Below are 72,089 nucleotides of genomic sequence, written 5' to 3'. Positions count from 1 at the left end.
GTTAAAACCATGACTATTTCCAGGAGTGGCGCTTTAAACATCACTGACTACCTTGCCCCCCAACTCCTCCCCCATCATGTGCTAGCAGTTGCAGAGATTGTAAGGAAAGAGGCACTCATTGTCTGAATTATCAAATTTGGAATCAAAATTCTCCTGCAGGAAATTTGTTACCTGTCTTGTGGATGACTGGGTGCACCTGCCATCCCCTTTTGTAAAATTTAATAGCTTGTTCCTACTCTCTGCTTTCCACCATTTGCTATGTTTGTTACTTGGGGCCGGTGTTGCTAAGCAATGGATGATTTGGCCGTAGGGCAGTGGGCTAGTTTGATTATCTTCTAACCTGCTCTAATCCTAGAAATCTATAAAATGAATAGTGAGAGTCCATAGTCAAGTGAATGGAAACATCCTGGAAAAGGGGTGTCCACCTTTTGCCTGGAATCCTGCTAGAAACTGAAAATATCTCGGAGGAAATCCCAGTTTACTACAAGGTAAAGATATTTAGATATTAAGATTTGATCGGAATCTTTGCTTTACTAAAGTTAGGAGCATCCACAGTTGTGATGAGAAGTGCTGTAACAACTTTACATCAATCTTCCCCCCCCTTTCCCCCATAGTGGGGCAGAAGTAGAGGAAAGGGTTGAATCTGCCCCGTCTCCCCACCCCCTCTTACAACCTCCCTAGACTACTTTTGCTTAAGTAAATAAAGTCACAGGGAAAGACTGCAACTCACATCTAGTTAGGCCTTCATTTCATTTTAGAACTTCGTCCTGCAAAACTATAAAGAGAACCTGTAAAATGTTAAAATCATCCTGTTTGAACAGCAGTTTTGCTGCCCCACTGTCTCCATAGCCAATGCTATGCTTCTCGTAAATATCCATGCCGCCAAATAATTAACAAACCTGAATTGCCTGTTCACTGGCATGGGGATCGTATTTGCATGAAACTCTCCTCCACTCACAGGTTGATAGCTTTAGACACAAGGCACAGAGACAAGTGTACCTACTGCAACCCTGAACCCATCTCTTTGGCATGCACATAAAAAAGCCCGATCAGCTTTGCTGGAAAGGATGGGAAGAGTTTGGCAAGGCGCCAAGTTGCTTGTTGCAGAAGCAGCCATCATTATGTGAGATGCAGCCCCACTCGTCAACTGAAAAGGCACAGCTCTGTTCAGCTGCAAATAAATCAAAAGCCTACCCTTTTGTATGCATGCATTTCCTCTACACCAGTTTCTGTGTATGCTCCAGAAAAATCAAATCATACCATGCCACAGCCCAGAAGAATTGGACTGGTAAACTATGATTAGCAGCCATTATCCTGCCATAAAGATTATCTAAATTTCACAAATGCATTTTGACAGCTGAGGTTGGCAAAAGACATTCCATATCCCTCCACTCCGGTTAAAGTCAATCATTGTATCAAAAATTCACAAGGCCTAAACTTCACCAGGAGCAAAAACTGGCACAGCACTCTCCCGCCTCTGGATAAAACGTTTCCGCTACCATTGACCTCGGTGGTACAAGAGGATCTCAAGAGCAGATATAAGTCAAATTAGAGCAGTTCCAGAGGGCCTTGATTTTTGGAAATGAGAGCATTCAGATTTACTTATTTATTCCACTCTTCTTAACAAGGTATTTATTTATTAATTAGAAATATACATATATATACTGTTTTCCATTTATTATGCATGCATCTCAAAGCGCTTCATAAAATGCATAAAAGCATGAAATTGGCAGCTGTTAAAAATGTCCAGAGAGATCCCCTCCAGATGTCCTTTAAATTGGGCAGCCATGATATTTGTGCTTCCAATACTGTTTGCACCTGCAAAAGGTTTTATTTTGGGGGGCGGGGGGAGAGATAGGGTTGTATCCAATGCCAGTACAACTCAGAGTAGACCCTTTGAAGTAATTAGACATGATTAACTTAGGCTTATTAATGGGCCTACTGGTCAGTAATCACACAGTTCAAAGATGGAGTTAACTCTTCATTAGCAAGAAGACAATTTCCACAGGCCTAATCAGCAGAGCAGATCATTCCCAGTGTTCTTCCTCCATGAAAATCCCACTCTCCTGCTTCAGCTTCTGCCTCTGATTCTGGACTTCTCTCTGCCACAGACTCTCCCAACTCACTAAGCCCTGTTGCCTCTTCAGCTTCCAACGCCACCTCTTCCCAGTCTTCTCCCTGACCACTCAATTGTGGTCCCACCACCAGTCCATAGCTGTCAACCCTCCCTGCTGTTTCCCAATGCTATAATAAGGGAATTTCCTGCAAAAAAAGAAAAAGGTTGACAGCTATGACACTGATACCAATAATAAACTGACATTGCTGACTTTTGGGGTGAATGGTGGGCACAAATGGAATACGACGCTTCTTTCTGAATGCTTTTAACCTACGATTTTTGAACTCAAATCAAGATAACTTAACAGTAATTCACAGAAACACAACACAGCTTTCAGCACAGAAGCAAGTCACAGGGGTGAGCAACCTGAGGCCCTCAGTGTAATTTAGGACTCAAATTTCCATCAGTTATAGGCCAGCAACCTATGTCGAAATCTAGGTTCAGATTTCTACTCAGCTATGAAGCTCAATGAGCATCATCATCTCTCAGCCTGATACACACCACAAGGTTATTTTGAAACCAAAATGGTGCTTCAATTTCTTTGGGGAAAGCGTAGGTTCAAAGCGTAGGAAATCTGGTAATTATCATTCAGCGACCTGTAATCTCATGGAATGCAAATGCTTCCAATCGCAGGGAGAAGTCTAGCACAGTTGCCTGAGTGGCCTCAGAACTCCCCTCCAGATCTTTGTGCTGAATGTAGGCAGGTTTGAAGCGGAACTGGCCTTAACAGAAACTTAAAAACAAACAAACAAACACCTAGTTATTTGTCATTTGCAGATACCGGTATTATACAGAACAGGAACAAATTAACTCCCCTCCCACCCACCCCTAGACGAACATATTAATACATGAGATGTAACACAATTGTAGCCATAATCACCCTAAAAAAAGAAACAAATGTTTGTCCACAGCCTGCAATGTGTTGCTGGTGGCAGATAGCAATGTTCCTTTGTGTACGAATATACAATAAAGTCAAACAATTATTTTTAGAAATTGTCTCTTGTTAACAGGAACTCTTGAGGGCCCAGCTTACCTGCACACCCCTTCTCCACTCTCAGCCCTCAAGTGTTCACCCTGAACAGGCATAAAGACTTGGATGAAAATGCTTCTACCCTTGACCTCAAGGCAACAGTGCGCAAGTCAGGGATGAACTTACTGGCAACTGTGCTCACTACAGCACAGATCTATCTACTCCCTGGCCAGATCTCTGTACTTTGGCCATTTCCTGCAATTTATATCCCACCTTTCCTCCAAGGAGTTTAAAATGGTATGCATGGTTCCTCCCCCACCCCCCTTTTATCCTCAAAACAACCCTGGGAAATAGGTTAGGCAATGCCTGGCCCCAGCAGGTCACCCAATGAGCTTCATGGCTGCCCAGGTCCCTACTATAACTGCCACACCACACAGACTAGAGCAAGCATAGGCAAACTCGCCCCCCCAGGTGTTTTGGGACTACAAATCCCATCATCCCTAGCTAACAAGACCAGTGGTCAGGGATGATGGGAGTTGTAGTCCCAAAACATCTGGAGAGGGCCGAGTTTGCCTATGCCTGGACTAGAAGGCTATTAAATTTAAACTACAGCACGGAGGGGGGGGGGGGTACCATTCCAATGCACTATTCTATCCTGACGCCTCCCTTTCAAAGCCACGCTGCTTTTTAAAAAATAAGTGTTATCGGAAGATTTAACTCTTCCCCCTTTGCCCTTTCCTGCCCCATATGCTTCGAAGTGCCCGCGAGAAAACCTAATACCAAAACACAGGAAGACGAGGACACGCATTCATGGAACGAAGCAAACGGTGCTTGAGGCTTTCCCCTTCTTTGTGGGGGAGGGAAACCAAGACTCACAGCGCAATCCTATGCACGTTTACTCAGAAGCAAGCTTCCCGCCCGCCAAGTTCAGTGCACGATCCCATGCAAGTTTACTCACAAACAAGCCCCACTGATTTCCATGGGCCTTTAACTCCTGGGTAAGTAAAAGGGGTGTTTAAGGACCCTGGTGAGAGCTTTGTTTTGTTTCCAGCCGCTTCCTACCTTCCCAGTCTTTTCTTGGCCTCCGATCTGATTCTGTCGGACGAAGACGACCGGCGCCGACGGCTCCATGGCGAGTTCCAGGACCGCGACTCTCAGCAGCGGCGCATCCTCTGCAAAGGGGAAGAAAGGAGAAGCACGCCGCGTGCGCGAGGAACGCCTTTTATGACGCTTCGAGCCCGGGGATTGGGGGGGCGTGGCCTCCCGCCTCCCCTGCGCCGCGACTTGCCAAGTTCCTTGAAGCTCTGCGCTGAGTCAAAGGCGAAGTAAGCATGACTTGCTGTTTCTGTGACTCTCCCCACCCCCCACCCCGCGCTTCTTCCTCCTTCCTGCTCATTACGTGCCACGAATCGAACTGGGCCGAATTCGCAACGTTTCTTTTTTGGGGGGGGGGGGTTGTTAGTAGTAACACGTGGCTCCTCGGCAGCAAGACCCAATGGCTTCAAGTTGCAAGAAAAGAGATTCCGACCGACTAAACTTTCAGGGAGGGGGAACTTTCTGACAGCTGTTCCGCAGTGGAACAAACTTCCGAGAGGTGGTGGATTCTCCTTCCTTGGAGGTTTTTAAACAGAAGTTGGGTGGCCATCTGTCATGGATGCTTTAGCTGAGATTCGTGCGTTGCAGGGGGGGTTGGACTAGATGACCCTAGGGTCCCAACTCTTTAAGATTCTATGATTCTACTGTATTGCGTTGAGCGAGACTGCTTGCTCTTCCTGCTCAGTTCCTGCTCAGTTCCCTGGCTCAAACTCTCCTACACTGCAGACACTTAAAGATGCTCACATTTCATTGAATGCACGGATCGGACATCCACTTTCCCTTCCATTCTGAGCAAGGGGCAGATGCAAAGGACTTGTCTCTGTCAGCAAATAAAGCAGTGCCTGATATAGGTGCCCTTCCCTCCATTGATGGGAGAGGGTGCCTGTAGTATGTTGCGGTCCTATCTCTTTTTCTGCCTTTAGATGTGTGGTATTCATTTTGTGACTGGTGCCCATGTTATCCTGCCTGGATAGCTCAATTGATTACAGCGTGGTGCTGATAACACCAAAATTGCATGTTCGATCCTGGTATGGGACAGCTGCATATTCCTGCATTTCAGGGGGTTGGACTAGATGATTCTCAAGATCCCTTCCAACTCTACCATTATATGGTTTTCAAAATTCCGTATGTGCCCACTGGCCCCAAAAGGGTGGCATCTGCTGATTTAAGTGCTTCAGCAGGCATTAGCATTGGGGATGGTGTTTAAAAAGGCTAAAAGTTACCGAACAGTTTACATAAAAAGAGTCTGCTGGATGGAACCTTGAACAGATTTATTGCAGTATGCATTTTCATTGACTAAAAGCCCACTTCATCAAATATTTGAGCTTCAGCTGGCAATCAGACAGAATGACATTATCATATGCATGCCTGCGTTTAGAGGGAAAGATCGAACCTGAAATGTGCAGTCTGTGACATTGTGTGTGCAAAGCTCAAATATACACAAGATAAGAACAGCGGCTAATCACAGCAGGAGTAATTAGCAATAATTACTAATTTAGCACCTTTAGTGGACCTTGGTCTGGATTGCATCTTAAGCAAATAGAATAAAACAATTTGATAAAATGTACAGTAGTTCCGCAATTTCACACTGGAGCCTCTCTGAAAGTATTTTGTTGAAGACCCCCTTGGGTCAGGAGACCAGTGTTCTGGGAAACTGAAATATTATCCCACTGGTTCCTGAATGCTGCCATTTTTCGAAACAGATTTGTGCTCATTTACATCTCAGGACACAAACTGATATACAAGCCAAAGCAAATGTGTATTCTTTATTTCTCCATAGTCTCTTCTGTCTTTAAAGTACAAGTATGAAAGCTGTACTTGGGATATTTCGGAATACTAGCTAGGTTTGTGGAATGGATCCATCATGAACGCCACATACCAGCACCTTTTTGATTAGTACTTGTGCTAGAATTTAGATACTATTGTATGTATCTCCTCTGGTCCCTGGTGAATAATTCCCATAAAGAACAAGGGGTAAGGTAACACTGCTGTTTTCCCCTTCCCACACTTACTATTGGATCACTTATATGAGGCCTCAGGCATCATATAAATCCAAGTTACGTATACTTTGGATCACATTTCACAGAGATAAAAGGGACTTGTTTTCAAGTAACTGTGATCAGAACAAGGGTGCCACACTTCAGGCAGATCAACCAGTTGAGGCTTTATATAAACAAGTTAATGCCTTCAATAACATTGTCTTAAAGCAGCTTTTAAAGGAACACTTCATTTTCTGCCACCTCCCAGAAATCATAGGACACGCATAGACACAGGCAAGACCAAATACACTGTGTGGAGATTTTTAACGGGCCACTCCCTTTTCGTTCTGGGCTAGCAGCCAGTGGCAGCATGACAAAGCAAAAACACACTTGTTCAATATCATGGCAGAGATCAAAAGTTGGGATGGAGAAACTTTTTCATCTCGAAGGCCACATTTCACTTCTGGGAAGCTCTATGAAAAGCAAAATGAACGCCACACCCCACAGCTGCCTTTGACTGGACTTAACCACCCAGGGGTCCTTTACCTTACCTTTTACCTGAAACTGAAACACAGTATGAGGACTCTGAATGAGGTGTATGGGGTGTGAGGGGGTGGGTCATACCTTTGGTGTGCTCCTTCTGGGGTAGTTTGTCCACCTTTGGTGTGTCCCCCCCCCCCCTGTACTCAGCTCTCACCTGTGACTCTGAAGTTGTCAGCATGTAACAGCAGCCACACCCCAGGAACAGCTTTTACTGGCTGTCTAAGCCAAGTAAGAGTAGTCAATGGGTCCCAAACCCTTGGTGAGTTAGGGGCTTCCTCTGCATGTGAAGACAGGCTCTGGCAGATTGAGTGGAGACAAGACCAATAGCGGGTCCAACGGTCAAGCCGGTTTCTGCACGTGCTGTATAGAGAAGTGAGGGGCAGGTGGGGTTTGCCAACCTCGAATAGGGAGTCCATCAGGGAGAAGGAAAACTCTAATCCTAAACCTCCACTGCCTTCTCTGGGAGAAGAAAAGGCTACAGTGTAAACCCTACACAAATCTGGAATGGGGTCCCTAAGACCATTGGATAGCGCCTTGTACGCCTCCTGGCAACTCATGCAGCCAAGATGCCAAATGTATTGCTCTGCTTTCCTTTGTACCACAGCAGTGAGGCCAAGGGGAGGGTCTTGTTGTCTGGGCAGCCCAGGATCTCCACACACACTGCCCGGGCTTGCACCCCTGGATGGCCACTCAAACTGCTAACATAGCGGTTTGCCTTCGCCCCTAGAGGCCCACTCCATTGTCTCTCAAGACAGGCAGATGCCAACAATGACTCTGAATGTGCACAGAGAGTGGGGCTGAATTGTGCCCACTTGCACTTGCCAACCCTGTCATTGTCCGTTCTGCCCGCCTCACCACTCACTGCATCCCCAGGTGCATTCAGCATGTCTGAAAGAGGCAAAGAGCCATCCTGTCTACAACTGAAGCTAGCAGCAACCCTTGAATGAACATAGCAGTTTGTATGTGCCTTCAGGTGGTATCCCAAATCAGGACAGGGGCAATGTCGGTGGGTAAATTGCAGTGCTCAGGGTTACTTGAGGGAAAGTGTGTGCTTTGAATGATGCTTTAAAGGTACAGTGCATACACAGCCTAAAAGTCACTGTGGGAATTACTTCTTGTAGACATGACTAGGAATGAGCAGTTAGGCTCCTGGCTGATTGGCATAAGACAGGAGGAAAAGACAGACAAAGAGGGAGGGAAACAAGCACCGGTATCTTGTGAGCTTCGGACGACTGGTTGTGTAACCTATTAAAATGCCGTGAGAGAAAAGCAGCTACTACTTAAGTATGAAAATGCAGTCTTTCATAATCTACCCTGCACCCCTAAATATGCTGACATAAGATGAAGATCTGCATTCTTTGGATATCGTAAAGAAATAAACAAAGAAAATTAAGGTATCAGGTGAATGTTGGGGGAGGCATAACTTGGCTGACAATTAGCAAAATTGCTCCGTAGGGGGTTAGCTTAGAAAATAATTATGGTTTGGTGTTTTAAACTGATCTATTGGTGTGATTGTTCTACAAACTGATTTTTTTTTTTTGCAATAGTTGTACATTCAAGTCTCTTGTCAAGATACATTCACTGTTGATGGAGACAGGGCAAGCTTCCATTTTGTGGGGGCTTCATTAGGTGCTTGGCAGTGAGTGCACGGGGCAAACACATTGGAACTGTGCCAATTCCCCTGCTAATCCCTGCAAGGCAGACTTTTCATCTCCGATTTTCCCTGTGAATCTTTGCAGTGGGTTTTACCAGAGCTTTGGGCTGTTTCCCAGAACATCACAGTTGTTGTGATTAATCCACTAGGGCAGTTAAAGTTGATTAACCTTAAATTGATTAGTCCCATGAGTTTTAATTGATGAACTGGTTAGCTGCAGATTGCACATGACTACTACAACAGCCTTGAAGGAAAAGCACACTTTGTCCTTAGGTGTATTGATACACCAGCAGGCACTATCTTAGAAAGGGCATTCTGTCTTGCACTTCTGCAATGTGCCTGCCAACTGCAGTTTTTATATACACATATTGAAAATAATGTAACATTTAAAAGAACCATACAACACAACAGCCACCCTGTTGCCAGATTAATCTGGGGTGTCTGTTCAGTGGACTGATGAATCAAATGATTAAACTTTGCAGTCCTACAAATTATTCCTTGCCTTATTCTTGCCAACAGCTGAAAAAATAAGCCTATGCTGCCAATACTACTGGTAAATCAGTATACAATCAGCAGCACAGAAACGGCGCACACAAATCTACTAAACCATTCCACGTATAGAATTCTATATTGGTATTCCAATCAACAAGAAAGCAATGCAAAAAGTCAAACAAAGAAGCCACAAACAGAAAACTCATTCAAGTTGGTACAACAGGACAATTTCAGTCTTTAAATGTCTTTAGCCAGGCTCCTGTAGATATTGACGAAAATAGATCCAGTCAGATGATATGTACAGATGTTAATAGATGAAAGTAAGTCCAATCAGACGGAATATTGACGATGTGACGCACAATAATTAGACAGGGTGCCGGCGTTTGTCCCAAAATTGCATCTGGGCAAGGACAGGATGCTGTACTAAATAATGCAGTAATACTACAAATCACCCAGTAATTGTCTAGGTGTTTCATTCATGTTTATGTTCCCACCCTTATCCTGGAACTCTGGAGATTAAGATTTGAGAACAGGCTGTCTGCCTTAGCCCTGAGAAACTCCAGATCTTCTTTGCATGAGAAAACTTGTACACTTCCTCACCTGCTTCTCTCCTGAGAGAGTGGGTGGGCTAGAGAGAAGCTTCTGCCCTGTCTCCCTGGATAGCATTGAGCCTAGGGCTCAGAATCCAGGACAATAATTATTGCAACATTGGTGTGACTATTATTTCCCGAACAGGCAAAGCCCTAAACCAGGGGTGGGTGAACCTGCGGTCCTCCAGACTCCCATCAGCCCCAGCCAGCATGGCCAACAGTCAAGGATGCTGGGAGTGGTTGTCTAGCAACGTCCGGAGGGTCACAGATTCCCCAGCCTTGCTCTGCCCTGAGATGCCTCCTTGGTTGCTCATTCCATCAATGGAGAAACTGCTGCCCGTCTGGCTCCTAGCTAAAGTGGAGGGTATATTAAGCCAAATGGTGCTTGTTTTCAGCAGTACCAATGTGTGCATTAGATAAACCAGGAAATGCAAAAATAAAGTTGCATTTATCCATTTTGAAATATTAAATTAATTATCAGGGTTTTTTGGGGGGGTGAAATTAAAACACACAGGAGCCAGGAAGTACTAGACAAGGAGGAAAGACAACAAAATGTGCAGGTTGCAATTCAATCGCATTTTCACCCCTACACAATATAGCAAGCTGAGGAAGGAAAATCTGATTCTCATCAGTTTCTAACATGGGAGCATATTCAGATATTTTACAGTGGAAGGGGCGCTTTAAGAAAAGTGATTTTAGAACCGCCCTAAAGGGCTGTGTTTTCCTATGCCTCTTTAATATTTTACTATTAAATACTTTCCTATTTGATTTTACATTAATAGTAAAATAATTTTAAAAGTTCCATGTCTGCCCTGAACCTAGAACCCGATGTAGATAGGAGAATACAAGAGTTTTGCATGGAGCTTTTAAGCTGCCACACCTTTTGCACTGTACAAAGTCTCAGCTACAGCATGACAAAGCAAAAAGAAAGTGCCCTATCATTATCATTGCTAGTCTCTAATAATGTTATAAGCAGGCATCTACATTCATTCCCTCTGCAGTGCATGACCAAACCTTCCTGTTTTCACTGTTTCATTATGCTGATAAATTCCTGTTCTTGCTGTCTTTTTGTGGAATCTACCTCCCTTTTGTGCTCGTGTGTGGTGTAGTGGTTAAGAGCGGTAGACTTGTAATCTGGGGAACCAGATTCGCGTCTCTGCTCCTCCACACGCAGCTGCTGGGTGACCTTGGGCTAGTCACACTTCTTTGAAGTCTCTCAGCCCCACAGAGTGTTTGTTGTGGGGAAGGAAGGGAAAGGAGAATGTTAGCCGCTTTGAGACTCCTTTGGGTAGTGATAAAGCGGGATATCTAACTTAAAGAATCGTTAGAAGTTAGGAAAGTGAAAAGAGCTTGACTCAATTCAGCTATTTGACCTAGGCATTCAGGACAGGCATAGAATGGTTAGTATTTGAAGATAGTGAGATGCAGAAGAGGTGCATAAATAGGTTCAGTTCATAATAATTGGGAAATTATACTTTCCCACTTTGAGAAAGTTGCCACAAAAAGCCTCAACTTCCTGCCTTGCACACTCCTCATATCTTGTACTCATGGGAAGATCAAATGCATCTGTTTTCAGTTTTCATCTAAACACAGTTCCCCATTGACAACAGAACTCAGGGAACTGTGGTTTGCATACACCATGGTTAATGGTCACAAAATTATAATCAAACCATGGTTTGAGATCCTGGCTTGTTCTCAGACAATTTAAACAATCACAGTTCCCCAAGTTTGGCCATCACATGGCACTCTAGTTAGATTAAAAGTGAAAGCTCTTCCTCCTCACAGGAGAGAGAGAGACACAGAGCGAGAGAGAGAGAGAGAGAGAGAGAGAACAAACATATGGTGCTGTCAGTGACAATACCAATAGCAGCTATAATGAAGAGCAGAGGTAGTGTGCTTGAGTGTGCCTTCAGGAGAAGACACACATCATTATTTCTAGAGCAGAAAGACCAGCCTGGAAGTGCCCTCATTATATTCAGTCCAAAATTACCTTTCCTCTCCATGGTCAGTTCTCTTCATATAAAGCGGAAGCTGACTATGCACAGCTCTTGTGGAGCTGTTTATGGTAATCTTGGGCATGCACACGCCCGTTTCCTGAATTACAGTTTGCAGTCAAGTGCAAACCATAGTTTGGCCACTTAGACAAAATAGGAAACCAAGGTTTGCAGTTAAATGAACACTGGGAGTTCCAAAGGAAGGAGAGAGTATATGAGCTTGAGGTGCTCTTGCAACCTTGATTGTTCTCCAGTCCTATGTTTTGTCTTGCTGCTTGCTCCTCATCTGTCCTGAGGCCCTAACTTTTATTTTCTCCTTGTTTCTGTCTTCAAATTCGTCCTTTAGCCCTGACTTTCCCGGCTTTGTTCCTTTACTCTGGTCCCCTAGCGCAACTCCTGGCTCCTGATTTCCTGGCTTATCACAGACCGCTTCCCTGAACAATGTTATTGTTAATTATGTGCTAATTATATGTTGATTAATTGACAAACAGCACAATTTAGACATAATACATTTGTGATTAGCCTAATTTCCCCTTGATTTAAAAATAATAGGTGCATATGATGAGAACTGGAAAACTATGTAAGATAAATGAGATACAGATTTTGTATCTTCAGTTTTGTGCTAATGAATAAAATAGCCAGTAGCATCAGCTTCTGTAATTCTTCAGTAACTTTAATTTAGCATCCATACTCTTCACCTACCAAATTCTTCCTTACTTTGCATGAAAGCAAACACATTGCCTTCTTACAGAAGCTGCAAGTTTTACTGCTGAAGATCATAACACCGTTTTCATCTCTGAGTGTGTGGATGATTAACTTCCAGTCTTCATATAGAAATATTACAGTAAGATTAGATAAGGGCGAGCATGAACATTATTTATGCTCAAACTGGATGGATAAAAACCAGTTACTTAAAAAATGAAATAAAATGGAGTTGCAATTGTTTCAAAATAGTAACTATTTCAATAATATGGATATAAGCATATTCTCAGGATAGAAAAACATAGTTACACTATGGAACTCCCTGCCACAAATCACCAGAGGCAGATTTAGGGCAGTGCGACTAGTTCTGCCACACTGGGTGCCAAGCCTAGTTTTGTGGACCCCATTTTATACAAAGCCCTTCCAGTAGAGGCCAGACAGGCCCCCTCCATATGGAAACATCCAGCATCTGCAGAAGACTTTTTCTTACACCAGCAGGCGTTTTAAATGAATTCTGTTTTTATCGTTTTAACTCACTTTCGGTTTCATTGCGTTCAGTTCCTCCTGTACGCTACTCAGAGGGTATTATAATTAAACGGCATATAAACGGTTGAAAATAAATAAATAACAATAAAGCCTGTAGCTTCCTGACCTAAAATGGGACACTGCCCATTTGCCTTGCCTGGACTGGCTCTCCTCTGTTGCTGAGCCCTGGACGCTTTTTGGACCTAGAATGATTATTTGTGCCTAATCCTGGTTTGTATGACTTGACTTCTCCTGCCATTGTTTTGTGTGAGAGACTTTACGCCGCCTTGCATGCCATAGGCATGGGGGTTTCCTCACAGACTATGCCTGCCAGAGAAGGACAAGAACGGACATTGTGTAGTGTGTGTTGGTGACAAAATGATGGCAGGTTTAAGAAGGCGTCATGTTTCCCTTAGGGTGACCACAAACACCACCATATGACTTGCATGTCCGAAAGCGCCATTAATCATAGTCAGGTGAGCTCTTTTCTACAGCCTCACTAATCTCTGCTTCTTTTGCCTTGTACATGATTACAGTCTAGTTTCCATCATGTGTCCAGGGATGCAGTTGCTCAGCTTCAATTAAAATTAATAGAGATGTTTTTGTCCAACTAAATAAATTAGGTTTTAACCGCAAGACACTTGCAAATTACCCAAGCCTAGCAGCAGAACAGCTGCCTCCTAGCAGGCCAGGCTATTTGGGGAAGGGCCACAGCTCAGTGGTAGAGCTTCTACTCTGTATGCAAAATGCCCCAGGTTCAATCCCTGGTATTTCCAAGTAAGGCTGGGAATGTCCCCTGCCTGAAACCCTAAAGAACTGCTGGCAGTCAGTGTAGACAGTACTGAGCTGGATAGACCAATGTTTTGGTTCTGTATAAGGCAGCTTCCTGTGTCCCTGTGTCCATCTAGCACAGTATTATCTACCCCAGTCTTCGCCAAGCTGGTGCCCTCTAGATGTTTTGGACTACAACTCCCATCACCCCCAGCCAGCACGGTTGATAGGAGTTGCAGTCTGAAACATCAGGAGGGAGGATCCTTTCCTACTATCTGCTGCCTTTTGCTCTCTCTCTCTTTTTACAATTTTATTTTGCTGCTCCAGAGAAGCGGACATGGGGCAATGGATTCAAACTACAAGAAAGAAGATTCCACCTAAACATTAGGAAGAACTTCCTGACAGTGAGAGCTGTTCGGCAGTGGGATTTGCTGCCAAGGAGTGTGGTGGAGTCTCCTTCTTTGGAGGTCTTTAAGCAGAGGCTTGACAGCCATCTGTCAGGAATGCTTTGATGGTGTTTCCTGCTTGGCAGGGGATTGGACTGGATGGCCCTTGTGGTCTCTTCCAACTCTATGATTCTATGATTCTATTCTATGATTCTATTTTGATGTTCAAATGTTAATTACATATTTGGTTTCCCCCAATATTTTTAAGAAATGTAAACTTCCTCTCCACCCCTCTGCAGGCCCCAAACATATGGGCCACTTGGCCCGAGCCTCCGATTCCAAAGGGGGTCTCGGTCAGCATATTCACAATCGCTCACCATTATTTAAATGTAAATGCTTATAATAATCATTTCCCCTATGTATTTTTAAAAAGCACTATTGTATATCTATATTTTCCATGTCTTTATATGCAGATACGGTTCAAGCCTTGAAATAAAATTATTTGTCAGCATAACTTTTGTGGAAATTATTTATATACTTACTTATTTATAAGACCTCGGAGATCCCCAGGGTAAAAAAAAGGGGGGGCACATTATCTACCTGGCCCAGGCCTCTGCCTGGCTCTGCAAGGGCCTGCCCCTCTGTGGTTTCCTTGTTTCCCCTTATCCTGCTGCATATTATACCTAACTTCCCTCTTCATCCTAACTGAATATCTAAGTTGTTTTACTGCTGGTTGCAGTTCAAATCCTACCTGCGCATTAACTGGATTATTGTTACGTTTCTTCAAATACTCCACTGCTTATTGGAATTTATTTCACAGAATTTTGAACTCAATGGACTTAAATCTGTTCTGTTCTTTAAAAAGGCATCATTTTTGTGCCATGTGAACAGAACAAAAGTCAAAGCTTGTAAGCTCCACTCTTATTCATTAGCTGAGAACAGAATCAAAGCATTGGCAGGGACCTCAAAAGCCATTTGGTCCAACACCCCGCTGATGCAGAAAATCCACTACAGAGAACCACTACTTTCTGGAATACTAGAATTGTTGAATTGCATTTGAACCTGTCCCTACAACCAGTTCCTGTCACTCAGGCTATGTACACATTAGTGCCTTAAAACACAGCAAAGTGGTTTCCCCTGCTATCCTTAAAAGTCACATTTGCATGCCGCTTTACACTCTGGAGAGGGTGCAGGGATGTCTTCGCCCGATGTATTACCAGATTCACTTCCCCATGTTAGTAACTCTCCCCCTGCTTCCCGAAACTCCAAGTCACTGTGCAGCCATCTTCCACACATGCGCTGTCTTCTGCGCATGCGCAATAGATGTCTCAAATGCACACGCACCACAACTCAACCACAGCTTACAAACTGGACGGAAGCTGGGTTTGAGGAAATGGCAATGCTTCTCAAGAAACTACAGGCTATATGTGGGTTGTGGCTAACGTCATGTGTACTTGGCTTCGGGCACCAGCATATGCTAGAGCCAGAGGAAGTGGGCAATGTGTACACAGCCCAAAGTGACATTCCAAGATATGGTCAATGGCAGTTGGGGCCACAGTCGGACAATCAGAGGGCTGTTTCACCACGTGCAATGAGTATCGGATCAATGCATGTATCAGTTTTATCATGAGAATCTGTCTAGAATTTCAACACCTTCTGAAGTTTATGCCAACACTTGTTTAAGATGACCTCTACAGATGCATTCCACCCCCTTCTTTTCAATATTCTCATTCCCTTGTCTTTTGTCATCATAAGAGAGCATCTATATACCAATGCACATTTGACCCTCTTCCCCAACACCTAGTGGATGCGGCATCGGGACAAGTCATGCTGGGTCAGTCATCACTTCCATTTCCTTCATAGTTGTACACATTTTTTATGCCATTAAGTGTCAGCAGTCCAAATTTGTCATGTTGCTGTCACCATTAAAATAATGACCCAAAAGTTATTTTCAAGTGCAACCAGCTGCTTAGCAGACATTTTCCATTCCTGCCCTTTAGGTGTACACAGCAATAAGCCACGAGCCTTCAAAAGCGTTTGGCTGCCCTGTGCTATATAAAAGGAGGTCAGAATTTAAGAGTTACTTTGCCATCAAACAGGGCTGCACCATTAAAAATAATAAAATTAAAGTAGGTTTTTGAACGCGCGCAGCACATGTTTTTCATAGGAGGTATGTTGGTCTAAGCACTCAGTAACATAAAGGAGACCTCTTCTTCCTCACTGTCAGCGCTGACAAATTACAACTAGATTTTGTTCAGTAAAAGTAACTGTCCATAGTGAATATACCACATTTATTTACTTAATGGATTTTAAAACTGCCTTTCAGGATAAATTAAGTTCCAAAGGTGGTTTGCAAATTATAGAGCATGGCAGTGTAGAAGAAAAAGAAGAAGAAGAGTTTGGACTTGATATCCCACCTTTCACTCCCTTTAAGGAGTCTTGAAGCAGCTAACATTCTCCTTTCCCTTCCTCCCCCACAACAAACACTCTGTGAGGTGAGTGAGGCTGAGAGACTTCAGAGAAGTGTGACTAGCCCAAGGTCACCCAGCAGCTGCATGTGGAGGAGCAGAGATGCGAACCCGGTTCACCAGATTACGAGTCCACTTTTCTTAACCATTACACCACGCTGGCTCACACATATTGCCACTTTTTGTTGTTGTTACTAAGAATTGTAGTTCAGCCGGCATTCTGCACATGCCCCAGAACTACTTGACTCTTTCAGCTTCACTCTGTGCAATGAGTGCAAGATATAACATAACGGAAGAACCAAGCATTGCTTCTGAAGCAGGCAATTTTCACATCATCTGTTTTGCTGCCTGTGGCCAGGAGCAGTTAAAAAAAGAGTAACTGCCCAACAGTTGCATGGATGAGATCCAGTTTAATTCTCTTTCGCACATTAACCTTACCTTGTAGCTTACAGAACTGGGCTACTCACATGGGCAGCTCAAGCTGGGGAAAGGGGCCATCTCTTAATGGCGGAGCATCTGCTTTGCATCTAGAAGGTTCCAGATTCAATCCTCAGTCTCTCCAGGTAGGGGAAGGAGAAAACCCTGCCTGAATCCTGAAGAGTCAGCGAATTATAACAAAAGAATATTTAATGCAACCTTTCCAGCTGCCTTCGCTTAATACATCAGCTATTATTTATCACTTATAAAGAGCAGCTTCTGGCTAATATGAGCGGAAACTGGGAATCAGGTGGAAAGGACCAGTGGCAAAGTTCTAGGGCAGGGACTGGGGAATCTGCAGCCCTCCAGATGTTACTGGATGTTGCTCACCCCCTGACCACGGTCACTGCCAATATGGTGCAATGGTGAGAAGCCAGGGTTCAAATCCCTGCCCAGCCAATAAGCTCACCTTGGGCCATATACTGTCTCTTAGACTAGCCTACCTCACAGGGTTGCTGTGAGGATGAAATGGGGTGAAGGAGGGCCATGCATGCCATCTTCAACTTTTTGGAGGAAAAGAGGGATAGTTATGTACAGTAAATAAACTGGCCATGCTTGCCGGGAGCTGGAATCCAGCACCTTCTGGAAGGCTGGAGGGAATCCCTCTTCTAAGGCACAGAACAACCTATTTGACTGACGGGTCTTCCATGCCACAACCACATGCCTATTATCCTCCAGGCCAGATCTGTGGCCAGATTTTTCCACCTGCTCCACATCTGTATGTGAACAGCATAGTAGCCTGTCTGTTTTGAGTCAGCTCTGTTGTTTTCCTATAGGCAGCTTTGGTGGGGTGCCCCCTGGCCTTTCCTGCTTTCTGCTTGCCATACCCTGTAATCTAGATGAGCATCACAGGTCGCACTCCTCCCTTAGGGAGGCTAAGATGTTAGGAATGTGTGGGTAGATAGCCTCTTGCACATCTATGCCAGATCTAGGTGGACTTCAGTACTAAAGCTACAGTCCTGCTTTAGTACTAAAAGGGAAATTCAGGGGCTGACTGTTGCTGTTTAGCATCTCCACCTTTCAGGGCAACTTCCCCCAAAGAATCTGGGAACTGTAGTTTCCCCCTTAAAGAGCTACAATTCCCAGCACTCTTTTCGGGCAGGTGGTCATGTGCTTTAAATGTGTGCTGGAGGTTCTTGTGCATTGTGTGGATCTGTCCTCATAGCTGGACAAAACTTGGGTCTTCTATCAAGTGCAGATTTCCTGCAATAAATGTACGTAGCTATACTCAAAGAAGTCTCAGTGTGATTATATTCAGGGTAAAATGTGCTCCCCCAGCAGGGATTGAGCATTCAGTTCAGTTTCTGTCAGTGTTTTAACAACAACAGATTCTCTAGGAGCAAAAGAAGCCCACACCAACTTTCCTATTGTGACCAAACGGATAGGTATTTACCCAGTTATTGTCCCACACGCCCACTAGGTAGGTGGAAGAGAGGTGAAGTCCGCTCAGAGAGTGAGATCCTATGTACAACAGATGCCTCTGTATAGCCCCACGAAAACAGCTGATCTTCTTAGACCATCCCCAGTATTTTATATACTATTTATCCTTTCCCCATCTGCAGTGTTATGGGTTTTCTGGACAATTTTCCAGGGGGAGGGGGAATCCTATGCAGATTATCTGCATAGCATTTTTTCAACTTACATTAGAAAATTGACTGATGCATTGGAGAGTGATCTAATTCCGCATGTCTTGTTTTACTCATATTTAGTAAACAAAGCTAAGCGCTTTGAAACTGTAAAGCTTGCCTAATCCTCTGTTTGCAGTTGGCACCCGCTCATTGTTACTAATGAATTTATGAAACAGATTCACACACACACCAAAAATTAACAACCTGGGAAATTTTCTGCCCCACATCCCTGCCCATTTGTTCATTGAACTGTCATGTCATGTCTCTTGAGGCCCCACAGCCCACAATCCACAATTGCAGGGCTGGTGAACCTGCAGCTGCCCAGGTACAGGTAGTTTTGGACTAGAACTCCCATCATGCTTGACCATTGGCTATGCTGGCTGGGGATCATAGGAATTGTAGTCCAATAGTATCCACAGGGTCAGAGGTTCTCAGTTCCTGCTCTGTTGTAATGTTATGTGGCAATCCTGTTGTTTTATGGTAAATTTTCCTGATGCAAATCAATCTACTGGTAAAGCTCTTATAGATATATTGACAGATGCACTTCCCCCCATAGGCTTTTAACCCCAAAACAGAAGATTGGGTTTGTGACAACACAGCGTAATGCTTTAAGCAGTTTCCACCACCATGGTGTTATCCAGGTGTGTTGAACTACAATTCCCATCAGCCCCAGCCAACATGGCCTTCTTGGTTGTGGCACCGACATCTGGAACTGCTTCCCATGTGCTGCTTGTGAGGCGGAAGCAGTGGCAAATTGTAAAAGCCTCCTGAAGATCCATCTATTTGGCCAGTCTTCCAGTGGTTTGTAACCTTCATCTCATCTCAGTATTTTGTTCTTTCGTTGAGTTTTTACTGAATGTTTTATTGACAGATTTCCTGTTTTTAATTGATGGATTTCTTCATATTCTTGTTTGTAATGTGATATAGGTTTTTCTTTTTCTCCTGTTAATGATCTTAACTATGTTTTGTGTAACCCGCCTAGGGAATTTGCATACTAAACCGAGTATATAAATATTATGCACGGATAAATAATATATATCCCGGTCCCAAAAAAGCTTACAATGGAAAGCACGAGAGAGGGAGAGAGAGAGAAAATAAAGTCAAAAGATAGTGAAGAGGTCATTTTGATGTACATTGCTGCTCTTAATATTTCCACATTTACTTTCGCAGACTTCTGGATTCTTGTGCTACCCCCATCAAAGCATTTCCTACCTATTTATAGAATTGGGGGGGGGGGGTGTTAATTAGCACTTGCAAGGCACTTTGAAGTCTATAGCTGCAATCCTGAAGCCACTCTGCTTTGGTCTGTGAACTGTTCTTGCTTTGCAGAATTTAATTCTCCATAAAGAACAGGACTCAAAAGACCCATAGCACCTATTTCCTTGAGTTCCATGGCACTGCAGACTTTGCAAATGGAGCAAACCTAAGAACCTTGGATTGCAGAGTGGTGAATGTTTTCATAGTTGCAGTCGACAGCTGGCATATACTGTACCAACTAAGTCAGGGATGGGGAAGCTTCCCCCTTCCCAGATGTTGTTGGACTCCAAATTCCCCCTGCATGGCCAGTGGTGAGAGGTGGGGGAACTGTTGTCCAACAACACCTGGAAGGCCACAGGTCCCCCACTCCTGAACTTCAGTTCTACTAACCCTAGTACAGGCCTATAAACTTAGCATTACATGTAAATGCAGCCATATCATAAGATTTCAGGTTTGGATGGAAGAGGGGAATGGAATCTAGCCCAACATTGTCTAATCTGACTGGCAATAGATGTCCAGCATCTCAGGCCAAGCTCCCCACCCCCCGCCCATCTCCTTTTAACCGGAGATGGCAGCAACTGAACCTGGGTCCTTCTACATGCTAGCATGTGCTCTACCACTGAGCAATGGTCCATCTCCACGCCTCTTCCACCCTGAAGCTCACTTGGTGAGACTGAGACAGTCACTGCCTCTCAACCAGCCCCACACTATAAAACCATGTATTTCACCTACATGTAATACAGTGTTACTCCGGGTTACATACGCGATCCGTTCCGGGTCGCGGTACGTAACGTGGGCGTGCATATCACGAGCGCACAAAAAAACCGGAAAAACCCCGGAAGAGGCGCAATTTGAGTGCTTCTGCACATGCGTGAAGTGCGCAGAATGCTTCTGCAGATCCGGGGGTCGTGCACGGGTTGTGCGCGCTCTGGAAACACTTCCGGGTTGCGGGCGTTCGCAACTCAAACGTCCGCAACACGGGGTGTGCGTAACCCGGGGCACCACTGTAAATGCAAATAAATACACATTTTTTGTTTTTTGTTTTCACTACTAAGTCCCCTGTGTTGCATGCTACAGGAAGTTTTCAAGTAAAGCTTTTTGTGCTATGATGATTGAATGCTCAAGAACTGCACCTCTTGATTTCCAGCCTATCATGCCACAGAGAAATCTTAATGGGGTTCAGAGGCTGAGGTCAACAATTATCTCTGCCTTTAGTTCACAAATCCCTGGTGGAATCTAGACACATATAAAAAAAAGTTGTGAAAATGCTTTTTAAAAAAACGTTTTGAAAAATATATTGAATTTGCCATAGCTCACCATCGCCATCTAGTGTCACATTTGTATAATACACTTTACAACACACTTAAAACGTTTTATTTGCAGCTGTATAGCTGAGTCCCCTCTCTTCCCTCAGCTGTCTATCTGCATTATGAAGCTAATAAAGCTGGCCTACCTCATAGGGTGGTTGTAAGGATTAGGAAGTGATAACAACACAATTATGATTATGATATTTATTTATATCCTGCCTTTTCTCCCAGACTGAAACTCAAGGCAGCTTACGCAAATTAAAACAACACAGATAAAATACAAAAAGCTTGGGCATCTATCACAAAACAAATACCACATGTAAAGGCAGAAAAAGAGACAGGACCGCAACATGATCGAACCTGCAACGTTAGACCTAGCAGCACCCTGCTTTAACCAACTGAACTATCCAGGCTCACAACACCCCCTCAGCCCCAGCCACCACATGCTTACGGGGGCTGATGGGATTTGTCCCCCAAAACATGTGGAAGGCACCGGTTTGGCAAATGCCTGTGGTCTTCAAAACAAGCCACAAACCTACATCTGAAGAATCTGAAGAAGTGTGCATGCACACGAAAGCTCATACCAAGAACAAACTTAGTTGGTCTCTAAGGTGCTACTAGAAGTTTTGTTTGTTTGTTTGTTTGTTTTGTTTTGACAAACCTACATTGTAAGTGAAGCACTGCTTTGATTTATCAGCCCCAAGACTTTCAATGGGCGACTTCTTTGGGCTCACTCTTTCTCTTCCTAACTTTGCCTCATGGGGTTGTTGCAGAAGGTAAAAGGGGGGCGGGGAAGGAGGAAAAGAACCTTTTATGTTGCACCCAGTCCTTTAGGACAATATTTTTTTAAAAAAAAAAATTAATTAATTAATAAGCTGGCAGGTTTTTTTTTAAAAAAAATAATCTTAAGTGGTGGAAGATGTACAAAAAATAAACAATATTACTGAATCAGAAATAAAGAGGTCAAGTTAAAAAAAACCAAATGAAGTTGAATGCCAACAAAACACACCCACACTAACCAGTAAAATATTAGTAAAATAATAATAAATCTAAATGGAAAAGGATGCTAAGTGAACCCAGAATATCCCTTCTGTCACTCCGAACTAAGAGCAAGAAGACGTCTAGGCTTTACCCACCTGGGGCGGGCGGGGCTTTTGCCCTGGGGTCGCGGCTGGCGGTGCCCGCGGGCGCCTGGCGAACCACTTTGCCCTTCCTCACTGAGCTGCCCATGGCGATGCTCTGACCGCCCCAGCACTCGCAGCGCCCCCTGCTGGCCGCTTGGCACAAACGCCGCCGGGAGCCCAGCGGGCGCAGCTGGCGGGGCGGGTATTGAGGTCTCTCTCTCTCTTCGCGCGAGCAGCAGGGACAGAGCCTCCGAGGGAAGCGAGGCAGGCCGCTGCAGCCTTGCAGCCTTGCGGGAGTTTCGCGCTGCCAAGAAGGAGCTACCTCACCTTCTCTGCCATCGTGCCGCCGGTTGCGATGGCAATCGGATGTCAAACAAATGAATGAAATCCCGGACTAGGGAAGGGAAGGAGCGACCCCTGCTGGCCTAAGCGGCTCGTGATACTATTTTATCATGGGGAATTTACAGCAAAGGAAAAGAGGGTGGTGAACAGTTATTGGTGTTGTGAACAGAAACCGTTGGGTGTCTCCAGACTTTCGGTGTTTTGTGGGAGGGATTCAGCTGCAAACCAGAACTTTAGGTTTGCACAGCACATTAAAAGGGTTCTGTCACCCTAGCACAACAAATTCCGTTAAACAAACAACCCTTACTTGTTGTGGTTTGGGAAGTGATGAGGAAATACAGTTTAAAAATGGGATGAGCAAATGACTAAAAGGAAGATGTGAAAACACCCCACAAGCAAATCAGGATGTTTTAGATTATATCTGGTCTTCACTGAGCTTTATTATCCTTTTTTGTTTGTGCTGGTTAGTGGTCTAAACCACTGAGCCTCTTGGGCTTGCTGATCAGAAGGTCGGCGGCATGAATCCGCGTGAACGGGTGAGCTCCTGTCGCTCTGTCCCAGCTCCTGCCAACCTAGCAGTTCGAAAGCACACCAGTGCAAGTAGATAAATAGGTACCGCTGCAGCAGGAAGGTAAAAGGTGTTTCCATGTGCTCTGGCTTCTGTCATGGTGTGTCCCATAAATGGTTTAGTCATGCTGTCCATATGACCTGGAAAGCTGTCTGCGGACAAACGCCTGCTCCCTCGGCCGGAAGTGAGATGAGCGCCACACCATATAGTCACCTTTGACTGGACTTAATTGTCCAGGGGTCCTTTACCTTTTACCGTTTTACAGCAACCAGCATCCATCCTGAAAGCCCAATTCCAACATCATGCAGAATGGACCTCCTCTGAGGATGGTATCTGCAAGGTGCCCTTGTTAGAGTTATGTGAGTGGAATTCCCGGATTTGGACCATGTGCACAGTATGAACCAATAAGCTCTCCATACCAAGAAAGAGTTCCAAATTTTCACTGCAAACTGTCTTTAAACTTGTTACAAAACGTTGTAAATACAAATTGACACATTGTTCTTAAACAACCAGCAATGCAGCAATGTTTTCTTAAAGTTCTTATTTGCTAATATAGGCCAATAACTATTCTCTCGCTGGTCCAGAAAGAGAATCAGATAAGTTAATTGTTTCTTCAATATGCTGGCAGCTTCTGAGAGAGACTCACTCACTACTTCTGGGGATGGATAATCAATTAACAAAAACACTGAAACAAAGGCCCCAACCCCTTGTTGCAGCTTTAACTGCAAAAGCACTTTTTGGCACTTGTTGCAGTTCTCTGCAAAACAGACATTCTGAAAATGCAAAGATCCAATAAGTTTCATACACTATTCTGAAAATGCAAAGATCCAATAAGTTTCATACACTATGCACACAAACAGCATTTTATGCACATTAAACACCTTTCTTTTACAGCTCTGTCCTGCAGAACATAATGATCGGTTGCATATTGTTGCCAGCTGAGTCCATCTAATCTGTAGCCATGACTGGATTGATCAACCAAAACATAATTTTATTTCTTACTCAACTATGAAAGGTACAGAGTTAGGAATCAGGAAAGCTGCTTAAAATGCTAGAATATCATGGCAAATTAAACAACACTTTTATACCACTTTACAAATGAGTCAAGGAATACAGCTGCAGGCAGGCAGATAAAAAAAAAACAATTCTCACCAGTCCACAAACTGCCTTAGGTCCTTTCTCAAAGCCAGGCAGATATGGAGGCAAATCACTCTTCTTTGTTCCATGAACTGCTGTGGGCAGGATTCCTGCATTGCCAGGGGTTGGGATAGATGACCCTCAGTGTACCTTCCAACAGTTATTTGATTCTATCCCCCTTTCAATGTATTTTTGAGCTTAAATATTTCCTGTTGGTCTGGTCAGCAGGTAATTTAATCTTTGTTTATGTCTTAAGCATGCATTCTCTGAATGGAATCTCTCTGATTTTTGCTTACAAAAATATGTCTGTATTTATGGTATGTCTGTATTTATTTCATTTATGAATTGCTTCCAATGAAACAAATTGGGATAGAACGGGGCAATCCAACTTTTAATACCAAGTGGGCCACCAGAGTACTTCAACATAGAACCCATGGGCCACACTGAATTAGATTTCCATAGTGTAAAGTTTTGGCAATCCATTTAATATTATTTAATATACACAATTAATGTTTAATTAAATAAATATAATTAAATGCACAGTTAGGATATTTAATTATTAAACAAATTTAATACATAAACAGATTGTATGCACGTTCGTTAACAATGCATGACAGATTTATTTATTTTTTAAGGTTTTAAGATCTTCTTTCTGGAATGTTGCCAAGGGTCGCCAAAAAAAGGCCTTCTGTGGGCTGCATGTGGGCCACAGGCCACAGGCTGTACCACCCTGGTACAGAAGATTTTTTAAATCTCTAAACAATGGGATTGAAGTGGCAAGTGATTGCAAAACGTACAGTCTGCAGCAATTAAATTAAAGCTTAAACATATGCAAAATAATCACAGTAACGTTACAATAGCACTAATAATAAGTGATAACACAATCAACTGAATCCATTGTCTCCATCTAAGCCCTCCCACCCCCCAAATCAAATCAAATGCTGAAGGGAGATAATTATTTTGATGATTCTCCCTTCCTGCCCAAAGGCTCATAAGCCCTCCCAAGCATATTTTGGGACAACATAAGAGGAGCCTGCCGGATCGGGCCAATGACCCATCTAACCTAGCACCCTGTTCTCACAGTGGCCAACTGGATTCCTGTGGGAGACCCACAAACAGGACCTGAACCACCAATAAGCACCCTCCCCTTCTGCAGTTTCCAGCAGCTGGTATTCAGAAGCATTATGGACATGGACTGTGGAGGCAGCATATAGCCAGTAGCATACATACCTATGGGTTGGTGAGGCAAGGTTGGTCCCTGCTGAGGACGGAGAGGCCTGGGGTGTGTGTGTGCCAAAAATGTGCCTCTCCACATCAATTCATCTCCATGGCCAAAGGCACAAGTGGGGTGGTAGCGATACACCTCTGCTAGCATAGGAGCCAACTCCTAGGGCCCGAAGTCCCTTTGGCCCCACATTAAATATTTGAGGGGATTGCCCCCCTCAAATTGATGGGCATTGCATTCAAAATGTGCATGTGACCATGTCATGTGATTATGTTTGGCAGGAAACCCCCCCCCAATATTTCATTCAAGCTGGCAACCCTGTGCTAGTAGCCATTGATAGTGTTATCCTCCATGAATCTGCCCAGTCAAAGTACTCAAAAGCTGATAAGGCTTTTGAGATGCCACCACAAGGCAGATCCCCCCCCCCACGTTGTATCTTCTTTCCCGCCTCCATTTCCGCAGTCTTAAGGTTGCCATATGAAGACTCTCATTTTAAATACTCCTACCGTACTTTATGTTGGCTTCTATATGTGGACACAGGGCCAGATTTAGGTTTGATGAGGCCCTAAGCTACTGAAGGTAATGGGGCCCTGTATATGTCCAGCTGTCCTTTGTCAACAACAAATTGTAGCTGTTTTTTGTGTTGAATATATGCTATATGGTAATTTATGGACCTAACAGGTATCTAAAGCCATTTGCACATGTTGCCATGCAACCAGTCCAGGCAGAATGTAGGCACCCTATACTGTATATAGAAATGAACAAACCGGTGATATTTTAGGGAGCAGGCGGTGCCCATTACTTGCACCATAGGAACCTACACAACACCAAACACTGTTGCTGTATGTAGGTTTTGTTGTATTTGTTTTTTATCTTATATTTGGGGGGGGGGCAAGAGAGTGGGGCCCAAAGCTATAGCTTGTTTAGCTTATATGTAAATCCGGCAGTGATTTTTACCCTTGAAAAAGAGGACGTGCCCTGGTTTAAAAAAGAAAAGAAGAGGACACATGGCAATTCTTTTGTCCCTGACGGGGAGCGGGGAGACGCCATTTCGGGGGGGGGGGGTTGTCCGCCTCAGGTGCCCAAATATCTTGTACCGGCCTTGAGGGCTGACAGGAAAATAGGACTCTTCAGACGAGCCCGCGCGCGCGCCGCCGTGTGTGTGCGCACGCACCCCCGCTGCCGCCGCCGCCGCTTGTGACCGTCGGGTTGTTTGTTAATAATTTATTTCAAGGCGCGCAGCTGTTTGAAAGCAGCAGGAGGAGGAGGAGGAGGGAGGGGGGGGAGAGAAAGATCCTGACAGCGGCGGGAGGGCCGCCCCATCGCGGGAAGAGCCCTCCCGCGAAGGGAGGGGGAGGCGGCTGGCGAGGAGGAGGCGGCGCGGAGGGAGGGCAGGCCGGCTCCGGGAAGCGGTGCTCCGCGCTGGGACTGGTTCCTTCGCAGCCATTTTCTGTCCAACCAAACAGCCGATTTGCGGAGGGAGCCAACCAGGGCCGCACTGGAGGTTTGTGCCTGGCTCCGGCCAATGATTGGTAACCGGTTTCACTGCAGGCTCGAATGAAATGTCCGTCTCCCTCCCCGGGCTCCGGCGTTGCCGCCGCGCCGTCGCTGAGGGGACCAGGAAGTGCGGGGAGAAGGAGAAAGCGAGAGAGAGAGACAGGCAGACAGACAGACCGAGAGGAGGAGGAGGAACCGGGGGGGGGGGGGGAAGGAAGGAAGACCGCGGCCCGGGCCCGCCCGCCCGCGTCTTTGTACTGCCGCCGCCGCGGAGCGGAGGCTCTGGCCGCGGCGTCCGTTGCTCGGGGCCTGGAGAGGGGGAAGCGAGCGGGGGCCGTTGGCCGAGGCCCCTGAAGGGAGATGGGCTGTTGTGACAGGAGTTGACCCCTGGAAGAGGAGCGGCGGGAGGAGCGTGTCACCACACGCGGGGTGGGGGTTGTGTGTGGGTCGAAAGGAGCGCGTTTGCCGCCCGAGGCGCCTTCCCTCTCCTCTCCCGCTTTCCCAACCTGGGGGTCGGAGGGGACCCCTGAGGATGAAGACCGACCACCCCCCTCTCGGCCAAGCGCGCGGCCGAGCCTGTTTTATTTTTAATAATAGGAGCCTCTTCTACTGTTCCCTCGTGGAGGCCGCCCTTCCTTTCTCTCCCTCCCTTTCGCCGCTCTCCCTGCTCGTTTTCTCCTCCTGGGGTGGAGTTGGGTCTATTTGTGCACAAGGGCTTTTGTCTGCTGCTCGCTCTTGTATTACTCCCCCCCACCACCACCCGTCTCCCACCATTTTATTTTATTTCTTTGGAGGTTCACTGAAGGGGGAATGGGGCAGCGAAGGGGACGATGGCGCCCCTCGCCACCACGTTGGCGATGGTCTGGAAGTCTCTTTCCACACACCCTACACAGTCGTCGCCCTCCCCCATGGCCCCCCCCGCCCGCCTAACCCTTGCACATGGCTGCCTTTCGCGGTCTCCAGAGTGGCTTTGGTTGGGGAGGCGGAGAGACGAAGCTGTCAAAAAGCTCTCGGCACGCTAAAGAAGCTGCTGTTTTTGTCTCGCAACGCGTGTGAACCCCAAAGGTGGGTTGGTTTGTGGCTCTGGGGTGCTGGCTCTGGGTTGCCATTTAGCGTGGGGTGGGGGTGGGGGTGTTACTTTTCTAGGTTCCAAATGTTCAAACGTTACCAGTTACTTCTGTCTTGTTATGGGAGGTTTGTCTTTTGTCTCACACAATCGAGCTTCATTTTCCATCCTCCCCTTTCCTTGTGAAGTCTTCTTGTCACTGGATCATAGCTACTGTACCTTCAAGCCACCACACATGTTAGGAATGTGTTTGTGGAAATCATAGAACACTGTTTTATAGAGTTCATTGACACAGCTACTGGAATTGTTCAATCCTCAGACTTGTCCCTGGCCCCACCTGCCTAGTGTGAATGTGCCCATCAGATTTGAATTGTTTGTGTGAATCCTAAGAGTACAAACTCTTGGCATGAGTTCTATGATTTTTTTCAAACATATCTCAGTCATGGAACTCTGTTCCGTTTTGCATACCATAACTGATTTCTCCATTTATTTATTTTTGTCTAGTCAAAAAGTGTGTGAAAGTGGAAAAAAGCCCAAGTTGCAGTTATGTGAACTAACCCATTTTGAAGACTTCTTTTGTTAGCGCAGTTTATGCTTCTCCTTTTAGGTATATAAAGGCTTTAAAAGCACCCCGCAAAATTCTAGAATGAATATTCCCTGTATACAAAGTGTATGTGATCTGTTGATTTCCTGGGGTTGCCTACCAACACTGAATAGCATTAGCTTAGGCCTGCTGTAAACAAACTCTAGGTAACTCGCAAGATGCTGTATGACAATTCCATGCTGACATGGAATTCTCATGCAGGAACAAGACAGGTTGACAGAACAGATCTTGTATTGGTTGCCTTTGTCTGTTTGTGCAAACTTGTATGCACAACTCTACCAGCAGAACTACAGATGCAGCAAGCAGTAAAATACATAGAAAAGAGCATGAAAGATACTCGGAGTCCGGTGTGATTTTCATGCTCTTTATTCAGCTCATAGTAGTGAGGAATGCAGTTCCCCCAAAATGTTTGCTTTATATACACTATTTACACAATGGGCCCCACGTGATTGGCTAATTCCGGGATACTCCTGTATGCCAATCGGAATGCGGATTCACTTCCACCTGGAGCTGGATTGGGTGGCTCCTGCAGACCAATCAGACAGCTGCAATCTCAATCCTATTGTTCTGGGACCAGTCAGACTGCTGCAATCTCAATCCTATTGTTCTGGGACCAGTCAGACTGCTGCAATCTCAATCCTATTGTTCTGGGACCAGTCAGACTGCTGCAATCTCAATCCTATTGTTCTAGGACCAATCAGCCTGCTGCAGTTTGGATCCTATTCAACTCAGTACATAACAGAGCACATGGAATTTTTTTTCATTTATGGAATGCCTAACATCAAACAGTTTATAGAGTGTCATGGTGGTAGCCTATTCAAGCTTCTCCCCCCCCCCAAAGTTTCCCATCTTCTCTCCCCAGCAGACACTTATCATGTTGTTGTTTTTAAACCCTGTTAGGATTTTCCGCCCCCCTAAAGATTTTTCGTACTGCAATTTTTGTCCCACCATGCCTGCTGGCATCTCCCTCTTGTGGATAGTGCCATTTTGGCTACATAAATATTGCCACTTAGAAAAAGGTGTCAATATATAGAATGAGTGCAAAAGCTTCTGAATCAAAAAGTATTATTGTATAAGGTTAAAGGCCTCTTCTTGCAGCAGTCTTGATTTCAGCATGGCCTTAACTAGCCTGAAGGCAATCTGATACGTTCTAGTACTATATGCTGAGTAGCTGCACTAGAATTAACCTTGCTCATTAAAATCCTGCTGCAGCTGTGCCCAACTTGGGTCTAATTTTCTTAAGAGCAACATTCACTTGAAAATTTGGTGAGATGGCTTTGTGTATATTTTGTATGGAATTGGCCTGTAGTTAGATTGGTTATTGAACTGATGGTTGGAAATTCCAAAACAGGAAAATGTTGAAGTAGGATTAAGTACTGTTTTGTTTGTTTGTTTGTTGGACACCTACTGAAATAGTCTCAAGGTAACTTATAAACAGTATAACACATACCATAAAACATACAAATGAACAAAATAATAGAACACGATTTAAGAAAACAATGCTAAAAAAACCACACCAAAATATCTATAGCATAACTGGTACAATAGCCAGTTATCAGTAGAAAATTAATTCTATAATCAACTCATTAAATGTCTCAGAAGAGAGGAAGTTATTGCCCTGGTGCCATAAATATATTAATGTCTGCACCAGGGCACCTCACTGGGAGAGTGTCCCATGAATAGGAGAGGTACAACCTTGTTGCCACTCTCTTCACCTCTCTGATGGGGCACCTGGGCTCAGATGACGACTACGGGATCCATGTAGGCTGCTGTCTGAGGAGATATTCCATCAGGTGTTGGGGTCCCATGCTATGTAAGTCTTTATAGGTTAAAACCAGTGCTTTGAACTAAACTCAGAGATGTATTGGCTGCCAGTGAAGCTAGCCAGAATTAATGTAATATGATTAGACCGTCTAGTCTCCACAGCCGTCAGACCACTGCGTTCTTCATTATCTGTAGTTTCTGAACTCTATTCTGAGGCAGTCCCATGCATAGCATGTTGCCTTATTTTAATCTGGAGGATACCAGAACTGAAGTCAGGTTATCCTTGTCCAGATAAGGATATAGATGGGGTACCAGCTGAAGCTGGGAAGGGAAGGGCACTCTGTTAAACAGAGAGCACTCATGCAGCACGTTACAGTAATAGAATTCCCAAGCTACAAACCTGTTCCTTCAGGAGAAGTGGTACTCTTGAATCAGTTTAACACCACTGATCTGGTCAGAAGAATTGTCCCTTAACAGCATCTCTGTCTTGTCTGGGTTAAGCTTCATTTTGTTGCCTCTTTTATTTTCATAGTAGTTTTTTAGAAAGAAGCTGAATCAGTGACTTCCACCAGTATTAACCCCCTAAAGTGCAGATCTTCAGAATGTTGTGTATTTCTAGAGAAATTGTTGCATTTTCATAGTGATGTTTTCATATTGCTCTTGTGCTCAATGATTTCCACAAAGCCAGAACATTTTGCTTTACTTTACCTGACTAATGTATACAACATAGTGTTTTATTGCATAATTTGAAAGTGACAAATGTTTGAAAATTATATACTGAAAGTTCTCATTCCAAGTGACAATTGTGATATAAGATACCTGTAGACAACTGACTAATAATTCTATTATAAACAGGACATGCTGGCAGTGGCCTCTTTATAGGCCTCTGTACAGTTTCCATCAGTAGGACTATTTCATGTAACTTAAGAAGGGTCACTTTCAACTCATGAAAGCTCATTTTCTTATTTGGAGTCCTAAGTTACCTCTTCCAAAGAACAGTCTTGGCTAAATGACAAATCCTATCCAATTTGGGTTCTGTACAAAATCTTAAAGTAAATTATGTCAGGTGTTTTCTTCAGCTTTTGCCTCAGCCGTTAACTTTCTTATGTCAGAAAAATTTGGGTGAATAAAACTTGATTTAAAGCAAGGATTCTAGGATAGCGGTTGTCATCTTGCCAATGGTGGTACATTGGATCAAATTAAAATAATGGCATGTTAGACAGGAGGAGAACATGGATGCTGTAGTTCCATTCTGTTATAATAGGTAGATCCTTGAAAGAAAGCACTAGCTGTATAGTTTTTATTTGAACTTGATGGTTATGCTGAAGCAAAGCCAAAGCATTAAAGAGGTCATCCAAACTTATTAATATTTAACAGAAATATACTCAGCATTGTTTAATGAAAAATTGTTGGTAACATCTCTCAGAAGTGTTCAGTTATTTAGATAATTAAAACATTTTCAAGTGTAGCCCTTTAGATTAATCTTCAGCAATGTGTATTTTGCAGCCCTTGTATATGATCTGCCTCCCCTCAACCTCTGGCTTTCTGTGGGTAGTTGCTTTGTTTACAGTCATAAAGTGCTTTTGGACAATAAAGGCTTCATATTGTTCATAAATAATAGAAGTACAGCTATGCACTAAAAGTCTTCAGTAGAAGGCTTAGTTTGAATAATGATCCATTGCATGTTAGGCAGCAAAGATCATGTGTAGTGGGCATGCAATACTATTTATATTTTCAAATCTCAGGTTTTTGGATCAGAAATATGTACTCAGATTTTTAAGAACAATATGCTTAGTCAAGTGAAGTGGACTGTTCTAAACTCAGATCTTTTTATTCCAGATGGATGGTGATAGTTCTACAACAGATGCTTCTCAGTTAGGAATTGCTGGAGACTATATTGGTGGTAGTCACTATGTGATACAGCCTCATGATGGTAAGTAATGTATTGGTCAAAGACAGTGTCCATTCTTATTGTCATTTTCCCCATTGCAGCTTGCAGACGTGTAGAAGAAATGTGACTGCAGCCCTGGGAAAATATATCATAGTCTATAAAAGAAGTCTACTGTACAGGTGAAACTCGAAAAATTAGAATATCGTGGAAAAGTCCATTTATGTAAGCAATTGTTTTCATTAGCTACTGAAGTTTAATATATGAGATAGACTCATGGCATGTCAAGCCTTTGCTTGTTAAAATTGTGATGATTATGGCATACAGCTGATGAAAACCCCAAAGTTGAAATTGTTAAGTTGGGGTTCTCATCATCTGTACGCCATAATCATCACAATTTTAACAAATAAAGGCTCGCTTTTCATGTCATGAGTCTATCTCATATATTAGTTTCACCTTTTCAGTTGAATTACTGAAAGAAATGAACCTTTCCATGATATTCTAATTTTTTGAGTTTCACCTGTATATCATAAGACTCATTCACAACTCTGTATTAAATTAATAGCTCTTATGTGAGACCATTGCTCAGCAATGATTAAATTAATGTATACCATGTAGTACTTGTGTGCCATATGCTTCAATCCTGTGCACATTTCCTTGGGCTCAAGCTGCATGGAACCTAATGGGTGATATTGGTTATTGGTCATACTTAAGTCAATTGATTTCAGTGGATCCATGTTTAGTATTAAAAGACGCCTGCTTCTTGGGAGAAAAGCAATGACAAACCTAGACAGCATCTTAAAAAGCAGAGACATCACCTTGCCGACAAAGGTCCGTATAGTTAAAGCTATGCTTTTCCCAGTAGTGATGTATGGAAGTGAGAGCTGGACCATAAAGAAGGCTGATCGCCGAAGAATTGATGCTTTTGAATTATGGTGCTGGAGGAGTCTCTTGAGAGTCCCATGGACTGCAAGAAGATCAAACCTATCCATTCTGAAGGAAATCAGCCCTGAGTGCTCACTGGAAGGACAGATCCTGAAGCCGAGGCTCCAATACTTTGGCCACCTCATGAGAAGAGAAGATTCCCTGGAAAAGACCCTGATGTTGGGAAAGATTGAGGGCACAAGGAGAAGGGGACGACAGAGGACGAGATGGTTGGATAGTGTTCTCGAAGCTACCAACATGAGTCTGACCAAACTGCAGGAGGCAGTGGAGGACAGGAGTGCCTGGCATGCTCTGGTCCATGGAGTCACAAAGAGTCGGACATGACTAAACGACTAAACAACAACATGTTTAGTATGACTTACCGGTAGTTGGGTATCACCCAGTGGGACATATTAATGAGCAGCATTGTGTTGCAAGTAATGTGAGAAAAAGCTCATATTGGTACTGAACCAATCTTTTTATTTTAACAATATTTTAAACAGTTTTAAAAATAAATATTTGTGGCAGTCCTTAAGATTACCAGTTCTGTCTCTTGTAGATCTACAATAAACACATAAGGGTATAAAAAGAGCCCTGCTGGTTTCAACTACAAGCCTATCTAGTCTAGCATCATGTTTCCCACACTTGTCATCCACATGTCTATGGGAAGCCCAACGGCAGAAGATGACTACAGTCGCACTCTCCAGCAAGTGTTTCCCAACAACTGAGATTCAGAGGCATCATGCCTCTGATCTTGATGGTAGCATACAGCCATGATGAATAATTTCTGTTGGTAATAATTTCCTTCATGAATTTATTTAATTTGCTTTTAAAGCAACATAAGTCAGTGGACAAAATCACATATTGCGATAGCAAATTTGATATTTTCTTAAAGGGTGTTTAATTTTTTAAAGAAATTACAGTTAAATACAATTAGAACTAAACTAAAAGGAGGAAGGGTTTGGTGGGGGAGAGGGAGAAAGCAGAGGGAGAATAAGCTCTGTCAAACCAGTAGAATGATCTCTTCATTTTCAAGGGACGGGCATTTGGAGAAAAAAGATGCAAGAGAAACTTTACTAACAGTTACTGTACAGCAGTTGTTTTGATGGTGGTCAAAGGTTTTGTAATGGGAGGTTTTCCAAATAAGGTAGGGTTGTCATACGCCCGGTTTCTGCTGGACATGTCCTATCTGCCTGCTCTTTTGGGGATGACCCATAGCTTTGTGATAAAGCTATTTTTTGCATGCAGAAAGCCTCAGGTTCAATTTCTAGCATCTCCTGGTAGGGGCAAACCCTCTCTGAAACCTGGAAGAATCGCTGATGGTCAGTAGAGACAATGCTGAACCAGATGTGTATGTGTGTGTCATACAGTGATAAGCTATGTAACCTTCCCCTCCCCCCCCCTTTGTGCTCCTAAAATGTCAATTTTCAACCCAGATTATTTTGACATGCTGGTATCACCCAGGAAGGCCGAAGAATGAGAAAGTGTATATGTTTACTTTTTGTGTACATTTTTAAGGTGGGAATGTGAACTTCTATAGCCTACATATATGATGGGTATTTAAAATGAGAGTTGTCATAGCAAAGTTGGCAAATGTGTCTTCTTTTTTGCTCTTCAAAATATGGCAACCCTAAAACAAGGTGTAGGTGAGGTTTTCAAAGGGGTACAACATATGAAGCTAATATTTTGTGTATTATGCTCTCTCTTTTTTAGATACGGAGGATAGCATGAATGATCATGAAGACACAAATGGCTCCAAAGAAAGTTTTAGAGAACAAGATATATATCTTCCAATTGCAAATGTGGCAAGGATAATGAAGAATGCTATACCTCAGACAGGAAAGGTAATAACTCAGAAAGAGAGCTTTGCTAGCATTCCATGTGTACTATAATAATCTTAGATTCATCATAGAATTTTTAAAAATATGGCATAATCATTGGGTTGTATTCAGTGGGGGTTTAAGACCAAATATTGAGAGCTCCTTCAGATGTGATGTAACAGTGAGAGCAGGAAGTACAAGTGCATCGTGCTTTCTAATCCTCCACATCTCCAGCTGTCCAAAACAACTTTTGCATCTTCTCTCATTGAGGGATTCCAGTTCTAGGTCCCCAGTTGTTGCTGGACTACATCCCATCATCCCTGACCATTCTGCATACTGGCTGGTGGTTGCACTTCAGCAACATCTGTGGACACAGAGTTAGGGAAGGCTACTCTAATTGAATAGCAGCTTTGGTTTTTCAATTATTATTTTTAAAAAATTACTACTCAATTCAAAATTGTCAAGCATTACAAAACTGAGGTAATGTGTACAATTAAACCATTCTGTTTGGGGTAGCTTAACTGGCCCAAAACGTTTTATTTTGTTGGCAGTTTTACTGGTGTATATATTAGGGTTAATTCAGATTGAAACAAGAAATAATTTGATTACTAGATGATGCTGATGCTAATTATTCTAGATTGCTAAAGATGCAAAGGAATGTGTTCAGGAGTGCGTAAGTGAATTCATAAGCTTTATAACATCAGAAGCAAGTGAGAGGTGTCATCAAGAAAAACGGAAGACTATAAATGGGGAGGATATTCTCTTTGCCATGTCCACTCTGGGATTTGACAGCTACGTGGAACCTTTGAAGTTGTACCTTCAGAAGTTCAGAGAGGTTTGTAATCTTTCTGTGGTTTTACTTTGCAAGTTTGGAATTTTGTCTATTATGACTAATTACTGTTTTTATATTTTATATAAACCAGGCAAGTTGACTGAAATTTTTAATTATAGGAAGCCTACTTTCAGGATATCAGTAAATGCTATCGTGTTTCTTTTTTAATGTAATTTTTGTTGATGAACCAGCTGGTTTATATGCTTTTAAGGATTTGGCCTTTTTCTGTCCATGCTAGATTAGTGTTGCAACTTACATGGCATGCACTGTCTGAAAAAGAAGCTTGTGTTTACTAGCTTGCTGCCTTTACTTCATGTTTTTATTATCACATGGTGCACTATTTAGAATTGCTTTATTTTAATATGTAAAGTCCAGGAGAGTACATGGTCAAGGATCTCCGCAAATTCAATGCGAAGCTTGAATAACCTAGCATTTATTTGCATTCCCCTTTGACTCTTCTCCTCTTCCCATATGTTATGCAGTGTTTTACTTCCTATCTGGATCTGTCATGTCACAGGTAGACTTTCTATCCTCTCTACCTTGCATCTATTTAACATTATTGTGCTTATTCTGGCCAAGAGGAACAGCAGCTATTGCCCACACACTTGCTCTTTTATTTTTATTTATTTAAAAACATTTTTAGGCCACGCTTCATATTAAAAGCCCCAAAGCGGTTTATGACAGTGGATTAAAACATTCCTAATGCCTGATAGATGGGGGGGGGGGGAGAGCTGCTTTGTTCTTTGTAAACCCATAGTGGTGTGGGGGACAGATTGTGGTGGCTGTTCTCTTCATTGCCATTTTCTTACTTCTTACTGTGGGTAACAGCAAAAGCAATAACGAGGGTGAACTAGCAGCAGTGGGAAGAAAGAGTCTCCTGAGCAGCTTGATGCAGCCCTGGTTGCTGATTTTTTATTTTACCTATTTATTTCATTAAGAAGCTACACTGCAAAAGGTTTGAAATGAGCACTTAATGTAATGCATAAAGAAATCTGCAGTCGCTTTCTGTGGCAGTAGCTCAGCATTGCTCATCCCTGCCCTTTACTTCTTTTCACATTGAATGCTGTGTGTGTGCAATTTGTGCCAGCAATAATTCCTTCTTATCATAACAGGCTACGAAGCACAGGTTAAATTGGGGAAGCTGCTGCAGTTTCAAATGCACAAGTGGCAGCTTGGGCTGCTGCAGACATGCAACCTCTCGAATCTTCCTAGTTGTTTCTGGTGACATGAGGTCTAGCTCTCACAACCCTTTCACCCTCCTCTTTTTGGCAACCACTTACTGGAAGATGTATGAGATGTTGTGTTTACTGAAGAACCATAGACATCTTGCAACCATAGACATCTGCAATAAAAGCTGAAGGAAACATGTAATATAAATATTGCATTAACTGTGCTTGGAGCTGCCTTTCCACCTTGCCTCATTTCTGTTCAGGGTTAGAACTCCCAGCTGTAGTGGGCCTCCTGAAAACAGCTCAAGGCCACAGGCTTCTGGCATGACTAAGGAGGGTTCTTCCCACTTGCTTCTCACCCAAGGGGAGAATTCTGTGCGAGTCTCTGGGTTGGCTAATTTAGAGCCTGCTGCATTCAGCCTTCAAACCTCCAGATTGAGCCAAGCATCCAGTTTTGACTACAAACCTCCTGGCTGAATGCAGACTGTGTGACACAAACTGAACCTAGGTTTACTTTGCTTGGTTAGTTTATAGTGTATAGCTTCTGATGCACAGTATCTCCTAACTTTATGTACATAGTGTAAATAGTTGTCTTGTTGTTTGAGACAATCTAAACACTTTATACTTAACTGAATGAGCAAGGAGTTTTCTCTGAAATGGCTAGCAATAATAAAGGGGAAAGATCCTGAAGCTCTGCTGCACTACTCTGCTGGTTACACTGCTACAGGTGTAATCTTAAAATGTTATCAACATCCACACCAAGAATACAGATATAATTATTGGTGTACAAAATATGTAGAATTCTGTAATGGAGATCCAGGGTTTGAAAAACCTATTGTGTATAAACTACATTGCTATTCCAAAAAGCGTGCAATGATTTAAGTGGTTGAAAGTGCTTGTATCCTCATACAAAACATGATGCTTTTTTCAAGGCCATGAAAGGAGAAAAGGGTATTGGAGCAGTTACCACAGCAGATGGCCTTAGTGAGGAGCTCACAGAGGAAGCATTTAGTAAGTAACACTTGAAGTTGCTGGGACAGATTTTGCTTTTGATACTTGACACTTGAGATTGGAAGAAGCTTGTCAAGTATGACCAAGGGGCTGCAACCTACCAAGTACTTCTGCCATGTGGTTTATGTAGAAGTCCATGAATGGTGCACTGAAATGCACTGGAGGCTGTGCTTTGTGGTTGGCACCTTGTGGCTGGCTCATGCACATGTATACACTTCCTGAGTTCTATTTATTTATTTATATTTATTCACAATATTTATATGTCGCCCAACAGCAAAGGTTCTTTGGGTGGGTTACGTAACATGAAATCAGAAACGAGGTAAAGCTAGAAAGAGTGAGTAACATAAAAGCATGAAAAAATATGTATTTTATTAATACTACATTTATATACAACCTTTCCTCCCAAGGAGCTCAGGGTGCAACCTATGGCTCTTAATCTCTGCCCTGCCACTGGCCCCTCCCACCATTAAAACCCTGTAAGGTGGATGAAGATGAGAAAGAATTACTGGTCTCAAATCACTCGGTGAGCTTCATGACTGGGGATCTGAATCCTAGGCTCCAGATCCTAATCCAGCATTCTAACAGCAACAAAATAGAAAAGTCTTCACCTGGTGACAAAGAAATCAAAGCAAGTGTCTCTGGGAGGATGTTTCACAACTGGGGTGCCACCTCTAAAAAGGCCCCCCCTCCCCCCCCTCTCTCTGTATGCCTCGTTTGATGGGGGCACCTGAATAAGCTTCAGAAGATAATCTTAAGGTTTAGGTGGGCATATGTGAGAGAAGGCAGTTCTTCAGAAAATCTGACTTCAAGACATTCATGGTTGTAAGGTTAACTGTTTAAATTGGGCCTGGAAATAGTCTGGATGCCAGTTCACATGGCACAACACTGAAGTAATCTGTTCTTAACAGCCAAACGTATCAAATAATTTAGCTTGGGGACCAAATGGACCTTTTTCAAAGATGTTACACTGCAGTAACCCAGCTGGGAGGTTACCAGGCTGGGCCCGTGGATAACTGTAGGAAGACTTAAGTTCCTCCAGCTTCCCTAAAATGCTATTTGTATCTTCAGTGACCATTCTAGATCCAAGAGCACTCCCAAACTTCATGCTAGTGTAACTTCTTTCATTTTCCAAATTAGATGATGCCACCATTTCATTGTCTTGAGTCTAAATTTCTTGTCTTCACCTGAGTTTCTCAATCTTATCTGGTACCTTTGTTTCTCTGTTTTTCATATGCACCAGTGAAAGAGATTAGATTTCATTTGCAATATCAGGTGGTGGTCCTGATACACTGTACACTGGCCGTAATACATTTTTTGTTTAATGGTGAACGTATTAAATTTGGTTTGGAGTATCATTCTCTGTGGATTCAGTCCCTTAACTAAATTGCTTTCTTTCTTTTAGCTAACCAGTTGCCAGCAGGCTTAATAACTGCAGATGGCCAACAACAAAATGTTATGGTTTATACAACATCTTATCAACAGGTACAGTGCTTGCAGTTCTTTTTCTCTTGACTTATATTTAAATATTCTCAGTTTCTGCAGCTACAGCTGATAGCAACCAGACAGGTAATAAACAAGTCCAATGGTTCTAAATCAGCACTTGTTTAACAGTTGGACCTTCCAAATAAATGCATGCGTTCTATTGTAAATTGTTGAAATTAATCGTATTTTGTTTTGCACTCCCTAGATCTCTGGTGTTCAGCAAATTCAGTTCTCATGATTTGAAGATGGCTTTGGATTTGGGAACTCGAAAGATGGGCAAGGAAATGGGAATGCTGAAAGAGAGGAAAACTTTGGTATAAAATGGCTGGTGAAAAGAAAAATGTCACTTTGTATATATAATAGCTGTAATGTAGCTGCCTGAGGCTTGACTAATTGAGGTGTGAACTCTGACTCAAACCTTTTTTCATGAATGATTTTAAAAGAAATTGGATTTTAAAGGTATTAAAGTATTTTTGTTTTGTACAAGAGTTTGTTGCTCTGTATAACTCCTGTATGCATTGTATATTGCAATTTACTACTGTCAGAGATTTGTAGACAGTTTCTTATTTTCATATTGAATCATGTTACTTTTGTAATTCAAGTAAACAGCTGGGTTTAATTCAAGTTTACCCTTTGAATAAAACATAAGGGTACAGTTCATTTTGAATGCAAGTTGCCTTTATTATAAAAAAATGAGATTTTGTTTTGTAACTGTCTTGCATGACTAAAGTTGCGTTAACATATTTATTAATATTTCAACTTTGAAAGGGAATTCCTCAAGCGCCAGCAGTTCAAAAGAAGTGCTCCCAGTGTTTTAATGTAATGATTGAATTAATGTGAATCCGGAAGTATCCAGTCTTTAGATCTTAGCATTAGAAGCTTGGGACATAATCTACCAAGAACTGCTTTGCACAAGTTTTCATAAGACAATAACTGTCTTCTGCAGGGCTAGTTCTGTGGATTGCCTGGTGCCCCATAACAGTGTTAACTGTACATTGTAGTGCAGTCCCTATTTTGCAACAACTAGAAGTATGTAGTAGAGTCTTTTGTTGATTCCATTGACTTAGGGGCATTCGTCTCACTGCTTTTGAAATAAACCCTTTTTAAGTTATGATCTCTCTTCATAAAAGCCAAATTTTCTTTACTCAATTGCAACAGTTTGATAGTCTTTTGGTAATTCATTATTATTCTCTAAACTTCTCCATTTCCATGCTTGATGGGAATTCTGAACTGTTTATAACATCTGTGGAGTGTGTGGGTGTATGCTTGTGTCTGAACGGATCTGAAATGGAAGACTTCAGTTTGCACTTGGCTGGTGGTTTCCTGTCTTTGCAATAAACTGCCATATACCTAAATAATATTACTTAATTTTGTATATGAACAGATTGTGCTGAAGACCACCTGTTCTGGTACATTTAGTGTCTAGATGGGGGGTGAATATTTTGCTGGTGCAACATTATACTGTTGCTATTAGGATAAAAGCTGCTAGCTGCTAGCATTAGCCACCCTATAGCTCAAAGCAATTGCAAGACATAGGGGTGGGGAACCTTCATTCTCTTACCCAGCTTTCTGGAAGCTTTGAGCTATAGTCCTGCTGTTCAGAGGCGTTGTACTAGGATTAATTGCTGACTTATTTTACAAATTATTTATTGGAGCTAAAACCTCAAATGCTGCCTCAGGTCCCACAAAGCCCAAGAATGCAGGTGATGCACTTGACAAGGCATGGGAACCTAACAAAAAGTGAAGTTGGCCTCAGTAGGACCTATCCATAGCCAGTATGGCCCTTTTCATATTGGAGGCTAGGACAAAGCAATTAAGTTATGTGTATGATGAGGGGTGGTGATAATTATATATATGCTGCAATGCTCCCCATAGTTAGTATGGGAAGACTTCTGTAGAAGGACAGAACTTTAATCCAATTATAATTCTTGTCTGATATTTTATATGCAAAACGTAAGTCTAGAATTCAAGTGTTCAGCAGTTTCCACGACAGGGTAGTTAATGTTATTAAAATACTACTTTCTGTAAATCGTCCCCCATAGTTAAATAGGAAGTTAAGTCGAGTGTTTGTTTTTATTCACCACTTGCTTTCAGGAACCTGTGGTTAGAGTATACTTTAAAACAAATAGGTATGAGTCTGAAGAACTATTATTTTCCTGGAGTATTTCATTATATACTGGCCCTCTTGCTGTTTTTATCAGATGACTCCTGAGCTGCTGTGTAAACCTATCTTGAGTTCTCCTGGAAATGGCATTTCAGCTTGGTAATTTTATCTTGTGCATCAGATATTCTCACAAACAATGGGAGACTTACATTGAGCCATTGCTATTTTCGTAAGTGACTCAATCCTGACCAACTAGATGAAATTCAAGTTGGTTGAAAAGAGAATAATGCAGCAATGAAACAAATTAATTAAATTTTATAAAACATCTCCCCAATCTAATTATCAATGGATTCCAGCTTATTTATTGTGCAGTTGAATTCACAAAATTTATACACCACTTGATTGTAAAAAAACCTCAAAACAGTTTACATTACACACCATTACTATCAGTGTTGCTGTTTCTAACAGGACACTGGAGGGGATAATAGTATACTGAAGGGACATGTAAAAGTGATGTAGTATAGTAATTTCTATCCCCACCTGTTAAATACTTTCACAGTGACCATTCAGTAGAATTTCACTGTCTGAGTCCAGAAGGCACATGCTACGCCAATCACAATAACACTAAATTGGTCTGGCAGTCCCAATATGCGACACTGAGTTCTAATATGGAAGATGGGAAATATATTAAGGCACCACCTAATCATGTTATGAACCAACCCAGACCCTGCAGTCATGAGCCCCTTTGTGTACCCCCTTCACAAGTTTGGAGGGCATCAACTCAAGAGGCAGCCTTTTCAGTAGTGGTCCCCTGAGCTTTTGGTTCTTAACGCCAGAAAAACCACTTTTTAAAAAGTATACCAGTAAACATGATTATTAGGACAAATCACTTTATTATTACAAAGAACAATGCTACTTTTGTTGTACAAAATACTGGATTTCTTTGTAGAGACTATTTCAGCCATAAGACAGTAACTAGCTGGCCTTAACCATATCCTCAACATTCCAGTTAACTGATACCATTTTTGTTAAAGTTTATGGCTTGCTGATGTGCTCTACTTCGAAACTATGGTCAAATATTGCTATAAATCATACATAATAATGGCCGTATTCATGTAAATGTATCTTGCCTCAAGAAACAAAGAAAGCCTTTTGATAGCACTTTCCAACCAGGAAGCCTCTATTCAACCAGTTTCCCTTTTTTCCACACTGGGAAATGATCATTTCCTCTTTTGGAACAAGTGAGAATAATAAATCAACTTCAAGTAGTGGTTTAATATTCTGACTTCTCCTGAAGGTGGTTACCATAGTTTCCTAGTTCAGACAAAATAGGGAACTATGGTTAATAAGAGGCTTCCGATTCTGACTACCCAAAATCCAAAGGGCTTACATGTGCAACCAAAAGTCTTTTTCATATTGTGGCTTATTAAGTCAAGATATAAGCATGCAAATCTGGCCAGTTACTTGTTCACATAGCTATATATTCATTGTCACAAAACATATTAAGTTAAATGGATGTAGTATGTCATAAATAGCACGGATGTTTCTACTTATAATTTTCATACAAAGTCCATTATTCCTTGAAGTTGCTATAAAATGGATTCAGATTTATACAAGATGTTGCACATACATTTTAACAAATGCAAACAAAAGGAGCACCCACCAGTTTCTCAAACAGCCTTATTTAATTTATATTTTCAGTGAAATTCTAATGGGTCAGATATTCAAATATATTGATTAGATATTTGCGCTACACAGAATAGGCCTCAAATATAAAATTTAAAGTGGGATTTATACATTTTTAAGTGCTACTGACAGAAACAGGCCACAAAAATAGTTATACAATTGGGGTGGGGGATAACTATAGAAAACCGATAAGCATGTTACTAATCTCATGTATATAGGGGAAGACTGTAGACGTATGATAAATTATGTAAGAGCCTATTGGCATAAGCACACTTACACTGAAAATCATGTCTGGATTAACACTGCCACAAATTTACCTTTGGTAGTCATGACATACCCTTAAAAACAAGTGCAGAAACATGAACTCAAGAGTGCAAAAATATTCACAGATATACTCAACAGATCATATTGTTAAGTAACGAATCTACAATCAAAAGTTATTTGTAGCCAAGTAGCCACACAAGATTTCTCACATTCTGTCACAGCTTGCCTCCCTTAAAAGTTTTTTTTAATAAAAAAAATACACAATTGTTTAGACCCCCCCCTTAATATGAAAAGTCTCTTTACAATCCTATGGCAGCTCTAGATCCAATCCAGAGTTGGAAGTAGTGTGTGGTGACCAAGGAGGAGGGAAGCACAATGCTTGTCTATGACAATTCAGGGAAGAACTAAGGTTCTGGCAATAGCATTTATCTCACTACGAAGGCCTTCCTTTAGCTTTGAAGACTGTGGGTTGAATTCTAGCTGTGGAAGGACATCCACTAACGCAATGGAACTTCTGCCATCCCTGTGACCCTGCATCTCTCAAATCTGTTCTGGGGCCCTGAAGGAAACCCAAGAGCAGATTCAGGGGTACACAGGGAGAGGGGAGGAAATGTTCCGCTGCATGAGTGGAATTTGCTCCACAAGCGCAACAATTCTGTTGGATATAACCCTCTGACCATAAACGTTTCCTGAAGTTTAGATTTCACAGCACTAGTTAAGAACAACCTAAGTCTTATCTTAGGTCCCAAGATGTTCTGTACTCAATTGTGTAGCTTGTATAATTTTAATTACAAAGGATATTCAGAATCTTACGGCAGCTTCACATACTTTTTCTGAATTGGGGATAATTTTAGAAAGGGTGTGTAACTTGATTGAAACTTTCATTAATTTCACCCTGTACACCTTAGGAAACCAAAACTGTCAAGTATTATAAAGTTCCATGACCAATACCTTTCCAACATAAAAATTGAACATGTAAAGTTCTATTGATGAACTCAATGTATAACCCATTTAACTGGGTGTGCAGTTATAGGAGTGGCCTGGCATGTTTAGCTTGATATATAAAATACACCAAGCCTCATATTAATCAATTGACATCTCTCATTATCATAGACACAACTTAATTGATGTAAACCCCCCTCCCTTCTTTAGGGAGTAGCCAACAGAAAGTGCTACTTAATTTTTTATCGATTCAAGAACGCTTAAGAAATGTTTGCCATTGGTCTTTCATGGCATTATCGATTGTGCTGCAGTACTTACACTGTGCCAACATATCTACTGTGAAGATAGTATTCTACTGTTAAAGGAAAGGCCACAAGTTCTGATGTACTGAATCTCTTGGTCATTTGACCAAGTCTCTTTTCCTTGCCATGTTAGTCGCTGCTAGGGATGAAGCTAGATGAGTTGGGTTTTGCACAGACTTTGGGCAAGTCACATTCTCTCACCTTCAGTTTCCCCATTTCAAAATGGACTACTAACAGCCTTCCTCAAAGAAGTCCTGTTAGAGTGAACAAGGAATGATTGCAAACCACTAGCATTACCCTATCCACTTTAAAACTGATCTTGTAGATCAAGTACTTCCCATCTTTAATTTATTAGGCATTGATAGAAAAAAAATTAAGTGCAAAATTTTCACTTTATTGCACATTTGCATTTAGCCAGGTTTCAAAACAAAATAATCTTTTTTAAATGCCAAAGGATGCAATCCATAGGAACCTGCACAGGGCCCATCCAAATGAATGTAAATAGCACAGCTATTCACAAAGCCATGTCCCTGTTGGATTGTGCCTTTATTCTATATTCACCTAGTGCAACCTTTGCCAACTTGGTGACTTCCAGATGTTTTGGACTACAACTCCCATCAGATTCCGCACAGCTGTGGAGGCACCAGGCTGGTGAAGGCTGACCAAGCATACTGGCATATTTCAGCTATTTTACTCTATAATTTGGTAAATAACTATTTATTTATAAAACAGCATCCAACTGCCTCTATTTAGTACACTTGTGTGTTCAGGAACAGATTAACATTCCTATTAAGGGTCGCTTCATGCACAACTTTTTTGCTACAAAGGTCTAGGGTGAATATGCATAGCCATGTACTCTGCCACAGATGAACATTGTCCTGGAGTCTTTTTTTTTGCAGTGCACATGCTGTTTTTTATCTACTCCCTTGTAGGAAAAAAGTGAAGGAGCCTGAAGCGGCTGGCACATTAGTGATAAGATGATCAAGTTAAAAGTATATTAAACAACACTATTAGGATATAAAAACTAAGGCAAAAACAAGCCATTGAGAGAATTAATGGGAAAAGAAAAATGTACGCCACAGAAGCATGCAAATATGTGCAAATTTGCTTTAACTTTAGACCACTACAAAAAATTTCTGGAAACAACACAAAAATGTTACAAAGTTAAATTCTTATTAGTGCAAAACAGCATGAATATGCCAAAACAAAGCATACAGTTTTCTTTTCTTTCTTTTTTTAAAAAATGAGCATACATCATGGAGGACTTTAACATGTAAAGACTCTTGTAAACATTCAAAATATCTACAGATTTAACGTTCCCATGCCCACGAGAAACTAATAGTAGTGCATTTACACTAAGTTTGTTTTTCATAACAGATTTGACCAGTTGAGCAATTTGCATATCATCAGGGGATAGTTTCCAAGTTTAGAATGTGTTTACAAACACTAGAAAAATCTTTACAAAAATGAATATATTAAAATATTCTATACATTTTAAGTTACTGTAAACTGAAATAACTTGCCTAGCACTAAGATAACATGATGAATATGGAATATAAGCCAAAGGAGAACAGATCTGCATGAAGATCAAGATGGGGAGTGAGCAACTCCTGCTCATTTATGATCACCTATATCTTTTGCATTTGCTTGCGAGTCTTCAGGGCTGACTTGATTATGTGATGTCACTTTGTCTAACCAATTGGTCAGTTTTTTGGAAGACTTGCCTTTGCCCTCTGGCATCTTTTCACCATGTCTCTGTTGTAAAGTACAAGCCATGTAATACACACAGAGTCTTAAAAGGCATTGAAGTGGGTATAACAGGTCGAGCCTGAAGTGGCAGCTGAAAGCAGCCTGTCTTTGAGAAAGATGTCCACTCATCCCTCAGCTAGCCATCAGCTTAGGTGAAGATCTTTTAATTCTTGTTTGGAAAGAAGAATGCCAGGGGAACAGAGCACAAGATCTGCTGCCTCAGCGCAGAGACCAATGCTGAGCTCTTCAGAAACGTTTCCCATACGAGGGCTTTTTTTCAGCTGGAACTCACCAGAACTCAGTTCCGGCACCTCTCCAGGGGATGCCACTGCCATTATAAAAGGACAAGGGAGGCCTTCATGGTGAGTTCTGGCACCTCTTTTTCTAGAAAAATAGCACTGGTTGTCGTTCCCACCAGTAAATTTGAATACATGGGAAGAAGGAAACACATGCTTGATTTTCAAGCTGACAAACTCACTCCACTCATTCTCCACAAATTACGGAGAATCTCAGCATACCCTGCCAGACTTACGGATATTTATTTTATTTAAACACATAAAACTTTCCTATGATTTTTAATTTTCTGGTATGGGCAAGGTTGTGTCTGGTATGGTGCCTGTACGCAGGTCATGAAAGAAAGCAGTGTATTTGCAACAACCCCTGTGTTACTAAAGCGGGATAGGAAAAAAGGAGACAATTCACATTCATGTGAAAAAGCTTATATGGTAAATTTTGATTCAATCTATCAGCATTAAATATATAAAAGCAATTACTGTTATGTTTGCAAAACAAATACTTTACTTTCAGCATCTCTAATGTGATATATTTACTGCCATCTTTGAACATGTTCTGTAAGAGTTCTATGGACTCCAATTCATAAGGATGTGCAAATAACCAGTTTGGGGAAGCGTTTCTTTCAGTCCCTCCCCAAATGAACCCCCCAAACTGTATGTTAAGCTTCTCTGGGGGTTATGCTTCCAGACAGGTAATTTATTGTGGGATTCTCATGCATGCAAATTGTTGTTTTTTGCAGTGTCCACACAATGTTGTAGGCATCAAAGTGCCTGCCCATATCCCCCCTTTAAACCTTGATTTCCCCCTTTTCAAGGAAAATCCAATGAATTACAAAAATCCACTGCGAATAATCCGTTTGTGTTATCTGAATAGCCCATTTATAGTAATAATTCTCCACCTAGAAGCACTGTAGGTTTGCCTTAAAAACAGTTCAAAGGGAACTCAACACAAGCTTGTGAGTTATTCTTTCAGATGGGCTTCTCTTTGAAAATGGTTCTAGCTTTTTAAATTCCGCAAATTTTAAAATAAAATGAGCATCTACGTCTAGGAACACAGGAAGCTGCTTTATACTGAGTCTGACCATTAGTCTACCTAGCTCAATAATGTCTACACTGACTGACAGGGCTCTTCAGAGAGGAGTCTTTCCCAATTCTCTCTAGAGATGCCAAACTGCACTTGAGTCCTTTTTTATGCAACCAAATGCTCTGCCACTGAGCTACAGCCCTTCTATATCCGTTGGAAGCTAATGCAACTGGGGATCTATGCGTTGGGAGCTATTGGAAGGAAGACTCTCCAAAAATCTAGATGCATATGTAATCCTCTGAGTTATCAGCGCGGGACTCTAAAGTGACCTTACTAGATAAAGTGGTATGAAAAATGCAGCCACTACAGGTGCAGTTCTGCAAGACTGTACAACGCTGATGCTGTGAAGTTAAGACAATCTCAAATGAAGTATCTGACCGAGTTACAAAATGCCATGACAGCTAACAGCTATTTCACAACTTGCAGCACAATGTGCCATTTCTACTTTGAACTTGATGTTTTCGTTTCTGCAAAGGAAGAGGAAAAAGTTGCTTTAGATTTCCAGCATCCAGAACAGCCATGTTCAACCCAATACAGATAAACCACTTAATATCAAGAGTACTTGAACTTAAAGTCTGGATTTACTACCCTGCGAATGCCAGCTTGCAATCATAACAAACAGTGAAGCCCCATGAAAAGGAGATTTATTTTCCATCTCCTAGCCCTGTGAAAGTCTTCTAGGGGCCAAAGCGTTACATGCAATGATACACTGACACCCCACCTTTCATTTCTCTGTGTCAGGGGTACACGCCTCAAATCACTCCGTGAGGCATTTTTGTTTTTTATTGAAGGCCACAGTGCTATGTTAACTGTGGGTAAACATTTTTATACATATTTAGCCCAGTGCTTTCTTTCGAATGCAGTTACCCGCTTCCTCCTTTTCTCCCACAACCCCAGATCTTCATAAGCAATCCCCTGTTGTGGAATGCTCTTCCTAGGAAGAGGGTAAATATATCTATATCTATATATATCTATCTTAGCACCATGCATGATTGTATTATCTCTTATCATGTGTGTCCCCCCCCCATAGAGATATTTCCTCATAGAGGTGGTGTTCCAACACTCTGATCCTTTGGGCAGCTACTGGCTGCATCTCTTCCAGTGCCAAGACACCCAATTTAAGAAAGGCAACTAGAACTGTTGATAAACAGATGTTCCTACAGAGACGGGAGTTGGCTGCATAAAGTCAGAGAAGTGGCCTTTGGCCCTTCTGTTTTACACATCTGCCCAATGCTGATGCAACCCACAACCGATATTGCGCAATCCACAACAGCCTGACTATGTTGAGCTAATCATTTGGACGGTGTCTCACGATTTCCAAACATAAAATAAATGCCAGTAGCTAATTTTGACTTGACAATTATACAAATGTATTACTAAAGAACAAGTTCCCACAAACAAACAAGCTGTACATATTATAGAGAAAAGTCAGTGTGTCTGAATAAATGACCCCCTTTACCTTGGAGCCATCGAACTTGCGTGGCCGGTCCATATCCCCTTTCATTCTTGGCTGAAATCCTAAAAACTATGGCAGGTTTGGATGTGTGATCAACGTGGGCATTTGCAAGTTGGGCAGCAGTCACTGTACATGAGGTCTTAAGGCCACAATAGATTTTCATGAACATAAGCTGATGAGGATTTTCATTCAGCTGGGTGGTTCTTATAGCCAAGTAGGCAGAATATTCCAAGATATTTCCTGAAGGCGAAACTGGAGGTTCCCATGAAAGGTGAATACAATCTGCACTCTGAGGGGAAACGGGAAATTAATTTCACATTGTGCAGGTACGAGCATATAAAGTTTCATTAGTTACTTCCGGCTGGCGACGCCATAGCGGGTGGTCGGGGCTGCTTCGGCTGCGAGGCGCCCGATCCATCCCGGGGGTTAGGAGCCCCGCAACCGCAAAGCGGGGCTCCGGTTGGGGTGCGGGAAGAGCGTCCCGCACCCTGGGCTCCCCGGCTGCGCCCACGGAGGCTCCGAACCCTTCCCTTGCCCCCCCTGTAAAGGGGGAGTGGGGGTGAAGGGACAACGGAGCCGGGCTTACGGGGATATGCCCCAACCGGGATGCAAATGCGGCGACAAAGCCCGCGGTGAGCGTCTTAGTTCTACCTTTGAAGAATGGAGCCAAAGGAACCCGGTGGTCGTGAGTAATTAATTTGACCAGAAACTGAGCTTTTGGAACGATCCAGGGGGAAGGAGAAAGGCAGCCTGCCTTCTTCCCTTCGAGTTAAAGAAGCTAACCAATTTGAGTAACTGCTGCTACAGAACTGTTTCAATGTACTTAAAATTGATACATGAGACTGGCAAACTTTTTTCTTGGGAAGTAAATTAGTGGAAAATATCTCCATTTAAAGTTGCGGTATCTGCGCTCCAGTTTAGGAAAATGGCGACGAACAGAGAGGCAGGAGTAGAAATCTGATACCCACTTCCTCCCCCTCTACCAGTATGCTGGGCTTCGTCCTTGAACTGGTACTGAACTCTGGACTAACGGACGAACAGAGGCTCACTGCTTTGAAGGTGGAACTGCTGTACAGGAAAGTCAAAGTCTTGTGTGGGGGTCTGAAAGAGAACCAATTGCCCACAGAGGAGGCTTTTAAAACTTTTAACACTTTGGAAGAAAGTCTTGCCAAAGAGCTGAGAGGATGTCTGGAAAGATGGAGAGAAATGAGTGAGCTACTTCGGAGAAGAAACTCGCCTTTTGGGGGTGGCAGTCCCAAGGCGACGGTAAGATTTGTTATATCCAGTCCCCGAGGTGTGAGCTCGGGGGCCAGGGACAGAGAATTATGGTTTTTACAAGAAGAAAAGGAATGCTACAAAGAACCGGAGAAGCTGAGAGACGACGAGATGGACATCCTGGAGCTCGTGGCAAGGAGAGTTTTGGACTGTGCCTGGATCTGTGGACGCTTGGAGAGGGAAGCTACAGGGAAATTCAGTGTTGATGCCACCAGGAGAAGAATAATGGACAGAGGGGGTGTGGGGTGAAACACTAAGTAAAATTTGAAGTAGCCTGTCATGGAATTTTGAAATCGGAGGGTGAATACTGTCAACAATCTTTCTGTTTTATTTTTTGTTTGAATATGAAAGGAGATATTTTGAGTTACTATGTTATTAGCAGCAGTTTAAAGGATAGAAGAGATAGATATGATATAAATGATTGGTGAAGATTTTAATGGAAGAAGAATTATGATGAGATATTACTACGATGATGCATTGTTAGTTAAATGTTGAATATATAATTGTGTGTAACTATATAATTGAATTTGAATTTCAGGAGAAATGGTTATAAAATAGATTAAGGATATCAACTCGAAGGAGAAAGGGCAGGGGAAGTCAATGGTCAAGATATGGAAATAGAAATTTTCTTTTTAAAGAAAAGATGCAACAAGAAAACTTGACACTGTTTGTATTTGTTTTATCAGTGTATTTGTTTTGTATTTGTTTAATTGTAGGTGTGGGTGTGGGTATATGCTGTTATAAGAAAAAGGTCAATAAATTCTTATAAAAAAAAAATAAAGTTTCATTAGTTAATCAATACAGAATAAGATTTGTATTTCAGGTTTAATTTGGGAGAAGAGAGTTTTTAGGGTACCCAGCCATTTGTGCACAGGGCGGTTTCCTTTAATTTCAGGTATGTGAAATCAGGTTAAGGTTCCTCAGTAGTGAGGGGGAAACACAGAGCACATGCTTCGATTCTGAACTCAAGACCCTGGATAGGCAATTATCACTGCCCCAACCTAGGAGAATGGGCAATTAGTGTTCGTAATGCACAAAGTGCCCCATATATATTTTCCTAAGTAATTCTCTAGTAATCCTCAATGGTAGAGCTATATTATAATACAAGCTTCTTTTATTTAACCTAGTGCTCTCCAGATGTTTTATACTACAACCCCCATCAGCACTAGCCAATATGGCTAAGCTGGCTGGGGATGATAGGGAACAGTAGTCCAAAAGATCTGAAGGGCACTAAGTTTGGAAAGAATGTAATAATATATTACACAATACAGATATGGGGCTCAGGCAGAGGCGCAGCATCTTGCCTAAGGCCAACCTAGAGATGTAAAATTTCTGGAAATTTTGAAGCTTGGAAAAAACCCGGGTTTTTTCCGGGGGGAAACAGAAATTTTCGGAAAAATTGAAAAAAATGCTACATTAGCACTTCTTTTTTCTTTTCCAGATTGAAAGTCATTCTGTTACTTTAGAAACATAAAATATAACTATGGACAATTTTAATGGGCATAAAATTATCACAACTAGCATATTAAAAATATAGTGTATCCAAACAATTATTACAAACAGAATTTACTTTTAAAATAATATTTATTTGTATTTGTAACAAATGGAGCAACAATCTCCTGAACTGTTTACTAGTTTATGTGGAACAAAAAAAAACTCCACAAAACAATTTTTAAAAATCCAGAAGTAACAATTATATTTCCTCTCCACAGTATTTAAAAAAACATTCTCATAAAAAGAACTGAAGAAGGAAGTGGGACTAAGTTTCAATGAATGGGCATGAAATTTAATCAGAATCATTTTCTGAGCTGTAATTAAGTATATATTTTCAAGCCCTTTTGTTGCTCTATATTTTCTTTCAGTGCTTTGAGGCCTAGTGAAGAGGAACAGAACCAATGCATACCACAAGCATGCAAAAACAAAACTGAAACCTTTTTCTTTTCTGGTGACAACAGCACATCCTAAAGGAAGAAATGTATCTTGTTCTTGCATTGGAGAGTTCAGTTTGTAACCTAGGATTTGCTTGTCCTCACAGAAATTAGAATAATCTGATACCATACATATTTTTTTTAGAAATGATTTATAAAATATTTGAACCCCTTATCTTAAAATGCTTTATTCATCATGTTAAAATAAAACATTCCATAATCTATTTTTTATTTTTTCAATTTTTTGGAAAAAAAAAAACAAAAAAGGCTTCAGGGGAAAAACGGGGGGGAAACAGTTTTTTCTGAATTTTTCCGGGTTTTTTCGGGCCTTCACATCTATAGGCCAACCAACGAGTTAATATGCCTGACCTGAAATTTATATGAAGACTTCTTGCTTACAGCTCATGCTGTCAGCCACAATGCTAAACTGGATTAAGATTTTATGCATTCTGAGGTATAGTTCTGTGAGCCAGATTTCCTCCCCTGACTTTTACTTATTTCAATTCCAAGTCTGCTTACTTTGCTCAGTGTACCTTATATTGCCATCAATGACTTTTACCAAGAATTGTGAGGTCTAAGAGTGGCCTCTTTAGCTTTGCATGGAACAACACACAAATCCACATGACTATCATTTCTTACCTTGCTAATTTTGACAATGGAAGGTGCTCCAGGAAATCCTGGGATACAGGTCTTAAATTCGCTGACTTTACTGAATGGCCCTACGCCACAGCCATTAATTGCCGCAACCCTGAACCTGTATAAAGTGCCAGGAGCAAGATCCTGCTTCTTAAGTAAACTGTTGTTTGGAATATCTGCATTATCTACCTAGGTTTTTAAAAAAACATACAAATACATAGAAATTAAACATTAATTTGATCCATATTTCTTAAAATAATGTAAAGAAACTAGCATGCTGTTCCTTTGCAGATGGTGAACCCTGAATGCCTGCTATGTTCAGCTTCCTTGTACAAGAAGTCATTAGCAATATTAAAGATGTAAGGAGCACAGTTCAGGCAAACCTGAATGCTTTCAAAACCCATTGATGTCAATGAAGCAACTGACCCCATCCCCACCCACCATGGCCCCTCCACCTCTTTCCCCCTTTTCTTCCTAATGTAACACTAATGTCTCAACAAATGAAACTGACCTGTAGAAAATGTAACTTGAAAAAAGAGACATTGCACATACTTTTGTAAACCAAGAAATCTTTAATAAAAATATATATTTAAAAAATCATAATAATGAAGCAACTGATCATATACTTAAACCTTTCCCATTGTGATAAGTGGGATTCTAATGTGATTAACTTTGGCTGTGCTTGCAGACAAATCTTTCTAGGAGATCCTAGGAGTTGGGGATCTTAAAGTAACTCAGGGGGCAGGAGGATGGGACATGAAAACAGGTAACAATTGCAAGAATAAAACAGCAATAATGCGAAAACCACAGGGCAATAGATATGAAATAAAAAACACTGAACTGTACAAAATCTAGGCTGATAGTTTATTGAGTGTGGGACTCTAAAGTGATCCAGCTAGATAACCAATGGATATTCAGTCTGCCTATTGAATGGATATTGAAATTCCTATAAAATCAACATTTTACTCTATATTATATTGAGGTTTGCGTTTTTATTTTACATATCTTACATGCTGCTTTGTAGAGCATGGTTCCCAAAAAGCAGATTAAACAAAGACATAAATAAATGAATACTAGATACTAAGAAAAATAATTTTAAAAGTTCAAACGGGGGGGAAAGTCATGTTAGAATACGTAGGTAAAGAAATTAACAGTTACCTTGCTGGAAATTATGGCCTTTTCTTCCTGCAACAAATAGAACTGGTTCACTAGAGCACTGTTGCTTTGAAAAATGCCAACATCATACCACCTTCGTGCTTTTTTTCTTGCATTCTGCTTTGGTGGTGAAGTTTTCTGTGGTTTGGAGAACAAGTTTCATTAGAGTATGGATGGTCTGCACAACAAGAAATTGCATCTGCCCCCTTCTCTCTAGAAGTTGCTCTTCTGCTGCATGAGTTGCCTAAAGCAGGATTTCTCCAGACCTACAGGGCAAGACTTGACTCCATAATTGCCTTGTTCAGCTACAGCTTTACTGACAGCATTCCTGCACTATCATCTGCAGAAGGCAGTGTTTCTAGAAAAACACTGAAATGACCAAGTTATACAAAATATTTTTTTGAGATTTTAGAATAAAAGCATGTGTTCAGTTAAAAACACTTCTGACTTTCAATTTTGATGACTAGAAAAAAATAAACATCTGCTCTCTTCCATGGATTCTGCTGGTTGGACCAATATAAACATTTTTTAAAATCCTATTTCCTTGCATATATTTTTCAGAATTGGAGGCCATCATTTGTTAAGCTACTTCACAAACAAGAGAATGTCCTTGCTGATATTTACCACTTGTTACCAACTTCAGCTAGTTTGCCAACTACACCTGTTAGTGGACAGGGATAGCTCGGCTACAGTGATCCATGTAACCTTAAGAATGGATTACTGCAATACACTATAACTGGGGTTGCCCTTTAAGACTGGTTCAGAAACTGCAGTTCAAGGGAGCAGCATTCATTGTGTATGTAACATCTGTCTTGAACAAACTGCATTGACTACCCATCTGCTATCAAGCCAAGTTTAAGGTTCTACTGTTAGTTTATAAGTCCTAAACAACTTGGGACCATGCTACCCGAGGGAACACCATCTCCCTTGTTGAGCTACTTGCACACTGAGATCAGCAGACTGAGGCCCACTTGCTGGTACCACAATCTTTTAAATGAGGGACTTTACAGTGGTAGCACCTACCCATATGGAACAGCCTTCCTACAATATGTACCTTCTATGTTTGCAACACAGGTGAAAAACTTCCTCATTTACCCAGGTGCTCCCCCCCATATCGCAATATTGGCTGTTATTTTTGACTGCACATGCCACCACCTATTGAAGACTATATTTTACAGTAATTGCTAGAATTGGTTGTAAAATGATTTTCATATTGTTTTATTGTTTATGTTATGTTTTCATTGCCTTATAAATAATAAAATTGTTGCTGTTGCTTAACTATTTTTCATTTCAGTAGGGTTTATGCAGAAGACACTTCCAGAGGGCTGAATCAGGCATGGAGAGATGGCAGTGTGCATCCTGTTGGGCCGTATATTTAAAATCATGATGTCCAGGTGTAACAAAACTTATGTGAACAAGTACAATACGCCAGTGTGATACTGGCAATATCCTTTACTTTAAAATTTCATGTACTTACAGGCAATTGTATAGCTGAATCATTTGGACTAACAGAAGCAACTCTTGTTGGGGGAACAGCAATCTCTTTAACTAGAAAAAATGATATAAAGAATTATTATTAATTCAGGAAAAACACTTCAGCAAATAAAGCTTTCAGCAGCTATTGTTCAAATGTATTTCAAAAAGAAAGGTTCAATCCTGTTTTGTGTAATGCACACATAGCTTAATGCTGACTTTCAATTTAGGAAGCCATAAAACTACACTGTATCAATAGAAAATACAGTGGTACCTCAGTTTACGAACTTAAGCTGTTCCGGAAGTCCGTTCTTAAACCGAAACCATTCTTAAACCGAGGCACGCTTTCCCTAATGAGGCTTCCCGCTGCCAGTGGCCTTCCACTGTCCAGATTCCGTTCTTAGACTGAGGTAAAGTTCTCAAACCGGGACACTACTTCCAGTTTTGCTTAGTTCGTAAACCGAATTGTTCGTAAACAGGACTGTTCTTAAATGGAGGTACCACCGTATATATAATTATACAGAGAGTATATAACTATGCAGAATGGAAGCAACAGGTATGATGGTTTGGAATTAATATATATTACTGAGTGCATGGCTGCCTCACTCTGTCTAACAGTAAGACAATCCCTGGCAGGCCTTGCACATGGGCCCAATGATACATATCACAGTTTATCTCCTTTTTAAAAATGCTGGTTTTTTAAATTACACCAAGAAGAACTTGCAGTACAGCTCTGGCAGGAGTTCTCAGGAGAAAAGATGCTGTTCAGGAACAGACAAGATAAGCAAGCTCTACTGAATACCATGTCAAATACATTTACTCCAGCCAGATTTTAATAACTCAGTTCCTATCAATATCACTGACATTTTCTCATATTATCTAGGAAAAGTATTCAGCGATAAACAGAAACTTTTGTTTTTGAACCTGCTTCCCATGTGTGGAAATGTCTCTTATTACCTGAACTGACAGGCTATTTTACTTCTCATAGCTATGGAAAGCCCAACTGCATCCTCCAAAAGAGCATTTGCCCTTGTATAAGGACTATTTTCACTCAACTCAACTTTATTTCACTTTCATTTATTAAACTGAGCATGTGTTCTTGTCCTGCTTATATCATCAAGTGCATCTCACAGTATTGGCCGGAATATAAGCTGCACTTCCCCCCCAAATTTTGACTGTGAAAAGTTAAAGTGCAGCTTATATTCACGACCTTATGGTATGCAGCCAGGAGCACAGGGCAAACAGCGCCAGGAGCGCAGTGAAGCTGCGCCTGCCCTGTGCGTAGTCCCCCCCCCCCCAAGGCTGGGAAGGTAGAGAGCAGGGAAGGGGAAAGGCTGCTGGCAACGCAGCACGGTTCTTCCCCCCCCCCCCCCAGTATGCAGGCAGGAACAGTGAAGAAGGGAGAAGCTTATATTTGGGGATTTTTTTGTTTTTTCTTTGCTCCCCCTCCAATTTTAAAGGTGAAGCTTATATTCCAGTGCAGCTTATATTTGGACCAATATGGTATGTTTCCATGTATACTGAAAGGTAGTACAAAAGCAGCTCTAAGTGAGCGCAACTGAGACAGTGGCCCCAGGCATGGAGCTTCTGGGACGTCACAGCAGGTACCACCACTATTATATCCAATGGAAGGCAAGAGGCGGGAAGGCAGATTTTGGTGTCGCACAGGGTGCCACTGAAATTTGAGACACCAAGGTGCATCACTGGGTGGCATATAAATGAAATAAATAAATAATAAAATATAAGCTGCCCCATAGGTTCTTCTTACCTAAAGTGCTAGCAGGTAAACTTAAAGAGGTGCTGGACTCTTTGGAAGTGGAATGGTTTTTCTCTGCATTTTCAGGTTCTGGGACCTTTACTTTAGTTTCTGAAATTGAAATTTGCACCTACACATGGAAGAATAGTAACAGCAATTATTTGATAATAATTATATTTCACCAGGCTCTCACAGCATAGCCCTCAATTCTGAGGGTGCCCTTCAATACTATGTATCTCACCCACTGAATCTAAGACACAATCAAAAGTATTCCTTGGACAGAAAGAGCAACTTTGGCAGAATTCTCAATTTATGCATCTCTGCTGCACACTTCAATTAGTCTGTCTCACACGCTGGAAGCAGCAGTGTGCAGGGAGAGCTCTACCAAATATTCTGTTTCTCCCCACACTAGAATGTCAGCTCTTTGATTTGTGTAGTAATGAATCAGTGCATTGAGTCAATGTTGCCTCCATTTCAGCCCCTGCACAAGTTAAATGAGATGTGCCTAGCAGGCACCCAAGAAGGGACAGGGAACCTTTTCCAGCTCAAGGGACACATTCCCTTCTGGGTAACCTTTGGGGGTGCCACATGCCAGTGGCAAACAGTAGGCTAGTTTCTATACACACACACATCCATTGTCCATCCAGGCAAGCAAAAGTAATTATTCTTATTTATAGCCTTCACAAATAAATACTTACGTTGTTTGGGACTTTATTGAGCGTTTGGCTGTGAAGATCCAGCTTGATTCCTGAAGGAAGGATGATACTCATTAATTTTAGGCTTTGCTGGAGAGAAGAGCCATCTTTCATGTAAATGTAAGCATGACCAACAGCAGAATCTTACAAAAGCTTTTAGGTGCTCTGAGGGCTGTTATTCCATTTCAGTTATCACACAAATGCTGTTTCAGTCTTCATCAATGTCAGAAAGACAATAATTTTCTCTACGATCAAAACCTCCATTTCTCTTAACAACATATTCGAAAGTGAAACATAATGTAAGTCAGGAGTCGTCAGCTCAGTGCCTAAACGATATTGTATTATTTTCCCCCACCCTTGATTTTTTCCCCCTTTGGAAGGATTGCTGCACAGTGCAGACTCTTCCTTCACATTTATAAGGTATAAGGAGCAATAAGAATCAGCATTCTCTACTTGCTCCCATACCTGACTGAAACTATGGAAGTAACAGAATCAGTCAGATTCCTGCTCTACTGACATGAAATGACACAAGGCAAGGCAAGGGTGACATGGTGATCAGCTACTCCATCTTCTCCACAGAGTGCATTTGGGGATATAGCAGGGGGAAATGACTTTACTTGCACATTGCTTCAAAAATTAACACAATTCATGCCTTTGAAAGAATAGCCTTGCAGCTAGATTGCACCTATTATTTATAAACAATTTTTTAAAATGGAGTATCTTACCTTGCACACTTGGTGATGGTGCTTCGGGTGCCATGTTAATAGGTATTTCAGCTGTAACAGGTGTTGGCATCTCCAAATTTAATTGAAGAAGATAACCTTCAACAGTAGGAACTTCATCCCATTTAACTTGGAATGAATTAGTAGTAGCTCTGATCAGCTGTACTTGTGATGGTGCTGGTGGTTTCTCTTAAAGGAGAATAATGAGCTCCAGTTACCATTAGGATGCAGTGTTTTAGGAAAGGCTATGATTTCTCAACAAAATATTTATCTATGATACCAAAAAGCCTATGTTCCAACAGGTTGTTAAGCAAAGCCAAGAAATATAATGCTGCAACTGTTTCTATCTGTAACCCCAACCATAACCATCTTTTTGTCAATAAAACACACTGTTAAGATTGCATGTGTCTCATTAAAACTGGTAGGACAGAACAAACTGAAGAAATCCAGGGATATTAGGATTTTAGCCACATCATGGCTTTGTCTATCAGGCTACAGACATTTCTTTCTTAGGGCTGTGTCCTCCCTTTGGGAAGTATATGCACAAATGAAAATTGCAGAACAAATGTGGCACAGGTTCCTTACCCAAGTAATAGGCAACTAACCACCTATCAAACACTCCAGTCCACAGACAGCCACCAAGTTGCCTACAACTTACTTGTGTGAGAAAAGAAACCTTTGGTCACAGCCAGCCTTACAGAATCTGGGTTGGAGAATTGATAATGTTATGTTTAAATCAACCCTAAATGTGGACGTCCAGAATAAGGATGATCCTTACAAATTTCAGTTGCCCAATAACAGTTTTTGAAAGTTCTGAAAAACCAAATGCATGTAACGCTCAAACAAGCTAAAACAAACCAACTGAGAAGCATTAAGCAGGTACTCACCAGTATCTAGATACCAAAGATCCTTGCAGCAAACCTGATTGTTCCAAGCTTTTCTGTATCCATCTCTGCCACTCCATATATACAAGCGAGTGCCAACTATGACAGCACAGTGGCCAGCCCTTGGGCCTGGCAACAGGTTATTTTTGTCTTCCTGGCAATCTCCTATCAGACCTATCCATTCTGTAGTATCTAGTAAATAAAACAATCAAAATCAGTGTCCAAAGATAGGATTTTTAAAAAAATCTTACATTAGTGTATTTTACTGATGCACAGCAAGTAAAATTAGCCATCTATAAAACGGATATGAGCAGATATAAAAATTCAAAGACAAATCTCTGCACATAACAGATTTTTTTAGAATATGCAAATCAGTCAATTTCTTTTCTGTAAATTCTGATTCTTAGCTTGTCAGCCTTAGATCAAGGAGTCCATTTGGCTGATTTTTGTTTGTATCAATTGGATAGAGACTGGGATGTTGAAGAAATGTTGTGCTCCTGGCTGGTTGTATATAACAAAACCAAGTAGGCTATCATTTATTATAAAGAAATAGACTGAAGTGCAATCATTGGTCTAAAACTGATTCCAACTTCAAATATTTTGCTTCTCCCTGTTGAAACCTGAACATTTACTTGACTGCCAGAGGAGACAGAGGATATGGCAGAAGCCCCACTATGCATGGTGCCACAAGATACACTGGCAAATGGAACTGTTCTACTAGCAAAGCTATACCCATGAAACTGCTGAAACACGGTGGTGTTGTGAAGGAGCAGCACAAGCCATATCCTATATCCATCAATCAACAGCCACATTCCTGGCAAAGGCACAAACACCAACCATGGCACAAGGAATTTCACTGCCATTGATGTTGAGTGTGTTCCCAATGTTCCCTTCATGTAAGGACAGCATTGTTACACCCCAATTGAAGACCACTGGTGAAGTTTACAAGGATGCTGGAATGGCTTGTCATTTTTACTCCACACTTGTATGTTTTGGTTTTGCATTTCCCCCCTGCCCCTTTTTGGCTCAGCATGTGCAGCAGAGAGAAATCTTTTTTGAAGTCAAGGGCAGCATTTCTTCAAGGACTATTGAAGGCTAGGAAAAAATTATCCTCAAAGGCCATATAAGCGGCCAGCGCTCAACTGGCCAGGACCACCACTTTCCCTCTCTCCCTCTGCCCATGTAGCAGCAGTGTATCCCACCCCCAGAATATTTGGTATAGAGGACTGCTCTGTAAATTAACAACAAATGCAAAGGTATACTAACCTAAGTTTAGGTAAGAAAATGAGCCAGTACATTTCCATTCTCCATCTTGAGAAGACACATTATCATCTGTGCTCTGTGGAACCCATCCACCAAAAATGTACATTCTGCGAATATAAGGGTGTTGTGGGAAGAGACAAGCTAATTTATTTTCTAAAGCTTTTTTATTTCCTTCTCTCTATTAAGAACATAAGAAGGGCCTGCTTGATGAGGAAAGTGGTCCACCTAGGCCAGCATCCTGTTCTCTCAGTGGCCAACCAGATGGCTATGGGAAGCCCTCAGGCAGAACCCAAACACAAGAGCATTCTGCTCTCTTGCAGTTTCCAATAACCAGTATTCAGAAACACACTCCCTCCAACCACTATATTAATTTCTCAGACAACTTTTGAAATAAAAAACTATGTTTCCTTTGCATTTACTAATTAGAACTTGACTCCCCTGCCACCACCTTCCCCTATGCCACATATAATTAAAAAGCTATAGTTAACATACTGCTATCAAAATTATCTGTGTTCTTACAAAACACAATCTGAAAACTGTCTCAGGAACAGCATGTAGCTACAGACAATCATTTATCACATGGTTGACCATTTCAGGGTACATGTAATGAGTTTTGGAAACTGAAAATTTATAGCTGGCAACCACATGGAAAGCCAATCCTGTTTAACGATTGGAAATAATGTACTGCAATGAAAAGGTATGGTAAAATTTCTCTCAGCAGATACACTGTCTTCCCACATGTTTATATCGCAAGAAGCAACCACAAGTAAAGAGCTGTTTGTAGCTATCTATTATCAAGCACTGGAATGTTTCACCAAATACATTCCAACATAATAAAACCATTAAGCACCTTTAACCAATCTGTTGGGTTATCTGTTGCAAAATGGAGTGGGGGATATAGGATTAGTAAGTAAAGTAAAAGGACCCCTGGACTGTTAACTCCAGTCAAAGGTGACTATGGGGTGCAGCACTCATCTCGCTTTTCAGGCCGAGGGAGCTGGCATTTGTCCACAGACAGCTTTCCAGGTCATGTGGCCAGCACGATTAAAACTGCTTCTGGTGCAACAGAGCACCGTGGTGAGTGCCAAAGAGCATGGAAACGCCTTTTACCTTCCTGCCACAGCGGTATCTACTTGCACAGGTGTGCTTTTGAACTGCTAGGTTGGCAGAAGCTGGGACAGAGAAACAGGAGCTCATATAACATAACAAAATGCAGGGATTCTGTGAATGGCATGAGAGCAACTGTAGCAATACTGAAATGAAGGGGATGTAGAACTAATCAATCGCTTGCATAGAAACATACAAATGAGAGAGAGAGAGAGTGAGTGTTATATGAAGATGCTCAATTCTGTCCATCAAAGGAGACATAAGCATAAGCGTTTCACAGTTTACTTATGCTAGATTTTCATTAAGCTAGGAAGATTTATTCACAGTAGTAGAAAACCTCCTATGGCCTTCCAGATGTTGCTAAGTTCCAACTCCCATCAACCTCAGCCAGCATGGCTAATCATAGGAGGGATCACAGGAGTTAGGAGTCCTGTCCAACATCTGGGAGACCAGGTTTTCAAACTTTGGTTTAGAGACAAAAGTCCCTGTCTTGCTCTAAACAGAAGCCCTAGGAAGATATAAAATCCAACATATAGTAAGTGATGGTGGTAGGAAAGTCAGAATCCTGCCCTTTCTGTTATTGGATTGCTCTGATGTTTACATTTTGAATGTCATGCATACATAAGTGGCATTCTGATCATATGGTTCAATCGGTTTGAGGCCTACACATGATAGGGTGGGCCTACATTCCTAAGAAGCTATAATATGGGACATCCAATGTGTGAATATTTGGGGGATGGAGTCAGATGGGTACAACGGAGGAAGGTGGATCAACTGGCACAACCCCAATCTCCCATGGTGCATTGGATCAAATATCTAAATACGGCTGTGGCTGTGTTAAAATTGCATTAATAGCCCCTGAAACAACCAAACATATCAAGTTCTTATCTACAACAGGCCTTATTTTCTACAGATCTCAAACTTTTATTTCAGCTTATAAACAGCAACTTCCAGAAATGTCATTTATTAGCATTAATGTTTTAAGATTTTTTTTCTAGTGACATTGTGATTCATCACAGAATTCCTTTCTAATGCAGTCACTTATACTATGCTCAATTCAAGGCAAGTCTTCTCTGTTAAGCTACAATACTGCAGCTCTCACTATTAATAGAAGGGATTGCCTTTTCCCACCCCCACCCCCCAAAGGATGTCACAGGCTCTCGTTAACTTCAGGTAATTTAATGCAGAGAGATAAATGTTCCCAAATAAAACAGTGAAAAGTTTCCAAGCATTCACAAAAATGCAAGCAATATGTTTCAATTTCCACAGTTAAGTCTTTCAGCCTGTAGCAGAGCTTTTCAAAAGGCTAACACTGTTTGCACTTCACAGAGATGAACACAGGCAGGATCCCTAAATACAAACACTACAGTAACAGTCTCCTACTAGGTGTACCTTTCTATAGGTGAGCTTTTAACAACAGACATACTTGTTTCCTATTACATTGGCTGTATGGAGACTACGGGGAAGTGGCAGTGTCCCTTTAATTTCTGGTTTCGACCAAGTCATTGTTTCTATTAAGAAAAACGGAGGGGAGACAGAGAAAAAGAATATTTTTTATTTATTTCATAAAATGTATACACCTCAAAACACTTTACAAAGAGAATCAAACAATAAAATTATTAGTAAAAACATTTAAAAACAACTATTTAATTTTTTTAAAAAAACAGAATAAAGTAACAACAGATAAAAACATACATCAACATTCTATATGTCTAGGTAGGCTTATCTAAACAAAAATGTTATTAGCAGTTATTAGTAGTTATTACCAAAAAGAATATAGTAGGATTTACTTCCTTGAATATTTATGAACTATACCCAACAAACTATCATGCATTTCATCTTTTAGATTTCAGGAAACACTGTATAAGAGCTAAGCATAAACAGTTTTGCATAAATGCAGTTTTGAGAAAGATTAGAGAAGCCTTTTGATATATATGAATGCAGGTACTAGGGGTTATATATAAAATGTGTGACTTGTAGATATACCAAATAAAGTATTTGTACCTACTTGATAAAATTACATTTTAAATTAAGAAATTTCCTCTCAATTAATTTCAGGTGTTACAGAAATCTGTAATCTCCCACAGACTTTCCAGGACTGGTGCTCACTTGCTCCCAAGTAATTTTAATGGAGAGTGACAGCAAAACAAACAAAATATTGTTAATTTTGTACTGCCTCATCACCTCTCAAAAAGGATCTTCAGGAACAGGCTCTATTGACTTTCATAGACCTCCTGCTCATGTAAATGTTTCCAAGATATGAGGACCACACTTGGGATGATATGTCTGTGCTGTCCAGATTCTGCCTACAATTCTGGAGTAATGAACCTTGTTCCAAGGACCGTTTTTGCAAGGACAGCAATAGTTTTTAGACAAAGATTTACAAACCCCATCAAAACGTCAATTAAAACTATTTTGTTTTTAATTATACAGGCTCGTGAACAAGGATTTTAAAATGCACTGCATGGACTCTCCATTACCAGATAATATGAATATTTTATCACATTCTTGACAAACAAATGCAGCTTCTGTTGCTGCAGTGTGTCAGAAAATACTACAAATTGCGCTAAAAACGGCCTTTTTCACACCTTTTATAAGTTCTTGCCTAAAATATTCAGTTTCAATGTAGTCAATTGCTGTTTTTTTGAGGGGGGGGGTATCACACATATGCACTCGACAAAGACCCAGCTACAGGTCCTTGTTCAGAATATACATAATAGCAAACTTGGATGTGTTGCTGTGTACTGAACAACCCTAAGGCAAAGTCAAGGCAGTCACAGTTCCACAGCTGCCTCCCAACACTGCAATTAAAGTTGCAAACTCTTCGCAAAAAAATCAGTTTTCAGCATGTAAAAATACAACAAAACTTCACACTTGTAACTTCACTGTACTCACCTATGTCAAGCTCCCAAAGGTCATTAAGTCGACAGCCAGACATCCCTCCAAAAATAAACATCTTTGGGTTTCCCGAGTCTTTTCTACAGTATATAACAGCTGTGTGGGATTCTCGGGGTGAAGGTAGCATTCCTTTGGTCACTGGAATGCTCCAGCCCATGACACCTGAACCATGTTGTAGCTCCAGTTCATAGAAATCATTTAAGTATCTAGATACATTAAAAAGAAACAAACAAAAGGGTCACTGACCTCTTTATGGAACTACTGCAAGGAAACTATAGCCTATCAATACAGTTTTACAACATTGCCCACTTACAAAACTGCATGTGTTTTTGCAGAGCTAGCTAAATTTGAGAAAGAACAAAAGACACACATTACTTTGGAATTCTCTTTTCCTGTAGACTTGCCAAAGCTAGTCTGTGGGTTGCATCCAACTCTGTATAGATTCACTAAAAGTAATGGCATTACTAGTCATCACTAATGTAAGACCATTGATTTCAGTGGACCGACACAGAATGTGATTTAAGGCTATCTACCCTCCTGAAGTATTATTCTTATTTAAGTTGCCTTAAATAAGTCTAACCAATCAGGATGGTTTAATTTAAATCACTAGTCAGTAGGATGTGATTTCAATCTTTTTTCTTTTTTTAACATAAAGACTCATTCTTGCTGGTATAATCTTAATATTAACAACCATATGAAGGTTTCATTTTTGGAATAATAAATTTTCAGAGTAGTTTTTACAGTTCTATCAAAAATTAATGATTTGGTTATACTACTATAGACAGGTTATATACATAGACAGATAATAATGAAACTATGGTGAGGTTCAATAAGTTAACTATTTATATTTGGACAACTTTTCTGCTAAACTAAAACAATAACATTATAGCATATGTATTCATGTTTGTTAACTGATGTAGCTAAACATTTAAAAAAAACTTAGACTGAGTCTTGGCACACATGAAAAACTCAAAACAAATCCTTATTTCCTGATGAATAGCCTTTGGACTATAATGTAACTTAAATAGAAGACTATATTTAGAAAGATTTTTCCTCCAAAAGCATTTTATTTTAAAAATCCAATTTAAATTAAAAAAAACTCTGATTTATATATATATTAAAAATCCAATTTTATTTATTTATTTATTTAAAAAAATCATTGATTTTTATCCACCCAATAACCAACTAACTTCCAAACTGAAGTACATACAAAGATGCTACAACTTAGAACTACTAAAGAGAAACTACTGGTAATACTTCTTGAGATTTTACTGATTACAGTTTGAAGAGTTTCTGTAGCATCAAAGCTTTTATTTGATTAATGCAACCTTCCAAACTCACTATCACACATTCTTTTTTAAATAAAACTTCTCAGTAACAAAGTTTCAACATAAAAAGTTATTAATACTAACTGACAAATTAGCATTCTTTGTTTTTTTTATTTTTAAATGGCAAATGTACATTAATAATCCAAAGTCCTAGAAGTTAGGGTGATCAATAACTGGTTGCTAATCTTCCTCTTCAATGCACAGACTCCCCTTTTAACATCCTTCAGGTATGCTATATTCTAATCACTATTGCCATAGAACTATTTCCCTCCTTTTAAACTGTTCACATATTAGAAGTCCCAAACAATGAATTCCAAACATTCCGTTCCAGTTTCATCAGCGTACCTGGGAATGTTATTGTTCGTGTCTTCACTTTCATTTGCCAACCCACCAAATAAGTAACACTTGTTGCCATATAGAGAAAAGCTATGGCCAAGGCGAGGGCAAGGTGGCAAGCCTGCTGATGGGTGCTGAGGTCTCATTTTTTTCCACAGCCATCGACTTGCCTTGAAAACAGAACAGGAGCATGTTAACCTACAACTGCTCACAAGTCACACTTAGTGGCTCAGAGGTCAAAAAAATGCTCGTGGAAAGGGACTGTCAATCCCCCTCCACATGGAGTCTCCTGAGCCTCCTGAAAAGGCTCTCAAGCAGATCAGGTTGTACAGAATTCTTTAGTTAAAGAGACATGGAGACAAAATTCCTTTCCAACTTAAAACTTTCTTATCAGGTTGTGTTATCTTTAACAGAGGAATCTTCATATTTTGATATTCTAGTTCACGCATTAACTAAGTAAAATATGTATACAAATTCATGACAGAATAACCTCCAGTTAATGCATTTTATCAATTTCTCCTGATCTACATAAGCAAATGGAGAGGCCTGCTCCCTTTTCCAGTGATATAAGATTTTGCTTATTTTATCGTCAACAGAATTGTGAACGGGGGCATTTTCAGTGGTGGTGTCCAGCTTATGGATCTTCCCTAGAGGTGCTTGCCTAACAGCAACTTTACAATGTCTTCTGGACAAGACAAACATAATTTTTGTTTACCAGACATACGGTGGGGGTTAAAATCCATGAAAATCACTTACTGTTTCATGGTTTTATTTTTGTTATGATTACTTATTGCTATAAAAATGTTTTAAATAATTAACAGTGTAATCCTTTACATTTCTACTTAGAGGTAAGTCCCATTGAGTTGAATGAGACTTACTCCAAGGTAAATGGGTGCAGGATAAACACTTGGCAATGGCTGATTCACATGAAGTGCCAGATTGAGACTTGCTATTGGGAGCACCATATAGTGTGTACCAGTTGTCAAGAACATGTTTTTAAGCACTATGTGTCCATTTTTAGCATAGGCAAAACAGGTACCTGCTAAAAGCATAAGATATGTGAAGTGCAATCCTATACTTCACTGGAAGTAAGTCTGAGCAAACATTTATAGGATTACGCTATAAATTACCCTATAATTCTCCTGAGACTCAGCTATACAGCTGCAAATAAAACGTTTTAAGTGTGTTTTAAGTGCAATATACAAAGTGACACTAGATGGCGATGGTGAGCCTTACAGAAAATTCAATGTGCTGTATTTTAAAAAATGCTTTTTCTAAAAAGCATTTTCAGAACTGTTTTTATATGTGTGCAGATTCCACCTTGGTATTAGTTAAATGTAACAGGTTGCATTTGTTTTTTCTCAACTAGAGAAGTGATCTTAGGCAACACCATACCTGTAATTCATATAGGTCATTACTATATCTTCCATATTCAACCATTCCTCCAAATACTAGTATTCTGGTACCATCACAAACAAAACCATGGGCTGCACAGCCTGGTGGGATATCTCCTCTAACAGCAGGAAGAAACCATTGGTTTGTAGCTAGATCAAAACACACAGAAAATAACATTTTTGTAAACAGAGTATATAGCTTGAGGTATGAAGCTTGGTACAGTACTTTTATTCTGAACAAGAAACCAAAAGGTAGATTTAAATATTAAATATCACAATGAAGAAACTTCACTGTTTAACAAAGGGAACTGATGCTACATTACTTAACACTTTAACTGGGTGTTTTAGATTCTGTATTTTCAAATAAAAGTTTAACTCTTCCTTGTCTAGAAAGTCTAAATGATAGCATAACTGAATATTCCTTACTTTCCACCTAGGGGAAAAAAGATAATTCAGAAAGCGGAAGATCTATAAGACTTAAAGTAAGAATACCAATCAGTAAGATGTATTTTCTCACCTAAGTCAGCTACCTTGGGCCAAACACATACAGGCTGATAAACAAATCACAAAAAGGTTTGTAGTCAGATAAAGAGGGTTAGGAGAAGTCTTAACAACACCTCATTATCCTCATGTTATCTCCTCCTTGTACGGTATTTCTGCTTTGAACACTATTTTGAGTATCAGGAGAAGTGGGAAACACTCAGTTACATTAAATAAATTAACTGAAAAACATCCTATTCCTTCCCATCTGATTCCACTTTCCTTTTCCTAAATATTCATACTTTTCATATACAGGCCAATTATCTTCACCACAAGGAATAAAAGATGCCACTGCTCATTTGCAGATGTTAGCTCACAGCAGATTTTAAATGTCACATTATCTCATTCCAAATATGAATACAAACAAAACAAACTTAACTCAAATCCTGTATCCTCACTTGTGCCTGAGCACTTTTTTGATAGACAGACAACTCCAAACCTTTCACTTTTTAATACACTCAACTCTATCAAAATTCCCTTTCTGCTCTCTCAGCACAAGCATCCACTTCATATCCAGCCAATACATACCCCAACCAGACAGCTTGACCATCACAACCCACACTTTGTGTAGCTTTATCCACCTGTTCAATGGCCTAGAACTAAGGAGACATCCAGAAAGCTTGGTACCCCATTCCTCAGTTTTAAAAACACCACCACAGCATAACTTTCCAAACCTTATATATATGCACACCATCCCCACAGGGTGCACAAACTTCATCTTCACATCAGACTCCACATAACAATCTTCTAACGCAGCCTCAAATACACACACATACCCCTTTCAGATACAATCATCCAACCTTCTACTGTCACACTTTGCCACATCCATGTTGTTTTATAATGCCTTGCTGTACATTTATATACTATTTTTATTTGTCCCCTCCCCCCACAAACCTGGTCAGTTTGTGTTGAAAAGGCAGCTTGTCTGCCCAACAGAAATACTACACAGCCCTTTGGCGATGAAAGTGGAGTGTTTTGCAGAACTCCCACACTTTTGAAAGCAAGCTTAGCAATGAACGCTAACAGATTAGAAAATATTTGGCAGGGCTCCATCATGCTTTTTTATATTATTCCACTTCTCAACACTGTATTCAGCCATATATTATTCTCTTTGCACCTACCTCACTCAATCCTTTCTCATCTGCAGCCTTACAAAAACCCTTTCTCTCACACACCTTTGGTAGACCCAAACACAGTTCATTGTTGTTATTTTCAATACAGTACAGTACTATTATACACCACTAAACCTTCCCACTCCGATGAACTGACATTTGATCAGCACTGCCCCGACAGCACACTAAGCTACAGGACAGAAATAACTCCATCCCGGGTAGTAAGACGGTATATTAAAAGGGCAAAGCTGGCACAGAAGGAAAAGTTAAAAAGAACGCCCTCGCTTCCCTTTGTCAGCAACTCCCATATTAACAAATGTCCTTCCACCTAACACAACACACGCAAGTCAGGTAAAGTCATTGAAACATTATACCCAGCCTCTCTCTTCATCCATCTTCCTTTCTCTTCATCCAGCCCCGGCGACACTTTCCCAAAGCTGAAAAACTCCAGCTCCTGCTGCATCCAAGCGGGCGAACAAAGGATGCCTCACATTTATTTTGATTTCTACCCCGCCCTCCCAACGGCCGACCAGCGCTCCCCCAACGGCCTCTCAAACTGAACATGCAAGAGACGAAACAAAACAGGATAACAGCCAGGGTTGCCCCGGATCAAGCCGCCTCAGTCTTGCTCCTTTTCCTTCTAGAGACCACCCGCGAGGATGCCCTTGAGCGCGGCGGGGCTGCCTCTTCCCTTCGGCAAATACCACCGGGGGGGGGGTGCTAGACGGCAGGCACCGGCACCTGGGCCAGGAAGATGTCGCCCTTGCCGCCGCCGTCCTGGTGTTGGCGGCTTAAGCTTTAGGGGCGGCAGGGAAGGCTTGTTGGGGCGAGAGGTTCTCTGCCCCGCCGCGCTCTCCTCTGGGGTAACTCCTCTCCTACAAGACACACGAGCCTTTTTTGGGGCGACGGCCGCCCTCACGACGCCGAGGCGAAAGCGACGCCAGGTGCCTCGCGAGTCCGGATACCTGAAACAACCACTCACCCGCCTGCCTGCTTTTCCCTCAGTGTCTCTCTCTATCACTCCCCCCGCTTCCCGCACACCCCCTACCGGTGTTGTACACGTGCAGCTCGTCGGCGATGCCTTCGTTGCCTCCGCCGAAGATGATGACCAGCTCTCGGATGGCCACGGCGCGGTGCCCGTGCCGGGATCGGGGCACTGGCCCCGTGAAGGAAGAAACCCGCCTCCAGTTGAGGGCAGCGGCGCCCGCCGCCATCTTGTCCCCCCGCTACCCACAATGCGCCGCGGCAAGGTCCGAAGCGGCCGCTGGGGACGAGGAGTTAGCGGAGGGGAAAAAAAGGCGGGAGCGGCGAGGGAGGCCCGCTCGAGGAAATAAATACTGTAACCATGATTGAGGATGAGGAGGATTCAGTGTTAATACGAGAGGGTGATATTATGACTGATATAGTATTGCAACAGCAGCAATATGTATCGGTTTTGTTAACACGGGCGTTTTTTTGGTCTCTCTCGGTTAGAACCGCATTTAATTAATGCTAATATATCGCGTTAAGAGTAGGCTACGTTGGTATGTTTAATAATTTAATGTTCTGCTTTAAATGTAAACTCTTATGAAACTGCAGGTTATTCCGTGAACCATTTCCATTCCTTTATATGAAAAGTTTGTTATCTTGATTGCTTAATTCAGTTAAACAAGCAAATTAAATGAACTTGGATATGCAATCGATATTAAAAAATAAATTTAAGGAACCACAGAAAGGAAGTCAGACTTTGAAATGTTAAATTGATTGTAAAACTAATGAAATGTATAACTTGAAATGTATAAATAAACACTTTTAAACAAGAGTATGTTAGCATGAAGGAAAACAATTTATAACTATAATGCTTATTTTCATTCGTGTTATCACTGTTATAAATTTATTGTTGATAATCATCACTTATTTGTGCACAGTTTTATCTGTTGCAATTCTCACCAAGAGGACTTCTCATTTCTCCCTTTAGGGTTGTCACCTTTCTTTGGGGGGCACGATACCCCAACCTCAAGGCCCTTACTCGTTTAATTACCTCTCCCCCTCAAGGGGACCAATGTGATTTAAAAAAACTTTTAAAAGCTCTTAACCCATGCTTTTGAAATGAGGTAAAACTAATGTGCTAAAGCTCATTCTCAGTATCTGCTGCCACTGTCAGCGCCCAACTGGAATATTTGTCTTGGGTGTTTTTTATGGTTTTACAGTGATCCTGTTTTTAACTGCTGCTATTTCATCTGTGTTGTAGGCCAGCCTGGATGCTTTATGAGCAGAAGAGGGGTCATAAATAAATAGTCATGGAGAACCGTTGAAAATGC

General features: G+C 41.4%; 3 protein-coding genes across 3 annotated transcripts in view; 1 reads left to right on the top strand and 2 right to left on the bottom strand.

The window, feature by feature from the left end:
* TXNRD1 (thioredoxin reductase 1) overlaps nt 1-4,400 on the bottom strand; it is a gene marked incomplete at its 5' end in the record, with an annotated part of 25,579 nt that extends 21,179 nt beyond the window's left edge. Inside the window, one exon of the mRNA XM_033162593.1 lies at nt 4,149-4,400. Within this exon, the coding sequence (XP_033018484.1) occupies nt 4,149-4,400 (252 nt within the window). The remainder of the gene's footprint in view (nt 1-4,148) is intronic.
* A 22,313-nt stretch (nt 4,401-26,713) lies between these two features.
* On the top strand, nt 26,714-40,519 carry NFYB (nuclear transcription factor Y subunit beta). Its single transcript, XM_033161862.1, has 7 exons — nt 26,714-26,854; nt 32,121-32,214; nt 34,807-34,937; nt 35,551-35,748; nt 37,847-37,925; nt 39,328-39,407; nt 39,613-40,519. Exons 2-7 carry the CDS (start codon nt 32,121-32,123, stop codon nt 39,643-39,645), a joined length of 615 nt encoding a protein of 204 aa, XP_033017753.1. The 5' UTR covers nt 26,714-26,854; the 3' UTR covers nt 39,646-40,519.
* Nucleotides 40,520-47,791: 7,272 nt separating this feature from the next.
* HCFC2 (host cell factor C2) lies at nt 47,792-71,037 on the bottom strand. The gene is made up of 15 exons (XM_033161429.1): nt 70,838-71,037; nt 68,139-68,287; nt 66,753-66,913; nt 65,077-65,285; nt 63,608-63,692; nt 61,078-61,181; nt 59,815-60,003; nt 58,931-59,116; nt 58,209-58,258; nt 57,523-57,640; nt 55,759-55,829; nt 54,285-54,419; nt 53,130-53,315; nt 49,291-49,576; nt 47,792-48,298 (listed from the first exon to the last, which is right to left on the bottom strand). The coding sequence occupies exons 1-15, from the start codon at nt 71,001-71,003 to the stop codon at nt 48,273-48,275; spliced, it is 2,121 nt and encodes a 706-aa protein (XP_033017320.1). The 5' UTR covers nt 71,004-71,037; the 3' UTR covers nt 47,792-48,272.
* Nucleotides 71,038-72,089: the final 1,052 nt, after the last annotated feature.

The sequence above is a fragment of the Lacerta agilis genome, chromosome 10 (assembly GCF_009819535.1).
Source record: "Lacerta agilis isolate rLacAgi1 chromosome 10, rLacAgi1.pri, whole genome shotgun sequence".
NCBI lineage: Eukaryota > Metazoa > Chordata > Lepidosauria > Squamata > Lacertidae > Lacerta > Lacerta agilis.
The sequence above is the reverse complement of the archived record's forward strand: the minus strand, read 5'-3'. Positions and strand labels throughout refer to the sequence as shown.

What these genes read in the sequence shown, in the direction of transcription:
- NFYB (XM_033161862.1), top strand. Translation starts at nt 32,121, where the DNA reads ATGGATGGTGATAGTTCTACAACAGATGCTTCTCAGTTAGGAATTGCT. An exon ending in TGTGATACAGCCTCATGATG is followed by an intron (nt 32,215 to 34,806) that starts GTAAGTAATGTA and finishes TCTCTTTTTTAG; the next exon opens with ATACGGAGGATAGCATGAAT. An exon ending in GCTCACAGAGGAAGCATTTA is followed by an intron (nt 37,926 to 39,327) that starts GTAAGTAACACT and finishes TCTTTCTTTTAG; the next exon opens with CTAACCAGTTGCCAGCAGGC.
- HCFC2 (XM_033161429.1), bottom strand. Translation starts at nt 71,003, where the DNA reads ATGGCGGCGGGCGCCGCTGCCCTCAACTGGAGGCGGGTTTCTTCCTTC. An exon ending in ACGAACAATAACATTCCCAG is followed by an intron (nt 65,286 to 66,752) that starts GTACGCTGATGA and finishes TAATGTATCTAG; the next exon opens with ATACTTAAATGATTTCTATG. An exon ending in TCTTTGGTATCTAGATACTG is followed by an intron (nt 59,117 to 59,814) that starts GTGAGTACCTGC and finishes TTCTCCTTTAAG; the next exon opens with AGAAACCACCAGCACCATCA.